The sequence below is a fragment of the Henckelia pumila genome, chromosome 1 (assembly GCF_033568475.1).
Source record: "Henckelia pumila isolate YLH828 chromosome 1, ASM3356847v2, whole genome shotgun sequence".
NCBI classification, from domain to species: domain Eukaryota; kingdom Viridiplantae; phylum Streptophyta; class Magnoliopsida; order Lamiales; family Gesneriaceae; genus Henckelia; species Henckelia pumila.
This window is the reverse complement of record NC_133120.1, coordinates 266,062-336,947: the sequence shown is the minus strand read 5'-3', so window position 1 is coordinate 336,947 and position 70,886 is coordinate 266,062. Positions and strand designations below refer to the sequence as shown.

The 70,886-nt window shown below is 38.0% G+C and overlaps 5 protein-coding genes across 14 annotated transcripts; 4 read left to right on the top strand and 1 right to left on the bottom strand.

Annotated features, from left to right (window-relative positions):
* Window positions 1–22,900: 22,900 nt before the first annotated feature.
* On the top strand, window positions 22,901–28,603 carry LOC140875330 (OVARIAN TUMOR DOMAIN-containing deubiquitinating enzyme 1). 6 transcript variants are annotated; one of them, XM_073279007.1, is made up of 10 exons: window positions 22,910–23,050; window positions 23,147–23,343; window positions 23,596–23,849; window positions 24,404–24,469; window positions 24,543–24,626; window positions 24,744–24,866; window positions 27,344–27,396; window positions 27,485–27,534; window positions 27,630–27,730; window positions 28,072–28,603. In XM_073279007.1, the coding sequence occupies exons 3-10, from the start codon at window positions 23,682–23,684 to the stop codon at window positions 28,336–28,338; spliced, it is 912 nt and encodes a 303-aa protein (XP_073135108.1). In that variant the 5' UTR covers window positions 22,910–23,050; window positions 23,147–23,343; window positions 23,596–23,681; the 3' UTR covers window positions 28,339–28,603. The 6 variants fall into 6 exon arrangements, with proteins under 6 accessions (XP_073135102.1, XP_073135108.1, XP_073135118.1 ...); XM_073279017.1 differs by having other exon boundaries at window positions 23,590–23,849; XM_073279013.1 differs by having other exon boundaries at window positions 23,147–23,347; window positions 23,561–23,849.
* A 13,856-nt stretch (window positions 28,604–42,459) lies between these two features.
* LOC140890060 (trihelix transcription factor ASR3) lies at window positions 42,460–45,012 on the top strand. Of its 2 annotated transcripts, none has more exons than XM_073297819.1 (3): window positions 42,460–43,287; window positions 43,469–43,510; window positions 44,483–45,012. In XM_073297819.1, the coding sequence occupies exons 1-3, from the start codon at window positions 42,633–42,635 to the stop codon at window positions 44,770–44,772; spliced, it is 987 nt and encodes a 328-aa protein (XP_073153920.1). In that variant the 5' UTR covers window positions 42,460–42,632; the 3' UTR covers window positions 44,773–45,012. The 2 variants fall into 2 exon arrangements, with proteins under 2 accessions (XP_073153920.1, XP_073153917.1); XM_073297816.1 differs by having other exon boundaries at window positions 43,460–43,510; window positions 44,483–45,011.
* An 801-nt stretch (window positions 45,013–45,813) lies between these two features.
* LOC140881683 (ADP-ribosylation factor GTPase-activating protein AGD3) lies at window positions 45,814–55,107 on the top strand. 2 transcript variants are annotated; one of them, XM_073287183.1, is made up of 19 exons: window positions 45,814–46,269; window positions 47,066–47,142; window positions 47,679–47,779; window positions 48,680–48,750; window positions 49,042–49,104; window positions 50,070–50,114; window positions 50,377–50,442; window positions 50,530–50,577; window positions 50,668–50,763; window positions 50,844–50,885; window positions 51,194–51,409; window positions 51,523–51,654; window positions 51,760–51,984; window positions 52,121–52,207; window positions 52,285–52,620; window positions 53,061–53,206; window positions 53,349–53,403; window positions 53,798–54,282; window positions 54,468–55,107. In XM_073287183.1, exons 1-19 carry the CDS (start codon window positions 46,225–46,227, stop codon window positions 54,583–54,585), a joined length of 2,454 nt encoding a protein of 817 aa, XP_073143284.1. In that variant the 5' UTR covers window positions 45,814–46,224; the 3' UTR covers window positions 54,586–55,107. The 2 variants fall into 2 exon arrangements, with proteins under 2 accessions (XP_073143284.1, XP_073143294.1); XM_073287193.1 differs by having other exon boundaries at window positions 45,815–46,269; window positions 53,310–53,403.
* Window positions 55,108–55,577: 470 nt separating this feature from the next.
* LOC140880216 (inactive leucine-rich repeat receptor-like protein kinase CORYNE) lies at window positions 55,578–58,099 on the top strand. 2 transcript variants are annotated; one of them, XM_073284475.1, is made up of 4 exons: window positions 55,578–55,677; window positions 55,763–55,945; window positions 56,090–57,184; window positions 57,774–58,099. In XM_073284475.1, the coding sequence occupies exons 3-4, from the start codon at window positions 56,334–56,336 to the stop codon at window positions 58,081–58,083; spliced, it is 1,161 nt and encodes a 386-aa protein (XP_073140576.1). In that variant the 5' UTR covers window positions 55,578–55,677; window positions 55,763–55,945; window positions 56,090–56,333; the 3' UTR covers window positions 58,084–58,099. The 2 variants fall into 2 exon arrangements, with proteins under 2 accessions (XP_073140576.1, XP_073140585.1); XM_073284484.1 differs by having other exon boundaries at window positions 55,763–56,268; window positions 56,343–57,184.
* A 550-nt stretch (window positions 58,100–58,649) lies between these two features.
* On the bottom strand, window positions 58,650–59,888 carry LOC140880225 (uncharacterized). Of its 2 annotated transcripts, none has more exons than XM_073284496.1 (7): window positions 59,760–59,888; window positions 59,567–59,687; window positions 59,450–59,493; window positions 59,265–59,375; window positions 59,084–59,170; window positions 58,880–58,989; window positions 58,650–58,789 (listed from the first exon to the last, which is right to left on the bottom strand). In XM_073284496.1, the coding sequence occupies exons 1-7, from the start codon at window positions 59,846–59,848 to the stop codon at window positions 58,650–58,652; spliced, it is 702 nt and encodes a 233-aa protein (XP_073140597.1). In that variant the 5' UTR covers window positions 59,849–59,888. The 2 variants fall into 2 exon arrangements, with proteins under 2 accessions (XP_073140597.1, XP_073140606.1); XM_073284505.1 differs by having other exon boundaries at window positions 58,880–58,986.
* Between the last annotated feature and the right edge of the window lie 10,998 nt (window positions 59,889–70,886).

Sequence of the window (70,886 nt, the reverse complement as noted above, 5' to 3'; positions counted from 1 at the left end):
TCAAGTATACCACTTGATACCGACTATCCCTCTTGCTAGAATCAGTTCGTACTAACGAGAAGACCAGATACAACCAATCCCGAAAGTGCCTAGCATCGACAGACTTACATTCCGTACTTATTTTCTTCGATGCTGACTAATATTCTCAAAGAATATCACCGCTATAATGCTGAACACATAGATGGGACCGCAACATCTACAACATTAGTAGTCTAGATTAAAGATCACCACTATCTCGTCACTCGAGATATCAATTGAATTCGCAACACTGGTTATCCAATCATAGATAACAATCCCAAGTCACACTTGACTTGCTACCAAGATGAACAAAACTAGTTCACCTCAACCCTTCGCGCAATCCATGACACATGCGGTAAACCAACGAATTTACCCGATCGATCTCGGTCGATCCCAATGCCTCAATGGCATAGCACATCAGAACGTACTGGGAAATCACCGACAACAATCTCGCTAGATTTTGAACACAGTCTCAGCTGTCGTATCATCCCACGAACAAACAACTGATATCGGCCTGCTAATGCTCATTGAATTCTGCAACACTCGTCGAATCACAATTTAACGAAAATCCTCCGAGAAAACTGCTGGAAATGCCTAAACAAGTACTCGGCTAACAGTTCCCAAAAAATGTAATCCAATGGCATGGAACAATTCTATTTCCAAAACTGGGTCAACCATTGATAATACCAAGCAATGTTCAGATCAATTATGTCTTCTCTTACCACTGATAACTTTACCCGAGTTATCGAACTAGCCATGACTTACCAAAGTCAAAACATGCAATCACCTCCCGTGATCTATCGAACTTGAAAGTCCAAACGACTGCACTCCGAAAATCTCAACCACCCGAGAATCCTGAATGCAAATAATTCTCTTACTGTTCCGAGACATTTACTTAAAGGATCCAAACTCATAAGCACGACGGCTTATAGTATCGTCCCAAGTATCTCTCGATTCATGATATATCAATCACTGATCTACTCAAACAATCGACCTCGTCGATAAGTTGTTACTATCACACAACCTGTCAGTACCAACCAAAATATGGCAACCATCCGCCAGGTTTTGGTCATTTTGAAATCTCACATGGCTCGATCAATAATCATGATCTCACTGCCCTAAGTCATACGGTTTCCAAACACTTGGAATTTACAAGAATCACACTTGATTCAACTCACCTATCTCTGACAAAGTCAGACAATAGCTATTAGTAGTCACCAGTACCAATCTCACATCGATATTGACTCACTACCAACTGTCGCTGAACTTGCTCCTGATAACTATATCTCTTGCTAAGACTGCAACAAATCGAGACTGAGGTTACTTGCCGCGGTGTCCCACCTGAAATCACCACCAAGTGTACACTGGCATAAATCACGCTATCCTCATGCCTCAAATAGTCATGTACAATCCTTAGCATCGGATATAATCTATCACTAAAGGAAACCATTAATGCTGAACACGACTCATCTCCGAGTCAAATGTTTCAGGAATTTCACAAACCAAAACTCCTGGATTGCCCCTATCACAAGAGCATCCAAACCCCGACTAGATCCACTAGTCTAGCAGTATCCAATAGACTAAAACTATTTGCTCAGAGTACGTACTCGTCAAGGAAAATCCCTCCAAGACTGGTCCTTGTGACAAAACTGCAAACCAATATCTCTGACGACAGTCAGATGATATCTAAACCGCCGATACCTAACCAGCCATCTAATCCAATGTCATACCCCGTCGTGACTGTTACCAAAACTCTAGACTAAGTAGCCTTTCCACCGCCAAATCCTGAAGCACGAAGGCTTCCAGGCATTCTCCGAAGTACGAAAGACTCCCAGAGTAACACTGGCATAGGGTCGCGCTCCATCATGTCTAGTCATGGTCCTAGTCCACAACTCTTGGCATATACCCGACTTGGTATCCCGATGAAATCCCATCATCACGAAGTCTCAACCTATGCAGGTCAATCAGACTACTGTCCTAAGGAAACAACTTAGAACAAAAACTCAAAATTCCAAACAAGATCGATATTTCCATGCTCCCAGATGAATTACCTCATCAATGGCACTAACTCAGTCAAACGACTAATTAGGTCAGCCCTAGGAAGACACCTAGACTAACCCCATGTCAATCCGTTACCGCTGACTTACTCAAAATCCATGAGCTATCCTAGTTGATTAGTCAACTAATTCCAAGCCAAACTTAGTAAAATTACTTGTAATCAAACACGAATCTTTGAATAAGTAAAACATGTATCATTACTTCAAGTTTGTACAATTTCTTTATTACAATCCCATGTAATATCATTATAGTATCCCGAAATTACAACAACATGTACATCCAATAATTTGAAATGATACAACCAAATTCTGATGATATATTACAACTGAAATACTATTTACAAATACTTTAATACAGTATTTAAAATCATCTCACTTGTCTTCGCTCCTTGAGCATGAAGCTTCCAATCGACACACGTATCGATACAAGAATACTCCCGTTCGAGTCTCTCTACATGTCCTCTAGCGTAGAACTCCGGAGAAATGGCACGTGTTAGCTAACCAGCTATGCTTTGCGTCAGTGCATGTCAGTCGACTTCTTCTGCTCACTATCTACCATCGGCGTTCTTCTTGTATCTAAATCATGCTTTTGAACATGAAGTTTTTCGTATGCCTACCAAAAGCATCGATACAAGCATACCGGCAAAACCATGTTCTGCACGAGGTTAAAGACCTCACTCTCGAAACCTGTCATGCTTTAGGCACTCGAGGCATTCTCTGGTGAAGGTCTATCTGACAATCTCTCCAACTACGAGTGGAGAATCTTCAAGGACTGGAACCACATGGATTACTAAACACCATTCGTTCCAAAAAGCCCTCAGAGGTATCTGACGCGATATAACCGATCTTCTCTTCCAGTCTTTCCTGGCTGGAATCCATATGTTTTTCGATCAACATCCCAATGCATTGAATGATGAACCGTCCACAGCAGTCAGTCTATCTATCGATATGCTACTACTGGTGTTCACTGTTGCATTCCTTATAGTAAAAACTTCTGCCGCAAACCTTGGCAATGGAGAACCAAATCTTCTTTCGCTAGCCTCAATCAATCCTACAAGGATAATCAAGAAGTCTTATTATCAATTTCCTAAGTCCCTTGAATGGAGTTGCTCTGATAACATAAATGTAGCGACCCGACCCGGATCCACTACCTAATCAGAGTTAAGAGCATAATTAAGCATGCATTAAATAAAATCGCTGCGGAAGACTAAATACAAGTAGACCGGCAGAATACAACCGGCTAATCAAACTGGATTTATACAACCCAATCGAATTACTTTAAATAAAACCTACAGCTAATCCTGCTGTCTTCAAGGTCACTGGCTACTCCAGGCTCCTGGTGCTCAATCCTGCACCTACACCTGCCCCATCGAATAGGGTATCCAGATACATAGAAAATACTGGACGTGAGCTCTAAGCTCAATACGAAAGCACGGATAAACATACAAATATGATGCATGCAAATGACCGGGTATCCATATCTAGGATAACTGTATACAAACTGCTCAAACTGGCGCCTGGGATATAAGCTCGTCACATCGGGGTAGCTAACCACTGTGTGCGACCACTCATTCCCGAATCCCGGACGCGAACCACGGAGTCCTCGAGGTATCAGTACCTAAGGGTACTCAATATCAAACGTCCTAACAGGGCTGAGCAACCCTAACTGGCTCATCTCGAAAGATATACAGATGTACAGGCACAAGATGATATGCACATGCCGCATAACAATAATAACATGCAAACACATAAATGCAACATATAAGCATGCATATCCGCTGGCAATCTCAGTCAGTACTTACGTACCTTTCTAAGGCAGTCCTAGTAGTCTCACTCTAGGTTCCAAGCCTATCATCAAGTCTATAATGCAAATACACATGCATCATTAAATAAGCACTAAAAGCCTTAACTAAGCTATTGCATACTCCTAAATAATTTAAGGAAACCATAGCTATACTTGCGTCCATCGTCAGCTCACTGATGGCGACTATCCCGCAACTAGGGGTACACCCCTACTACAGCTCCACAGCTTCGAGCACTGCTCCGCTATTGTGTCAGACACTGTCTGACTATACTAAAATATGTTCCCTACTCAAACTCTAAAATAAGATGTTGAATCCGATATTTTGGTGATAACAAACAACAACTCATTGTATAGGAATGTGCTGCCAACCATTGTATTTCAGGAACCTACTACAACTTCTACCGAAAGCTTGTCAACCGCCTTTGCTCTCGACCGGCTGAAGTCACAAGCCTATCAACTGGCTATCAAGACCAGCAGAGGATAAATCTATCTACCGGAAGCTTGTCAACCGCCTTTGCTCTCGACCGGCTGAAGTCACAAGCCTATCAACTGGCTATCAAGACCAGCAGAGGATAAATCTATCTACCGGAAGCTTGTCAACCGCCTTTATCTCTCGACCGGTTGAAGTCACAAGCTTATCGACTGGTTATTCAAACCAGCAGAGGACAAATATCTCTACCGGTAGAATGCCAACTGCCTATCTAGATATCTCGAGACAAGTACCTATGACAAGATGTTCTTTGCAGGATCTTTTATTAAAAGCAGAACCGGCGTTTCAGAAGATTTGTTGACTCCTGCAAATCAAGACAACAGGTTGTACCAAAATGGCAAAAACACAGAATGACTGCAGATAAAGCATTCGACCGTTTATTCCAGTTTTGGACCCTGGAAGTTGTTTGCAGTGTACGATCCTCATGCAGAATCATCAATGCATTTATGAGCATTAAATGTGCATTCAATGCAGCATCAGAACGTTCAAAATAAAGACGTTGATGATTGACCTATATAAAGGGAAGATTGCTCAAACAACAACAAGTGATACGAGACAACGAAGAGAGACAAGCAACTCAGAAAAATTTCAATCACTTGACTAATATCAGAAGTCCTCATCTGATATACTTGAGCACACTTACAAGATCAATCATCTGCTCAAATAAACCCTCGCCTACAGTTCACATATCTGATCGTCAAGGATCATCCTAGGGTTTTCAAGCCTCTCGACCGCTCTGCAGTCTGAGAAGCTCAACTCAACTATACTCAGTGTTGAAGAGACTTGAAGCTGCTCTGAAAGCTTCCACCAGTCTGATAAGAACTGAGAATCTTATCTGTGTAAATCTAGGAGTTTCGGATTAGGCATTGGATAAGTCCTAAGTCTGAAGTGGGTGTATTACAAGACGTTGTAATAACCAAAGTCTTCTAGTGAATTCCTTCCTAAGTGGAAGAAGGGGAGACGTAGAAGGATTAAGCCTTCGAACTTCCATAAAATCGTGCTTTAGCATTTACTGCCACTTATCTCACATCCTGCTCATACATTGCATTATAAACTTTGCATCACTAAAACCTCTGAACTATTTCCGCACTATTTAAGTTGTTCAAAACGTTTTAGAAGTTGAGAAAACTGATTAAGTGAACTAAACTTCACTTGATCATTTTAAAGAAGTAGAAGAAAAGTTTCAGAGTGTATTCACCCCCCCCCCCCCCTCTACCCTCTGAACCGATCCCAACAAGTGGTATCAGAGCGGGTTCCTTTCTCAACTGCTGATCTGAAGTTTTCAAATCATGACTTCTTTCAACAGAATTCCTATGTTTTCTAAAGAAGAGTATGATGATTGGAAAATTCGCATGCAGGCACATCTTGCAGCACAGGATGATGACATGCTATATGTCATAACAGACGGTCCTATCAAAATTATGAAGGTCAACCCAGCTCTAGCCGATGGTGCAGGACAAATGATTGAGAAACCAAGAGCTGAGTGGACCACTGAGGACAAAAAGAAGGCCAATCTTGACAATGTGGCCCGGGACATCCTATACAAAACACTGGACAAGAATATGTTCAGCAAAATCAAGTCATGTTCCACAGCAAAGGAGATTTGGGAGAAGCTCACTCAGCTGTGTGAAGGGAATGACCAGACAAAGGAAAACAAGCTCACTCTGGCCATTCAAAAATATGACAACGCCAAAATGAAGCCAGGGGAAACCATGGCTGAATTTGATGAACGGTTCAGTAGTATCATCTGTGATCTTACTGCTTTAGGTAAAACTTATACTAACCGAGAAATTGCTGTGAAGGTTATGAGAGCTCTGCCCAAAGAATGGGAGATCAAGACAGTGGCCATGAGAGAGTCAAAAGACTTGAGCAAGGTTGAACTGCATGATCTCTTTGCTGATCTCAAAGCCTACGAGTTCGAGCTCAACATGAGAACAGAAGATGAACCATCCACATCTCAACCAACCAAGGCCTTAACCTCAACCGTGATACGTCCACCGGTCGAGGAACCTCCAAAGAGATCAGCTGAGCAAATCAGCAATGAAGCCATGACACTCTTTGTCAAGAAATTTGGTAAATTTATGCGTAAAAACAATTCTAAATTTAAAAATTATCATAAATCGGACCATACAAACGATGGTCCTACTTGTTTTAACTGTGGAAAGCCAGGCCATTTCATTGCAGACTGCACCAAGCCTAAGAACAATGATCAGAAGCAATTCTCCGAAAGAAGAAGGGGTAAGGAGGATAAAAGGACGTTTAGAAAAGGAAAAGACCAAAGGGTTCTAGTAGCAGATGAAAGCAAAAGCAAGTGGGCTGAGTCTGACTCTGACAACTCCAATACCGGAAGCTCTTCAGATGACAGCGATGATGAAAAAGTGGAATGCCTTATGGCCGACATCGAAGAAGAAGCTGAGGAGGTATTTGACTTTGGCTCACCTGAATTTACTCACAGTGATTTAGTTACTGCTTTACACGAAATGGCTAATGAATACAAAGCATTATCCAAGGAGTTCGAGGAAGTAAAGGCAGAAAGAGCTAATCTAAAAGATAAGTCAAGCAAATCAAGCTGCATGCAGCAAAAAGAGCTTGATGGTCTTAAGGTCAAGCTAAGTCTGCTGGCTACTGAGAACGACACCTTGAAAAGAGTATTCCAAGCTACCTTGATTGAAAATAAAAAACTACTTGAAACCATTAAGGCTTGGAATAAATCTTCGGTAACCATTGACAAGATTCAAGAAATCCAAAGACCGGTACATGATAAAACCGGTCTAGGGTTTGGAACAAATGAACAGTCTATGGAATCCTGTATTCAGTCAAGCCTGGACAAAGGCAATCTTAACAAAATAAGATTTGTCAGGTCCAGCACGATATATGAACACGATGAGTGCAGCTTTGACAAAAATCAGAAAGTATCGAACGAACGAAGCTCTAAGCATAAAGGGCTGGGATATGTGGATCCCCAGACCTCTAATCAAAGAGGAACTTGGATCAAACCAAAACCTAATGAAAGAAGAAAGGAAAACCAATCTAATTTCAAAAGGCCATGGAATGAGTCTAACTACTCTAAGAAAATATGGTCAAAGGAGAGGCCTTACCAGTACTTTAATTGCAGGCCAGTTCAAAAGAGGTACATGCTAACTGATGAAAATAAAAAAGGCAAGCAGCACACAGCAACCTCACAAGCACACACATTTACTGCCTATCAACCGCACAGATTTCTGGACACACACACGGGCAAACCTGTAAGGGTGTTCCAGGTGTGGGTCCCGAAAGGGCTAATCCGACCTGGACCCTACTAGATATGGGTACCAAAAGTTCTTCACTCTTTGCAGGTACTAAAAGTCCAAACGGGCGAGAAAACCACTTCTATCAAGGACACTACCTGGTATTTAGATAGCGGTTGCTCACGACACATGACAGGGAATCCAGAACTTCTAACAGAAGTGGTGTTGTGCAAAGGACCAAAGATCAGCTTTGGAGACAACTCCAAAGGTAAAACCGTGGGTAAGGGTAAGATCATCCATGGTAACATCATTATTAAAGATGTGTTACTTGTTGACAAACTATGCTATAATTTGATAAGTATTAGTCAACTATGTGACAATGATCATTCGGTCGAGTTTCACAAACACACTTGCCTCATAAAAAATGACAAAGGTGAGACTCTTATGACCGGTGTACGAGACCTAAACACCTACAAGGTAAACTGGTCTTGCTCACATATTTCTTCACCCACTTGTCTTACTGCTCATCATGATAAACATTGGTTGTGGCATAAGCGGTTAAATCATCTAAATTTTAAGTCCATTTTTAACTTGAGGAAGCATGATTTGGTTTCTGGTCTGCCCGAAGGAGATTTTATAAAAGACAAAGTTTGTCCTGCTTGTCAACTAGGAAAGCAGGTGAGAGCAACTTTTAAAAATAAAGGGTGTATGTCTTCTTCCAAATGTTTAGACTTACTTCACATGGACCTATTTGGTCCTATACCAGTAAGAAGCATAGGGGGAATGAGATATGCTCTTGTTGTTATAGATGACTTTTCTCGATTTACTTGGGTCATCTTTCTCTCTTCAAAAGATCAAACTGCACCTCACCTGATTAAGCTTTTTAAACGCTTGCAAAATGAAAAATCTACTGTGATAGATAGAATCAGGAGTGATAGAGGGACTGAATTTTTAAACACCACTCTTATGACTTATCTAGATGATCAGGGAATCAAGCATGAGTTGTCAGCTGCTAGATCCCCACAGCAAAATGGGGTGGCTGAAAGAAGGAACCGTACTTTAAAAGAAGCAGCCAGAACTATGATTGCTGATTCAAATGTTTCTCAAAGACTTTGGGCAGAAGCAGTTAACACAGCTTGCTATACTCAAAACAGATCTATGATTAATAAACGATTTAACAAAACTCCATATGAGATCTGGAATGGCACAAAACCTGACATTTCTTATTTCAAAATTTTTGGGTGCAAATGCTTTATCCACAACAATGGCAAAAACCATTTGACAGCCTTCGATGCCAAAGCAGACGAAGGAACTTTTATTGGTTACTCAGCCGTTAGCAGAGCTTATCGAGTGTTCAATCAAAGATCACTAACGGTCGAGGAAACCATTCATGTTGTTTTTGATGAATCTACTCTATGTACAGAACAAACTCAAGGGAGCATAAATGATCTGAGTCACAGACTGGAAAACACAAATCTACAGGAAGAGAATGACAGTGATCTATATCCTCCAAAGAAGGATGATCCAGTTCCCTCTACCGGGTGTGATCAAACAAGGCCAGAAGTGGATCCACCGGTTGATAACAATCCTCCAGCCAATGATGATCCAGTAAACGAGGACGTTCATCAACCAATTGATGACAACCCTTTAGGGAATTATTTTAGGTGGAACAAAGATCATCCACCTGGGTTGGTCATAGGTGACCCTTCTGCTCCTCGAAAAACACGTGGTCAAATGATTAATGAATTCTTGCATGCAGCTTTCATATCTCAGGTAGAGCCCAAGAAAATAGATGAAGCTCTATCAGATGCCAGCTGGATTGAAGCTATGCAAGAAGAGTTGAATCAATTCACCCGCAACAATGTTTGGCATCTAGTTCCTCGACCGAAAAATCAAAATGTGATTGGAACTAGATGGGTGTTTCGTAACAAGCTCGATGAACATGGCACTGTTGTGCGTAACAAAGCTCGACTTGTTGCTCAAGGATTCAGACAAGAAGAAGGCATAGACTTTGAGGAATCTTTCGCGCCAGTTGCAAGACTAGAAGCAATCCGCATCTTCCTTGCTTATGCAGCCTTCAAGAATTTTAAAGTTTATCAAATGGATGTGAAGTCTGCATTCCTCAATGGTCTACTTCAAGAAGAGGTGTACGTTGAACAACCACCAGGTTTTGTCAATCCTACTCATCCTCAATATATCTATAAACTTGACAAAGCTCTCTATGGATTAAAACAAGCACCGCGTGCTTGGTATGACACTTTGCTAAAATTTTTACTGGAACATGATTTCCAAATTGGAACGGTCGATAAGACCCTGTTTAAATTTGTAAAAGGTGATCATGTGTTACTAGTACAAATTTATGTTGATGACATTATATTTGGGTCAACTAACCCCAAGTTGTGCTCAAAGTTCTCTAAACTGATGAAGGAGAAGTTTGAAATGAGCATGATGGGCGAGCTAAACTTCTTTCTTGGACTTCAAGTAAAGCAACTTGAAACTGGAATATTCATCAATCAGTCCAAGTATGCCAAGGAATTGGTAAAGAAGTTTGGAATGGAACAATGCTCAACTGTATCTACCCCCATGAGTACATCAATTAAGCTTGATAAAGATGAAGGGGGAATTCCGGTTGAGGTAACCATGTATCGAGGCCTTATTGGTTCACTGCTCTATTTGACTGCCAGTCGACCGGATATCATGTATTCAGTTTGTTTATGTGCTAGATTTCAAGCCGCACCTAAGCAATCTCATTTCATTGCTACCAAACGAATACTTAAATATATTAAAGGAACTACTAATGTGGGTCTTTGGTATCCCAAAGATTCAAATCTTAATCTTATTGGCTATTCAGATGCAGATTATGCAGGTTGTAGAATTGATCGCAAAAGTACAAGTGGCACATGTCAATTCCTTGGAGATAGACTAATCTCGTGGTCAAGTAAGAAGCAGACATCAATTGCTACCTCGACCGCCGAAGCAGAATACCTTGCTGCTGGCAGCTGTTGTGCTCAAATACTCTGGATTCAACAGCAGCTTAATGATTATGGGATTCGGTCGAGTGAAGCTCCAATCTACTGTGACAATACAAGTGCCATAGCCATCACTCACAATCCAGTGATGCACTCTCGGACAAAGCACATTGATGTCAGGCATCACTTTATCCGAGATCATGTCTTAAAGAAGGAAATTAGGCTGGAATACATCTCTACCGATCAGCAAGCAGCAGACATATTCACCAAGCCTCTACCGGACGCTAAGTTTTCATATTTTCGAAATATTCTTGGCTTAGTAGATTTAAGTTAGTATGCATGTGTTTAGGGGGAATAATTGTCAATATGACATTAATAGATTAGCTGTTACGTTGCCATTAATATTGGCATATCATCCGCCTTTAACTAGTCTCTGACAGGCTTCGTACTAGCAGCTTGGTGCTTTGAACCAAATGACATTAATTGGGCGCCGTGATTATGCTCTTCAAAACTTTTTGAATTTCAAAAATACTTTTCATGACATCACCCTATGGCCCATAGGTTCCTATATATACTTCTTTACACTCGTATATCAATTTTTCACCTTTGCTAAAAACTTTCATATTGTATTAAACGCTCCATCGAATTACTCTCAAGCTTTTGCTTACTCTTTGCTCGAGTTCTTATCTATAGATATCATGTCGATCCAGAAGACTTGCCTCGCCATCAACTTTGATTCCGTTGTTAAGGCAAACAACGCAGGAATAACTGAGGTCTTCACCATGCTTGAAGCCTCTGGACTGAGGAAATTTCTGGAATGCAGCGCCATCTGCGATTTGCCTGTTTTGAAGGAGTTCTTCGCAACCGCTCAAATCGAGCATGGGACTATCAAATGCTTGATCAAGACAGAGGTCTACTCCTTCAATCAGAAGTTCTTCGCCAGCACATTTGATCTGCCCTCCAGGGGTTTGACAAAATGCACGGATCTTCCAGATGGTAACTGCTCTTATTGGTTGAAGGAGTTCTCAACTACTGATGCTCCGATCAAACTGCCGGCCCAGAAGACATCTCTCAAAGCTCCATTCAGGCTACTGACTAATATCGTGGCCAAGAATCTTCTGGCCAAGGCTGGATCTTACGACAAAGTGACGCTGGAGAAATTTCAATACATGGCTTGTATTGCCTCCAAGATCAACATAAACTGGTCAGACATTCTGTTCAATATTCTATGTGAAATGATCAGGGGCAAAGGGCAATCCGAGGGATTTGCTTTGCAAATCTGCCACATCTTGGGCGTCCTTGGAGTGGACTTTTCCAAGACTGAGCCTCTGCATCCCACCAAATGGCTCAACAAGTCTACGATTCTCAAATTCCTGAACAAGAAAGAGACTGCGGTCGACACCTTGCCCTCAACCGCAAAGGTTATTGCTATCCCTCAACCGCTTTCAACGGTTTCGGTCGTGGCCAAACCAGTCCATACCAAAAAGTCTGCCAAGCGTCAACTGATCATCGAATCTGACTCTGAGGATGAATCACGTGAGAATGTTCCACTGATTCAAGCTTTCAGCAGGTCATCCCCTTCGGTCTCCAAAGCAGCTGTGTCATCCACGCCTGCAGGCGAGAAGAAGAGGCAGCACAAGAAGCTAAAGTCTCTTTCTGGACTTGCTCCTACCCTGCCAACGGTCGAGACTACTACCGTTGTTGCTTCTACTGCTCCTCGTCCTACAAAAGGTGTGATAATCCGAGAAGGTGCCTCATCAGCTCCTGAGGTCACTCTAGCTGATCCCAAAGACAAAGGGAAAGGTGTGATGATCTACACACCCAAGGCTCAACCAGCAGCTACGGTAGAACTCAATTTGATCATCTCTCACGTGCTCCGTACTATCAAGCGTCATCTACAACGTTTTGACAGATGGCATCACTCCCGCACTCACTTGACACTCGCTCAAATATTTCCTAAATGGAAATCTCTAAACGTCATTGAGCAGAAGATGCTTCTATTTGCTGATACTGAAGACATCGTGGAGGCTCTGGGAAGAAGACATCTCATAGACTTGAAGCTTCGAGGAAGCCTGCTATCACTGCTAATTAATGAGCGTGTCAAGAATTTCAAATCCAAGAGTCCTACCGCTGCCGATGACTTTGTGATTTTGACTGGACTACAGGATAGTCTACGTCAAATCACTCAACTACTTCAGCACTTCCAAGCTCTCAACAATGTCAAAACACCAGCTTCAGCAGCCTGTTTGCAAGCTTATGTGCTGGAAGCACAAGTGATGATGAAAACCTTTCTCACTCAAGATCAGGGTGAAGAAGACGTCTATGCTCTTCCTTCTTCAGATGGGATTCTGACCGATCTCATCACTGCTGACCTCTTTCAATCATATGCTCTAAGATCGAGTGTAGCAGCATCTTCATCGGTCGACCCCTCCTCAACCGCAGTCCAAGTAGTTACTCCACCGGAAGCAGTTGTGATTGCTCGCTCCTCTCCCGTGACGACCGCTCACACTTCTCCCGGTCATTCACAAGATGTTTTAGAAGTGGCTGCACAAGAGATACCTGTCACCTCTGTGACAGAGGCTCCTTGCAGTAGCAAAGCAACAGTGCCCCCAACGGAGATATCAAGCACTATTGTATCACCTGCATCTCCAGAACAGCAAGTGACTGATGCTGATCCAGCACTTCAACCGTCTCCATCTACTGAAAAGTTTATGGAAGATCTCATTATGGATGAACCAAGTGCTGATCCTGGTACTCCACCAACCATATTGGCTGCAGTCGAAACTATTACATCTCCAACTGTACCATTATTGGAAGGTCCATCGGGTAGCTCTCCAGCAAGTTCACCCGCACCACATCATCGTGAGTCTAGCCCTGTTTCACCAAGAAATGACTCAGAAGGGCAAATGATTCAGACTGATGATTCTTTAATTGAAGCCATGGCCGCAGCTCTAGATCATACCTTGATAAATCGGCTTCATGAGCTCATGCAAACGGTTAGGTCCTTCTCTCAAGACATAACAAACTCATCCTTATCGGTCGATAATTCACGCCAGACGATGATTCGGCATTTCGAGACCGTGTCTCGAGACCTCGCTCGTCTGTCCACAGAGATCACTAATCATCATCGCACTCAAATCAACACGCTCTCTACCGTCTCCGAACAAGTTATCCGATCCGAAAATCGCCTTCATAAGCAGTTGAATGATCGGATGGACACTATGCAAGCCACTCTACTTGCTCAAATCGATGCAAAAATAGACACTATGCAAGCCTGCCTTGGCACTCAACTCACTGAGGTCATCCTTCGGCTTAACCAAGGTGATGCCAAAAAGGGGGAAGAAGAGCAACGTAGAGCAGCAGAGGCAAGAAGACGTGAAGAAGAGTCCAGAAGAAAAGAAGAAGCCGACAGAAGAAGAAGAGAAGGCGATAGGTCAGGAGGAGCCAGTTGGTTCAAAAGATGAACAACTTATCTCTTCTTTACTTATCGCAGCCGCATCTTTTTTTCTGTAGGTGTAATAAAAATGCTTATTGTACTTAATGAAATTCATTCTCTCAATGAAGTTCATTTTAATGCTTTCATATTGTTCTTGGAGCACTTAAGTTTTGTCATCACCAAAAAGGGGGAAATTGTTGAATCCGATATTTTGGTGATAACAAACAACAACTCATTGTATAGGAATGTGCTGCCAACCATTATATTTCAGGAACCTACTACAACTTCTACCGAAAGCTTGTCAACCGCCTTTGCTCTCGACCGGCTGAAGTCACAAGCCTATCAACTGGCTATCAAGACCAGCAGAGGATAAATCTATCTACCGGAAGCTTGTCAACCGCCTTTGCTCTCGACCGGCTGAAGTCACAAGCCTATCAACTGGCTATCAAGACCAGCAGAGGATAAATCTATCTACCGGAAGCTTGTCAACCGCCTTTATCTCTCGACCGGTTGAAGTCACAAGCTTATCTACTGGTTATTCAAACCAGCAGAGGACAAATATCTCTACCGGTAGAATGCCAACTGCCTATCTAGATATCTCGAGACAAGTACCTATGACAAGATGTTCTTTGCAGGATCTTTTATTAAAAGCAGAACCGGCGTTTCAGAAGATTTGTTGACTCCTGCAAATCAAGACAACAGGTTGTACCAAAATGGCAAAAACACAGAATGACTGCAGATAAAGCATTCGACCGTTTATTCCAGTTTTGGACCCTGGAAGTTGTCTGCAGTGTACGATCCTCATGCAGAATCATCAATGCATTTATGAGCATTAAATGTGCATTCAATGCAGCATCAGAACGTTCAAAATAAAGACGTTGATGATTGACCTATATAAAGGGAAGATTGCTCAAACAACAACAAGTGATACGAGACAACGAAGAGAGACAAGCAACTCAGAAAAATTTCAATCACTTGACTAATATCAGAAGTCCTCATCTGATATACTTGAGCACACTTACAAGATCAATCATCTGCTGCTCAAATAAACCCTCGCCTACAGTTCACATATCTGATCGTCAAGGATCATCCTAGGGTTTTCAAGCCTCTCGACCGCTCTGCAGTCTGAGAAGCTCAACTCAACTATACTCAGTGTTGAAGAGACTTGAAGCTGCTCTGAAAGCTTCCACCAGTCTGATAAGAACTGAGAATCTTATCTGTGTAAATCTAGGAGTTTCGGATTAGGCATTGGATAAGTCCTAAGTCTGAAGTGGGTGTATTACAAGACGTTGTAATAACCAAAGTCTTCTAGTGAATTCCTTCCTAAGTGGAAGAAGGGGAGACGTAGAAGGATTAAGCCTTCGAACTTCCATAAAATCGTGCTTTAGCATTTACTGCCACTTATCTCACATCCTGCTCATACATTGCATTATAAACTTTGCATCACTAAAACCTCTGAACTATTTCCGCACTATTTAAGTTGTTCAAAACGTTTTAGAAGTTGAGAAAACTGATTAAGTGAACTAAACTTCACTTGATCATTTTAAAGAAGTAGAAGAAAAGTTTCAGAGTGTATTCACCCCCCCCCCCCCTCTACCCTCTGAACCGATCCCAACATAAGAGTACCCAAAGCCCTAAATAGAGCCTTGCAGTCGAAGGAGAGGAACTCAAAATTGGCAAGAAATGAATGCCTCGGACCTTATATTTATAGGCATCGATCGGAACCTCCGATCCTCGATCGGAACTTCCGATCCTCGATCGGAACTTCCGATCCTTGATCGAAACGTCCGATCCTACCATCGGAGCTTCCGAACATCCTTATCTGCCACATGTCAAAATCTCATTGGTTGACTTCGGATAGGGTGATCGGAGCTTCCGATCTCGATCGGAGTTTCCGATCCTGCCACACGTCATGCATGACGTAATATCGATCGGAGCTTCCGATCCTGCATCGGAGCTTCCGATCTCACCTTCGGAGCTTCCGATCCTTCAGATACCAAATTGGTTTAATTGACATAATTAATCTCTTAATTACCAATTTCGGTTACGGGGTACTACAATTTGGCAGGTGGAAAATATTTTGCAAGAAATTTTTTTGACATCCCCTCCCAAGTAGTGATGCTTCCTAGCGGCAGTGATTGCAACCAACTCCTTGATTGATCCCTGAAAAAAAAAAGGAAACAAGCGTAAATGAATAATATCCTCAGACACACCATTAATTTTTACCGTATCGGTTATCTCCAAGAAGGTGCGTAGGTGTAGGTGAGGATCAACAGTGGCGCTCCCATTAAATTGGTTATGTTGAACCATATTGATCAAGGCCGACTTTAGCTCAAAATTGTTTGCATTGATAGTTCCACGAGCTATTCCAGAGTAGTGAGCCTGGATTACTGGCCTGAAGTGATCTCTGATTGGCACCAAGGAAGCTTGTTGTGCTTCTTCTTCACCCATTCTTTCAATTTCTTCTCTTCTAGCTCTTCTTAAAGCACGTGCAGTGCGCTCGATCTCCGGATCAAAAAGTAATGAATTCGCACTTTGAGATCGTCGCATAGACTGCGATTAAAAATAAGTAGAAATCGATTAGTAACTTAAAATAAAATAAAAAAAACTCTAAATTAAAATCTAGCCTAATTGGTAACAAGACTAAAAAATAATCAAAATTTACTCCCCGGCAACGGCGCCAAAAACTTGTTGTGAAAATTGCTCGCAAGCGTACGAGTGTCAAGTTTTAATATAGTGATAAAATCAAGTATCGATCCCACAGGGAGTAAATTGAAAATATTCAGTACTTGTAATTAAAATAGTCCAAACTTTATCTAGAAAATCAATATTTGAGAGATTTGCATAAAAATAAATAATAAAACGAGTTCTTGATAACACGCACACAACTTTCAGATAAAAATCAATCAGAGAAAAATGGTCTAGAGGTATAGATTTCACCTGGTTTCAACAACAATCAATCTTAATTAATTAATCTTCATGAATTCCAGTCAATTAATAGCTAGACCTGGCCACGGTCCGGGTCCGGATTGGCATTTAGCCAACCCTTAACCGGCCCGCCAATGGCCGGTTCCGATTTGGGTCGGTGAACAGGCGGTTCTGGTCCGGGTCCGGGTCCGGTTAACCGCCGGTTCAGGGTCCGGGCTAAACCGTGCCATTTAAAAAAAAAAATTTGCAGCGCCCCAGCGCTGCCAATGCAGTGCTGGGGCACTGCACCTTCGAAATTTAATTTTTTTTAAATTTTTAAACAAATTTTTAATAAGACATATTCTTTAAATAATCTCAATCAAATATTTCATATCTTCATAATGAAAATCTATTACATTTATTAAATAAACAATATATTAGAATTTCAACATATTAATATCTTATGACTTAATATTATAAATCTATTACATTTTATTCTACTTCACTCGCATTTCCTCCCGTCGTAGTTCCGGATGTTCCTTCGGTATCATCTTGGTCTTCTTCATCACTTTGAATATGTTGTGTTCGAGTAGCGGCTTTTGACCAATCATTGAGCAAACATTGGGCTTCCAAGTTTTTCGGCCGGAAGCTAGAACGTCTCTCGTCCAATGTATTTTCTCCAATAATAAATGTTTGCTCCACTGCAACTGTTGAAACCAGACAAACTAGAATTTCTTTTGCCATTATAGCCAAAATTGGATATATTTGTGTTTTTTGCGACCACCATCTCAAAATGTTGAAGTTTTCCTCATCTGTATCACTAAAATCAAAAGTAGTGGTAAAATAATTCTCAAGTTCCTGACTGGAACTTGAGGATCCTCGTGGACGTTTCGTCCGTTCCCTTAATAAAAGTTGTGCTTTAGTAAGTTTAGAAGAAACATTACTAGTTGCAGTGGATTGTGTTTCATGTGAAACAATTTGTCCACCATATTTGATGTTATATTCATTATAAATATCAAGTAAATGAGTTTTAATATTAAACAAAATCAATGAGATAAAAGGAATTGTTTCCGCAATAGGCTCCAAAGATTCATAATATAATGTTAACATGTCTATTAAGCCATCTAATTTAATTCTAGGATCTAAAACAAAAGCACATAAAAAAATTTCAGGAATGAGCAAAAAATATTTTTCCCATTTTGCTTTCATGACGAGAATACATTGAGATAAAGCACTATCATTAGAATTAACATGTTCATGAAAAAATACAAGCAATGTTGCAACAATGTGTTAAAACTAAATGTGAAGTAGGGTAATAAACACCGGATAATTGGTCACTAGCATCATTAAAAACTTTTAAAATTTCACAAATACTAGTGCATATGTTCCATTGATTTGAAAACAAATAAATATCACGAGCTTGAACAAATTGATGAAAAAATGTACATAATAAATCTTTATATTCAAAAGAGGATAATAACAATTTATATGTTGAATTCCAACGAGTTGGAACATCTCATGCAAACCGCTTAGGCTTCATACCATTTACTCTACAAAATTTTCCCCATTGCTTCATAACTTGAGGATGCGTCCATAAATAATGAATAGCGTTCCTAATTGGTTGAATATGTATGCCTAAACTTTTTAGTCCATCTTGAACACACAAATTTAAAATATGACATGTGCATCTAATATGAAAAAATTTGCCACCTAGTGATGGTTTACATATTTCAATAAGCTCACTAATACTAGAAGTATTTGCACTAGCATTATCAAAAGACATTGAAAAAACTTTGGTAGTTAGACCATATTCTTCTAAAATAACAAATATAATTTGCGAAATATTTTGTGTCGTGTGTGATTCGTTGAAACATCTATATGCAAGCAACTTTTTTGAATGTTCCAATTATTATCAATCCAATGACATGTAATACCCATATATGAACAACTTTGCCAATGATCACTCCAAATATCGGAACACAAAGAAACTTTATTATTCAAACTATAAAATTCCTTAATTAATTCTTTCTTTTGATCAACGACTAACTTTTTCATTGTGCGTTTGAGACTATTTCTTGGAATACGTCTAATAGAAGGATTTGCACTTGTAGAAAGCCAATTTTCAAAAGATAATTTATCGCTAAAACTAAAAAAAAGTTAATCAACCGCACAAAATTTAGTCATTTCTTCTCTAAATCTAGCTTCGTTACATTTAAATAGTTGAGATTCATTACCCGATTGAGAAGAGAATGCCGGAATTTGAGTTTGACCACGATCAATACCAATTTCCACCAGATGATTTTTCTCGATATGCCGCGTCAAAGTTCCATAACCACCTCCTTGTTTGAATTTGTAACATTTTGAACAATATTTGCATTTGGCTTGCAAATCACCGGAGGGAAGCGTCACCTTGTCGAAGTGTTTGGTGAAGATATCGGATGTCGGGCGAGGCACCGCTCGAGTTTGTCTTTGAGAGGCCGCCGGATCGTTCATACTTTCTTGACTTGCATGATGACGTGGTGGTGGTGGTGGTTGTTCAACTTGTTGTCTTTGTTGCGCCTCTTGTCGAATTTCTTGAATTTCATCATCGGAATATTTAAGATCAAATCCATTGACATTGAATTGAGGATACTCGACCTCGGGTGGTATGATGCTCTTTTCCTTTCCTTTTTCTTTGTCACCCCTACGACTTGATCCCGCTCCGGACATTTGTAATTGTATAAATATGAAAATAAATCAACAATTGACAATAAACCAATAATCGAAACTTGATATTTTTGATAATTCAAGAAATTAAAATGAATTGATAATAGAGAGAATGAAGAGAGAATTGTGTAAACAAAATGAAAGAAGGTTGGAGGTATTTATAGATAAAATCATAAGTTCGTGGTCGTTGAATGATCCAACGGCCACTTGCTAGTGGCCGTTGGATCTGGGCGCCCTGATGGGCGCCACGTGTCCAACCCGGCGGGTCGGACCCGTTCAACCCGGCGGGTTCGACCCGCCGAGTTGCCGGTTTTCCTAAGGGAAAACCGGGACCGGACCGCCTAGTGGTTGGTCCGGTCCCGGTTCCGGGTCGGGCCCGTTGACCACGGGCCAGTTTCGGGCCGGTTCCGGGCCGGGTCCGGGCCCAACCCGGCCCTTGGCCAGGTCTATTAATAGCCAAGAACACTTAAGTTTATTATTTCCCTCTCCCGAGCAACAAATAATTTTTATCAACTATAATTCAATTCCAATATCCCTATTAAGAATCTACTTGCAGTGATCTATCACAAAATAATGTTCTTTTAAAAAGCTCTGTTAAAATTATACACTCTCCCGAGTTATATAAATAATTAACAGTGTATTTTCTAATGGTCATATTCAAAATATCCTCTCCCGAGTGCCAGATTTCAAATAAATATAACAAATCAATTATTGATCAGATAATTGAAAAGACAATCAATTCTAGAAAAAACAATTAATCTAGAAGAAACTCAATTCAATAAAATCAAAAATTCATGAAAACATCTACACCAGGTTCCATCTCACCTCTAGACTATAAAAATTAGTTCATAATAAAATTTTGAATAAAACAAATCATGTTTAGAAAATTCAACATCAAATCAGAATTTAATAAATAAAATAAATAAAACAAATCCGTCGATGCGATGCCGTGTTCGGACTCTCGATCCTATGTCTCTGATCTGTACTAATCTGTTGTGGCGGCTTCTCTCCTCAATTATCTGACAAGAAATCCTTTTATATCGTCACACAAAAGCCCAGCAAAAAGCCCAAAATTTCCTTTCTCGATAATTAAAAATTCACGCTGAAATCTTGCGACGCGCGCTCGCTCCAGAAATCACACGCGGGCGCGCATAACTCTCTGACTCTATTCTTCAATTCTTCACAAGGAACGCTGCGCGATTGCTCTTCCTACCTTTCTCTTTAGCGCCAAGTTAAGCGCTAACAACCAAGCCCAATGGAAAGCCCATTTTGATTCTCCTGTTCATTCCTTTTTTTCTTTCTTCTTTTCTTTTTTCTTTAATTCTTTTTCACTATTATTTTCTTCTCTTCTCAACTTTTTATTTTTCTTCTCTTTTTCAAATAAATTCAATAATCTCCTACAACCACAAAAACAACAAAACCCACACATAAATCTGCTCGAAACAAATATTTAACAATTAAAATCATACATAAATTAAGTGTATAAAATATATTTATTATGAACTCGAGCATTTCGGATCCACCGAACCCAGTTCGGTTCGTCCGAACTGCTTACCGCCAATTTAGCTAAAAACCTTTGAATTTTACCCCCAAAAATTAGATCGGACCGTCCGAACCATTCCGCGGTTAAAATTCCAATTTTTTTTATCTCTCGTATTTCGGATCAACCGTCCAAACTTCGGACGCTCCTAACCCCTTCGAACGCTCCTAACCCCTTTGGACGCTCCGAACGGTCAAACACTATCCAATTCAATCAAATGATCTTATTAAATTTTATAGGGTTTCGGAAGCGCCGTCAGGGATCAGACGATTCGAACTACTTCGGATCATCCGATCTGTTCAAATTTTATCTGATAAATCAAAATATTATCCCTCGGTAAATAGGATCGGACCGTCCGAACCTTTGTCTATAAATAGGCTTCGGATCTCTTGAATTCTTCACACCTTTTCTCTTCTTTCTCTCTTATTATACTCGACAAATCCCCTCTAAAATGCCTCGTCGCAATATTGAAGTTGGATGTTCGAGTCGCAATACTCAACCCCGCATTGAGCATATCCCTCATGACCCAAACCAACCCACCGAACCTCGTCCTATACCCGAAGATTACCCTTCTCGTCCAATCCTTCCTGGTCGACTTCTCGACATCGACTATCTTGCTAGCTCTCATCTTCTTTTGTTGGGCCTTTTCAACCCTCAACAATGATCTTTTTTCTTACCATCTATTCCAGATTTTATTTTTCCTTCACTTCTTTTTGAGTTTTACGCCAAACTTGAACTCGAACTGGGCAGTGATGATATTTATATTGCCACAGTTGTTCAAGGTCGGCATATTTATTTTTCTTTCGCTGATCTTGCTGATTGGTTCGCCTTCTTAGGAACGGACCAGTCTCTTCTTTTCCCAGCGATGGCCTCAAAACGATCCTACTTTTGATCGTGATTTAGCCCTATCTACTATTCTTGGTCGTCCTGTTACTGCCGCAGATGATCGTCTTCTTCTCAAAAAATATTTGTCCTGATTTTCAAATTGTTAAAAAACTTATCACTTCGTCTATCGTTCCTCGCAGTGGAGACACCTCTACCTGCAAATATCTTGACATTTACGTTCTTTTTCATACTCGCAGTGGAGACACCTCTAACCATGTTTTTCTTTAAAAAAAAACATCTAAAAAAACTTTTATTGTACGCACGCAAAGCGTGTGCATTTTTCACTAGTAAAAGATGAGCATACTATACTAAATATCTTTGAGGACATCAAAATACATTATTTCATAATTACCCTTTCCTATCCACTAAACCTTCCACCCACTCCATGTTTTACTTTTTAAAAAAAAATTCTATGTTACACATGCAAAGCGTGTGCATTTTTTGCTAGTATTCTATTATATAAATGATGAATCTACCTTTGAGGACACCAAAATACATTATCTCATAATTATCTCTTTCTATCCACTATCTTACTAATTAAAAAAATATAAAAAAAAATTTATATTTTACACACGCAAAAAATGTGCATTTTTCACATAATAAAATAAAGTTTTGTGGATGTTGGATGAGTCTATGCTACCCAATCCGGGCAGTGCCCGGATGAGGATCAGACGGCCTGCCCGGATGGGAATCAGACGGCCCAATTTCATCTACAGGTCAAATCAAATGATCTGATTTGACGTGCAGATGAAATTGAGCCGTTAGATCTGGCAAAGGAGCACTGCCAACATAAACTCACCCATGTACTCACCCCTGAGTGAGATACTAGTTTTATAAGCGGAGACTGCAACCATTGAGCGGATCAATGGTGATTAATGGACTGGGCTATAATATGCTGTGGATGTGGGCTTTGTCATTGCGAGGAAGAAAAGGAAGAATATATCTTGCTCATATATGATTTTGTTCCATTGCCCAATCTCTCTTCGTCCTGACCCTGTGGGTATTTTCGAGGTACGTATTCCGTTCTTCTGATCGTTCTTAAGCATATCCTCATACCCAATTGGCTGATGGGATTTATGTTTTATAATTTTTGTTGGACGAAATTAGGGCTTTTTTCGTTTTCCCTCTTCTTGGAAGCTTGTTCCCATTATAATTGAGCCATGAAACTGGGAAATGCTAGTCGACGTTTGGTACTCGGAGTCGGAACCGTCTCATCCCCCCAAACCTATGATTTTGTCTAGTTCCCTAATCGAATCCATTTTGTCGCTTATACTGTGACCCGCTCGTCATTTAAGTTGCGATTAGTAGGTACCATTTAACATTGTTGTTTTTGAATAGTATATTTGAGGTTTTGATTGATTGTTTACATTTTTTGTCGAATGAGTGATGTGTGGGGAGCCTTTTCTTGTCATATTTTCCATACTGACCGTGTGATATCTTATTGGAAGCGTGCGTTGTTTTATTTTACCTTTTACCTTACTCATCTAGAATTTCTACGACTTACACTACGTTATCTGCAAGTATCTCAAGTCCATCCATGCTTTCTGGAGGTACAGGCCATAACGGAGCAAGACAAGGGTTCAACATTTGTTTGCACAAGATTTGTTAGGAACTGGAAAACTCTCCTCTCACGGAGTTAAAGATGCAGAGTGAGGATGGTCATGTGGTGGAGTCTGAGTCGGAGGCCATTAAATCCGTTCAAACACCTGAAATAGATAGCTGGGAGCATTTCAGGGATGATGATATTACGCTGCTGCATTCTACCTTCCAGGCTGAGGAAGCTGTGAAAGTTCCATTCATTGGTGACAAGGCAAGAAAGCTCATCAAAATTTTAGTGAAGAAACATGATTTACAAAATTTATGTGGTTGTGACCAGATAGCAGCAGTCATATGTGAACTTATCTATAACTGTTTTGGTTGGAACTTGAAGTGATTTGTGTAGTTTAATATGCCCACTCATGATGGCAATAAAACTAATTTCTTCTGGTTAAATGAAGATTTTTTTTTTTGAAGTTGCTTAAATACTCTTTTGAATGGGCATGGGTCAAGCTCTGGTTATTATAACTGTGTTTCTCTTGAGTTTCTAGTGGGGTTGTCGCCTAATACCTTCGACCATGATTTGTATCTCTGGTCAGTTTAAACTAGCTTTAGTGACAGTCACATATTAGGAAATTTTTGAAATCATATCCATACTTTGAATTTAATGTGATTTTTATCTGTTATTTCTGGCCTCTGATTGGAACTAAAAATTAGGTGAGCCCTATAGAACACACTCGGGTTGCTTGAAAATATTTACAGATTAGTCATTGCCGCAAGAGTTTTTAGACTGACAATAAGGTCCTGAACATTATAATTGCATTACAGGAACCTATCTCCTCGCTAGCAGTTGAATATCAGTTGGGAAGCCCTATTTTGCTGGAGAAAATCAAGGTATGGAGAATTTCATATTGCTGTTCCAGTTGATGTTTCTCTTGGTAACCAGTCATTGTTGAAACATCGGCAGGTTCTGTCTGCACAATACGCTGCCATCAGGCGAACAAGGGGAGATGGGAATTGCTTCTTTCGGAGCTTCATGTTTGCTTACCTTGTATATCTCTTAGTTTATTTGATGCACTCCATATTCCTTGCATATTTCTACAATGAGGTTACAGGATTTCTGTTTGATCTACTGTAAGAATTAAGATTATGTGATCAAAATATTCAGGACTATATTCTTGAATCACAAAATCGGGCAGAAGTTGACCGCATTACGGCCAATGTGGAGCAATGCAGAAAGACACTTCTCAGTTTGGGCCATGCTGAATTTACTTTTGAAGATTTTTTTGCGGTACTGAAATTTAATCTGAATTTCCTTGTTTATCTTCTCTTTGATGGCAATTTCGTAATTAGTTGATTTCTTATAACATTTTGCAAAAGCTTTTGTTAGATTTTAGATGTGTAGAAAGATTGTTACGGACCTATTGCTATTGTTGGTGGGCCTGGATCCTAACGGCCCAATAGTCACATCCGTAGAAGAGTCTAGAAAGAGAGCAGTAAATAAATATGTGAAGGAGGGGAGTTAGTAGAGTTCAGTTCATTCTTCTTTGTTGAGAACTTGAGTGTTAACTAGCATGTGCTAGGGACTAGCTTTGGCTAGGGACAAGCTTTGGCTAGGGACAGAGATCATCTCTGGGTGTTTTCTTTCTATTTTCAGTGTAGTTCATCTATTATTATTATTATTATTAAATAGTGGTTGTAACAAAGATCGTGTCTTTCTTCGCACTCTATTGAGCCTATGCTGGGTTTTGTCCTTAACAATTGTGCTTGAAGGCGGTGACTGAAGAAGATAGAGCCATAAAAGTTGATAAACGTGAAATAATATTCTGAAGGCATTCTATTAATCAAATATGTAGCAGTCAGAATAGCTTCCCTCCATAAGTATTTAGGTCCTCTGGTAGTGAACATAAATGACCTTGCTACTTCAAGAAGATGTATTTTCTTTCTTTCTGTGACTCCATTTTATTGAGGTGTTTGAGTGCAGGAACTTTGATGTATTATGCCTTTTCCTGAAAAGAGGATCACAAAATCTTATTGAAATATTCTTTCTCATTATCACTTCTGAACACTTTGATGTTCTCTTAAAATCGTGTTTCAATCATCGTATAGAAATTTTTAAAAATTTGCTCCGCTTCTGTTTTATCAGCACGTAAATAAATCCAAGTTAAACTTGTGTGGTCATCAATAAACGCGATAAACCATTTTTGCTAGAAGAGTTGGTGTCTTAAAAGGTCTCCACACATCACATTGAATAAGCGAAAAAGGTTTGATGTTTTATATGGATGTATAGGGAGAGATGTACGATGATGTTTGGCAAACTAGCAAATATCATACAAAATTAGATGGATTCTCATTTTTTAATAACATTGGAACTACATGCTTCAAATGCTGAAACTTCGGGTGTCTTACTCTATAATGCCAAATCATATATCATTGTTACTAGAGCTAGATCCAAGGGCAGACGGATAGCAAGGACACATTAAGAACAACAGGTTGTAACCTAGCTGCGCTAGAGATCAAGATGCTGGGACAGTTCTAGAATTTGAAAATTGTGTAAACTGAAAGAGGTTATACAGTTGATCTAGCGCGGTTCCATACTGAAGGAGGCTGCCCCTGAAGATTTTTCTGCATTATCTTGATTTTCAGTACCAGATTGATAAGCCCTTGAACCACCACTGCCACCACTGCCCTTTTTGTTTAAAAGATTTTGGCTTCCAGTTGGCTTGTTTGTCATGCAAGTACCAACATGTTTCTGCAGTGTGTTTGGGTTTGTGACGCACACAATCTCTTCCTTCTTAGGATGTCGGACAGTAGGAGAAGTTCTACTCACCATGGTTGAAACTTCCGGATTTGATACTGTCTTCTCATTTAACATGATTTTCCTTCTGCTTTCCTCTCTGCTCACTTCCACAAACATTTCACTCAATGAGGGCAAGGGTTTTCTGCCCAAAATCCTTCCCCTCACTTCATCCAACTCTCGGTTAATTCCAGCTAGAAATACATATACTATGCCCGCTTCCATGCGCTCATGAGTCATGATATTTTTTGCTATCATTTTTGCATTCCCATTTATCATCATAGCACAAGCCCTTCATTTCGTTATAGTATTCTATAACACTTATGTCTCCTTGTCGAGACTGCCATTTAGAATTCTCTAAATCTGAATAGGTCTCGTGTAATGCCTCCCAGACTTCTTATGCAGTGGGTAGCAATAGATATGTTCTCCCAATCGATGGCTCCATTGAATTGATAAGCCATGCGATTATCATAGAGTCATCAGATTTCCACATCGCCCGCTTTCGACCATCTTTGATAGGTTCTGAAGATTCTCTGGTTAGATGGTCAATTGGGTTGGAGAGCTTTCGAAACCAGTGAAATTCAATGGATTCACTGTGGGTTGGAGAGCCATACAAGTTGATAAACGTGAAATAATGTTCTGATTTCATGTGGTGTACAACCCTAATATATCGAAAGTCTCTTTCTAAATTACTTTTCTTGATTATGGGCACTAATCACTATCTGACCTAATTTAAATTATACAAGGGATAAAGTATCAATCTGATATTAAGATAAAAATGCAATATTTTTTTCCTATTTTCTACAGTGCTATTTATGAATTATGAATTCGTTTTACGTCTAAGGAACCCCCGCCCCCAAAACACACAAGGAACTTGAGTATAAAAGCGAAAACAGCTTCATTTTGTTCATGCATTGTTCATTGCCTGATTGCTGTAACTTCCTGAATCTTAACTGTTCGAGTCTTTTCAGCTATTTCTTGAGCAACTTGAAAGTGTTGTTCCCGGGAGTGAAGCTCCCATCAGGTATGAAAATCTTAATGGAGCTCTTTCTGATTGTAATTACTATGCATTAGTCATATATGGGCTAATATATTTGTTATGATGGCATCAGCCATGATGAACTTGTTCAGAGAAGTAGAGATCAGTCAACATCTGACTACGGTGAGTGTTCTCTATATCAATAGGACAAACTTAAAAACACAACATTCATTTTGTGTTTTTGGTTCATGTCTCAACTAATGGTGTTTGTGTCATAGTTGTGATGTTCTTCAGATTTATTACATCTGGTGAAATAAGAAAACGTACAGAGTTCTATGAACCATTTATTCATGGACTAACAAATATGTCGGTGGAGCAGGTTGGTTTATATGAGCTTTCTTCATATTTGATTTACGTTTCTCTTGGTGGATTGCAAGTTATAATGCCTATAGAGTCAAGCCAATCAATGACGGATCCTGGTTATTCATTGAATTATTGCTAACAGAGACTTATATTATTTCTACATATTTTTATAAAAAATTCAAGTCAAATTCCTTATGTGAAATATTATGCCATCCATGACAGACTTTGTATGATGCAGACGGGCAACATCTCATTATCTTATGGGATATAATTTTTATAGTGCATATTTGAATAGAAATTTCAAGATGTTCAAGAAACCATTCTTCTGGTTTTTAAAATGTTACGATGTTGATGCAGTTTTGCAAGTCATCTGTGGAACCAATGGGAGAAGAGAGTGATCATGTTCACATCACAGCATTGTCAGACGCATTGGGAATTCCAATACGCATAGTGTATCTTGACCGAAGTTGCGACGATAAAGGACATGTCAACATAAACCATCACGATTTCACTCCATTTGCAACTGATCCTAGCAACACTAACGCTTGTAGTTCTGAGGCACAAAAGCCGTTTATTACCTTGCTATACCGACCAGGTCATTACGATATCCTGTACCCTAAATGACTATGTCCACTCAATGCTGTTAGTCTATGGTTTGTGATCTTACTGGTGGGTGTTACTTGGTCGCTCTTGTATCTTGACTTCAACACAGTGATGCTTTTGGAGTGCTATCACTGCTTATTTTTCATGGTAAAGGGTACAATTTCTTTCTGATTCCTGGTATGTACCTAAATAATTCTTGGTTATTATGTTTACTTCCTACGGTCATGGATTATCATTGATCTACTCCTATGATAAAGGACAGAGCCTTTTTTAAAAAATAAAAACAATGCAAAGCATATCATTAACTGGGAATCATATCTGCATTTAAGTCCTTCTGCAAAAATAGAGGAGTTGAATCCCGAAAACCAAGGCTGGTTGTTTTGTAACAACACGCTTCACAAACACCAAAAGTAGAGTTGAGAAAGTGGGGATAACGGCTTAAAAATGCATGATCTCATCCAATGGTACAAAAACAGTTGTCAAGTCACTAAAGAGCAACTAAAGGATTAAGAAGTTAGAAGAGAAAAAGTGGTTTTTTTTGTTAAAAAAAATGTTTTTACTGTTTTATGTGTTCGGAGTAGGGCTTTTAAAAACACTTATTTAAGTCAAAATAAATGTTTTTTTAAAAGCTTATATTTATAGTTTTTCAAATTAGGGTCCATGTGGCCTCACGGCCATCCATGATGGGGGCCCCAATTTTATTAAAATTTATTATTTTATATATATAATATAATTATTATATATTAATAAGGTCCAATTAATTGTTAAAAATTATTATAAACAAAATAAAATTGGAAAATATTCATGCACAACCTATAAAAAATATGTCGTCCAAACCTATATATTCAATCTTTATTTCGTTCATCACTTCTCATTTTAGTGTTGTTTGTCGTCGACCATCGCTCCACATTGCCCTTTTGTGATCATCGATTTTTCTAGCCTCGAGTTTTTTGCTTGAGTTGTTTGAGCGTTTTTTTCTCTGCCTTTGATTGTGCTAAAATTTGATTTATGAGTCGTTCAATTTAATTTTGATTTCATGTTAGATTTTAATATTTGTTGTTAATTTCACGCGGGGATTAAAAATTCATGGATTGAAAGAAAAAAATTTTAAACCTAATTTTTAAAATTGGGTTTTTTTAAGTTTAAATTTTTAATAGCTAAATTAACTATTTATAAATGGCTGAATTGTAAGTGTGGATATAGTTTATTGTGATTTTTTTTATAGGATATTTAATCATTATCTCAATTACATTTAACTTTTCAAGTTAATGTAAAAGGTCTTTTGTTTTAAACTTCGTCCCAGGCCTCGTTTTTCCTAGGACCGCCCCAGCCAGTGAGAATAGAAATGGTAAATGTTTCTTCACGTGAGACAACACGAAGTATCAGAGTAATCCAGATTCCATAGCATGATGGGCAGCTACCTCATACCTGCATTAGGACATTCTGCGTAGAAGAGCTGAATGAGGAATCTAGCTTGTAGGCATTGACAGTCACAACAATTCTAGTTGTCTTCATTCATAAATCTTGAATTCTGGTTGTATTCTTGCATATGCTAAGGTTGCTACTTTTCACTATTAAACATTTCCCATTTCTTGCCATTGGCATTGGATGTCTGTAGAACCGAAACAGAAGTATATATATCTCTCCTCTTCACCGCTCATCACCTTCACCATTCATCTGCATCCGCTCGCGTAGCCATGTCACCATCGCCGCCATCCTACAACAGTCACCTTATCACCACACCACACACGGACAGCCACCGACCGTCATAATCGTCACCACCATCACAATCGTAGCCACCAACCCGTCGCCCTCCTCACGTCGCAGCCTGCATCCATGCGCCGTTACCAATCTGCCATGGTTTTCGTTTCTCCACCACCCACAAAAATCTACCTCCATCCAACACCCAATTAAGTTCCCAAATCACCGCTATTGGTTACCCGAATCTCACCATCGCTGCTAGTTTCTCGTCCATCACCTCTGCCTTTACCTTCTCCTTTCTCGGTCCAACGTATTTCCTCAATTTTTCAGGAAAAAAGGCCCAAACTTAAAAACAAATGAAATTAAGGAAATAGAATATTGTTGTTTATTTATTGTGTCAAAAAGAAACGTTTGCCCAAACTTAAAAATAAATGAATATATATATATATATATACAAAATGTAATAAATGACATGGGCTGCAGCCGGACACAGGGATCAAAACAATATATATATGTACAAAAAAAAAATAGAACAAAAATTACATGCAGAAAATACTTGTTGCAAATTTCAAAAAAACATATATAGAACAAACTGAAATAACTTCTGCATGAGTAAAAATGAGCTTGCCTTGAAATCAATGGGTAAGTAAATGAAATATATTTGGCTTTATCCCCTCAAACGCAAATCAGATGTTCTCTCTGTGTTCACCAACTATAAAACTCTTGTGGAAACTCATTTTAAACGAAAAATAATCACATTGTACACCGATAATGGGGGCGAGTTTCTCGCTCTCAAATCTCTCATCTCTCAATCCGGTATATCTCACCTCACCACTCCGCCCCACACCCCTGAACATAATGGCTTTGCCGAACGTCGTCATCGTCATATTGTTGAAACTGGTCTCACCCTTCTCCATCAGGCATCCGTTCCTACCACTTTCTGGCCTTTTGCTTTTGCTACTGCCACTTACCTTATCAATCGTATGCCCAAAGCCAACCTCTCCATGCTCTCCTCCTTCGAAACCCTCTTCCATCGTCCCCCTAACCTCATAAAGCTTAAAGTTTTTGGTTGTCTATGTTATCCCTGATTACGTCCTTATGCCAATCATAAACTTGATCCTAAATCCTCTGTCTGTGTGTTTATGGGTTACTCTCTCACTCAAAGTGCTTACCTATGTCTCGATTTATCGTCCTCCAAGCTCTTTGTTTCTCGTCACGTTCGGTTTATTGAGTCTGTATTTCCATTTGTGTCGCCATCACCTCCTAATCTCCCCTACTCCCGGTCCCACCTCTGACTCAAATCCTACTGCCCTGGATCCCGTCCCTAGTCCTGGAGTTGCCCCTGTTCAAGATCCTTCGCTGCCCATCTCAGCATCTGTGGTTGTCCCACCACCTCTGAGTCATCATCCAATGGCCACTCGCTCCAAAAATCATATCACCAAACCCAATCCTCGTTACTCTCTTGTTGTCACTAAACCACCTGACCCTACTGAACCCACGTGTATCACTACCGCCCTTCGTGATCCGCAGTGGCGTTCTGCCATGTCCTCCGAATTTGATGCTCTCCTCCGTAATGGCACATGGGATATTGTCCCTCCTAATGATTCTCAAAATTTGGTTGGATGCAAGTGGGTGTTCCGTCTTAAACGCAATTCTGATGGCTCTCTTGCCCGTCATAAAGTGCGTTTGGTTGCCAAGGGTTTTCACCAACGTCCTGGTGTTGATTTTTACGACACGTTTAGCCCAGTGGTTAAGCCTGTCACCATTAATCTTGTCTTGTCTCTTGCAGTTCAACGTGGATGGCCTCTTCGTCAGCTTGATGTGAATAATGCTTTTCTACAGGGCTCTCTCAGTGAAGAGGTTTTTATGGCTCAACCCCCGGGCTTTATTGACAAAAATTTTCAGTCTTATGTATGCAAACTCAAGAAGGCCATCTACGGTCTTAAGCAGGCTCCCCGGGCTTGGTTTAACGAGCTTCGTTCTTTTTTGCTTATGCTTGGGTTTCATGGCTCTCGTGCTGATGCTTCTCTGTTTATCTTACGTCGCTCGGAACACACTGTGTTTTTTCTTGCTTATGTGGATGACTTGATTATTACAGGTAGTCACTTGCCTCTTGTTACTGATATTATTAAGCATCTGGCCACGCGTTTTTCAGTTAAGGATTTGGGCACTCTGTCATACTTTCTCGGTGTCGAGTTTCTTCCTGTTCCCTCTGATCTTATTCTTTCTCAGAAGCGGTATGCTCAGGATCTTCTCACTCGCTTCAACATGCAAGCGTCCAAGTCTGTGTCTACTCCTTTAGCCACCACTGGTTCGTTGTCCATTCATGATGGTGCGTCTCCTACAGATGCTACTAGGTACAGAATGGCCGTGGGTAGTCTTCAGTACTTACTTGTCACTCTTCCGGACCTTGCTTTTGCTGTCAATCGTCTTTCTCAGTTTATGCATTCTCCATCTGAGCTTCACTGGGGTGCTGTCAAACGCTTACTTCGTTACATTCATGGCACTCTTGATTATGGTCTAACCCTTCGCTCCTGTTCTGCACCTTCTCTTCATGGGTTCACTGATGCTGATTGGGGTGGCAACCCTGATGATCGCTGTTCTACGGAAGCTTATGTTATATTTTTTGGGCCCAATCCGATTTCTTGGAGCTCTAAGAAATAGAAATCAATTGCTCGGTCTTCTACTGAAGCTGAATATCGGGCGGTGGCCTCTGGTGCTGCGGAACTTTCTTGGATTTGCTCTCTTCTTGGGGAACTTGGTGTTGCAATTCCTTCCACGCCAGTCTTGTACAGTGATAATATTGGTGCTACTTATCTTTGTGCTAATCCTGTTTTTCACTCTCGTATGAAACACATTGCCTTGGATTATCACTTTGTTCGGGAGTTAGTTCAAAATAACAAATTACGTGTCTCTCATGTCTCCTCTGCTGATCAACTGGCTGATGCATTGACCAAGCCGTTATCGAGTTCTCGTCTTCGCCACTTAACATTCAAGATTGGTGTTTCTTCGGAACCTCCATCTTGAGGGGGCATGTTAGATAATATTGTACAGAATATCCTTAGAGATTTGTTTTGATCTTCTCCATGTATATCTTTGTTTATATTAGGAGATTAGAGTATATCTACGTTATCTACATTGTTGTATAAATATGCTTCTATTGTGATTAATAAAATTAATTGATTCACAAATCCTCATAAACAAAACCTGAAACGAGCAAAACCAATCATTTAGATTGCTGAAAAATTTAAGCTTAAAAGCTAGGCTACCATAACAGTCTTATTTCCCCTAAAAAAATTAAAGTCATGTATGCAGAGTACCTATTGTTAGTGAAAAAGGGATTGCTAATACTAGTTATAGACTACAGTGAGAGAGAATATTGGAAAGAAAGAATCCAGAATGATTTATTGTTATTTCTGCCTCTAATGTATAAGATGCTAATGCATATGTATAATAATCAAATACATCCCCACTACCACAAATCCTTGATCAACGAATGAATTAGCTTAGTGTTGAAGATATTGTTGAAATAAATATGTAATAACCCGGACTTCATTTTAAGATAATGATATGTTAAACATGATTAAGGGTTGGTAATTAACCAATTCCAGGGCTTAATCAAACTTCAAAATTACCAGATGGATCGCTACATATAAAGGTAGTAGCCAAGTTCTACTTTTCGTGCTATGATATGTCATATAATTTTAAAAGTGGTAAAACATGATTAAGGAGTCCTTATTTGGTAAAAAATAAGTGGAAAATCAGCTCCGGAACGTCCAAAAATGGTAGAAAGGGTCCCGGGGGTCTCGGACAGTTTGGAGGCACCGAAATGAGTTCGGACCATCCGAACTCAAAGACCAAGTTCGGACCATCCGAACCTGGGTTCGGAGGATCCGAACCCAGCACTTAGGAGGCTCCGAACTCCCCCAGACAGCAATGCTAGATGACTAATCCGCGATTTTTGACAAGTGTCGTACATGCAGGTTCGGAGGGTCCGAACCCAGTTCGGAGGCTCCGAACTCCGACGGATTTTTGGCTATAAATAGGGCTCTTCGGAGTCATAATTTGAAATACGAATTCCCGAGGTTCCTTCTTCAGTTATATAGTGTGAGTAATACACTTGAGGGCCCTATCGGTTATAATAGAGGTTCTGGAATAACCAAGAAGTGGTTATAGTCATCCGGGACTAGCGACTCCAAATGGTCCGGGAATCTATTTAAGTTTTGGGAGTACTTATTAGATTAGTTAAGGCTTATAGAATTTATGTAGTGATACGGTGCACTTTTGAATATAGGCTTGGAACCTAGGATCCTACTATACTTGAACTAGCCTAGAGGTACGTACACATTGACTGAGATTTCCAGCGAGTATACATGTTTATATGTTGCATTTATTTGGCATTATTATATGGCATGATGTATGATTTACCATTTTCTATACTCATATGTCATGTGCATATACACGTTGAGCCTATACCTTGTTATACCTGACTATAGAGTCGCTCAGCTCTATACTCGATAGTCTGTCATTGAGAGTACCGCGACGACGGGGGCATTTATGTCTGTCTACTCTAGTGTACTAGACGAGTGTGGTTGCACCCAGAGGTTGATCCATGCTGTGGCAGCACTCATGTGGCGCCGGTACCGAGCATGACTTTTCAGATGACCCTTTAACAGTCATCATGTTGCATGCATCATATTTATACGTGTACTCATGTTTATGTACTGGGCGTTAGCGCTCACGTCCTAGTTATTATCTTGGACACCCTATTCCATGGGGCAGGTCACAGGATGGACAGAGCTGGTGGTTCAAGGCAGGATTAGGGAGCAGGCCTTGAGAAGTTAGTTATACAACAGAATTCGATATAGCTGTATAATGCTTACTTTTAAGTATTTTGATATGGTTGTATCACTACTGATGAATAAGCTTGACACTTTTATACTAAGCTGATATGTAATTTATGGTTATGTTTTCGCATGTTTTACTCTGTTAAGTTATTTTGTTGTATTAAGTTTAATGCATGCTATTAGTTGCCAGTTAGTAGGTGATACCATGCAGGGTCACTACATTTTTGGCATCAGAGCATGCTTAGATTTTGGGATTTAGTTTAGTCTTGAGTAATTCTTGCGTATTTGGGATTTTAATGTGCAATTCTTTTCAGGATATGGCTGACGAGAGTCACGGTAGTGTTGGCCAGGGAGGTGGTCATCATCATCATCATCACCGCCATCATGATGGTCAACATCGTCATCATGAGGGTAGACGTCGCTACTCTATTAATAAATTCATGCAAGTAGGACCAAAACCTTTGGTGGGAGGCCAGAATCCTGAACAAGCAAGAAGTTGGATGTCTAAACTCGAGAGTACTTTTCGTGCTTTCGATTGCACTGAGGATCAGAAATTGGAAGTTCTAGAATTTGTTCTAGAGGATCGAGCACGTTTTTGGTGGGATGCCAAAGCTGCTCAGGCACGTACTGAGAGAGGACAGGTAACTTGGGGAGATTTCTGTCAGTAGTTCCAGAAACTGTATTTTCCTCCAGCTGTTCGCCAAGCACGATCGATGGAGTTGCTTACTCTAAGGCAAGGATCAATGACTATTGATCAATATCAGCAACGATTTCTTGATCTGCTACCTTTCAGTCCTCATATTAATGAGAGTGATGCATCGAAGTATGATCTCTTTCTACAAGGTCTGAACCAAGATATCTACTCACAGGTTGTTGTCTGTGATGACCCAGTATCTTATGAGACTTTGGTGAACCGTTGCCGTCTTGTGGAGACCAGCAACAGGCATGCATAGTTGTTGATGCCAGCACAGCTTAGTGGATCATTTGAGCCTAGAGCTCAATCTGTTGTGCAATCTGGACCTACGTTTTCTTCTACTCCTACTACTTCATCTGGATCTCGTGGTTCACGAGGTATGTTCCGTTTTGGGAAAAAGAAGAAGAAGGAGGAGTTTTGTAGTCACTGTGGAGGGAAGCATCCTGCAGCTTCATGTCGGAGAGCTACTGGTGCTTGTTATATTTGCAGTCAGCAGGGACATCTGCGGAGAGATTGTCCTCAGCGCATGGGTTCTGCTAGTGGATCGGGATCACAGGTTGGATCTCAGGCTTCTACTTTTCCACGACAGCAGCCAGCACCACAAAGTTCTTCTGGTTACCGTCCCCAGACTCAAGGGCAGGTATTTGCTTTGTCTCAAGAACAGGCTACTGAGGGAAGCGATCGCATGTTGGCAGGTACCTTTTTGTTATGTGGTATTCCTGCACTTGTTTTAATTGATACTGCAGCATCGCATTCCTTTATTTCTAGTCGCTTTGTTAAGAGACATAGATTACCTTATGTATCATTAGATATGGATTTAGTTGTATCTACTCCGCTGGAGCAGGAGATAGTAACTAAGCGTCTAGTGATGGGTTACCTTCTAGAGTTTGAGGGTAATACGTTATCGGTTAATTTGATGATATTAGCGATGGCAGATTTTGACTGTATTTTGGGAATAGATATACTGACTTTGTATCACGCTACTATGGATTGTTATCAGTGTCTGGTACAGTTTCATCCTACTAAGGGTGATAGCTGGTATTTTTATGGTGAGGGTGCGCACCTCCGATGCCACTTGTTTCGGCTCTGAAGGCATGTCATGTCTTGGAGTCAGGTGGGGAGGGCTACCTTATCTATGCAGTTGATATGTCCATGAGTAGTACGGGTATTGATCAGTTACCGGTAGTCGGTGAGTTTCCTGATGTATTCCCTGATGAGATTCCTGGTTTTCCTCCGGTGCGAGAGGTTGAATTTGGTATTGATTTAGTACCAAGAACTACGCCTATATCCCGAGCGCCTTATCATCTAGCACCATCAGAGATGAGGGAATTGAAACAGCAGTTACAGGATCTGCTTGATAAGGGATATATTCGTCCGAGTGTTTCTCCGTGGGGAGCACCTGTTTTGTTCGTCAATAAGAAAGATGGATCGATGCGATTGTGTATTGATTACAGGCAGTTGAATCGTGTCACCATCAAGAATAAGTATCCTTTGCCGCGGATTGATGATTTGTTCGATCAACTACAGGGTACTTCTGTTTACTCCAAGATAGATCTGAGATCTGGATACCACCAGATGCGGGTACGAGACTCAGATATATCTACGACTGCTTTCAGGACCAGATACGGGCATTATGAATTTCTGGTGATGCCATTCGGTTTGACGAATGCACCGGCAGTCTTTATGAATCTGATGAATCAGGTATTTCGAGAATATCTGGATAGATTTGTCATCGTCTTCATTGATGATATTCTTGTCTATTCTCATGATAAGGATGAGCATGCACAGCATTTGAGGGTTGTTTTACATACGTTACGAGATAAGCAGCTGTATGCGAAATTAAGCAAGTGTGAATTCTGGCTTGATCGGGTAGTGATTCTCGGTCATGTGATTTCTAATGAAGGGATATCTTTTGATCCTAGTAAGATAGAGGCAGTGCTGAACTGGTCTCGTCTGACGACGGTTGTTGAGATTCGTAGTTTCTTGGGTCTAGCCGGATATTACCGTCGGTTCATCGAGAATTTTGCACAGTTGGCCAGACCTTTGACACAGCTTATACGGAAAGATGTTGCCTTCATATGGTCCTCGAATTGTGAGGAGTCATTTCACGAGCTGCGTGGACGTCTTACTACTGCACCTGTGCTAGCTCTACCTTCTGGATCAGGAGGTTATGTTGTCTATACTGATGCCTCTGGTCAGGGGTTAGAATGTGTTCTGACACAGCATGTACATGTTATTGCCTATGCTTCTCGACAGTTGAAGACACATGAGAGTAATTATCCAGTACATGATCTCGAGTTAGCCGCCATTGTATTTGCACTCAAGATCTGGAGGCATTATCTTTATGGCGAGAAATTTGAGATATTCACGGATCACAAGAGTTTGAAGTATTTATTCACTCAGGCGGAGTTGAATATGCGACAGAGACGCTGGATGGATCTTCTGAAAGTTTATGATTGTGAAATCAAATATCACCCAGGTTCTGTTAATCTGCTAATGCCTTGAGTCGGCAGGTGAGACTTTCTGCACTTCAGACTAGTGAAGTATCTCATATGATTCAAGAGTGTTGTTCATTGAGTTTTACGCTCAAGCATAAGAAAGGGAGAAATGGGATTTGGTTGTATACTATTTTGTCTGAGCCAGCATTGTATTCTCGGATCAGAGATGCTCAGATATCTGATGTTAAGACTCAGCGTTTGGCCCGTTTAGCCAATGGAGTTAATACATTTGGATTTCATTTTCAGGCAGATGGTTTATTGTGCTTATCTAATCGAGTGGTTGTACCTAATGTTGCGGAGCTCAGGAACGATATTCTATCTCAAGCTCACAAGAGTTGATTATCAGTTCATCCTGGAAGCATGAAAATGTATAAGGACTTGCGAACTAGATTCTGGTGGAAGGGGATGAAGCGTAGTGTGTATCAATTTGTTTCTCGATGTTTGGTTTGTCAACAGGTCAAGGCTGAACACCGATGACCAGGTGGATTATTGCAGAATCTTGAGATTCCCGAATGGAAGTGGGAGCACGTAACTATGGATTTTGTTACCCACTTACCTATGACTTCACGTCAGTGTGATGCTATCTGGGTCGTTGTTGACCGTTTGACAAAATCAGCACACTTTATTCCTTATAACTGGGAGTATTCTTATGATCGCATGACACGTTTATATATCCAGGAGATAATGCGATTGCATGGGATTCCAGTGAGCATAGTCAGTGATAGAGTTTTTGGGGTAGTTTTCAGGAGGCGTTGGGTACCACTCTGAGTTTGAGCACTGCATATCATCCGGAGAATGACGGACAGTCAGAGCGGACGATTCGTACTTTGGAGGATATGCTACGTTCTTCTGTCATGGATTTTGGCTTATCTTGGCAGGATCAGTTACCTTTGATCGAATTTGCCTACAATAACAGTTATCATCGTAGTATTGATATGGCACCTTTCGAGGCATTGTACGGTCGACGGTGTCGTACTCCGTTATTCTGGGATGAAGTCGGGGAACGACAAGTCGAGGGTCCTGAATTGGTGCAGCAGATTGTAGACAAGGTAGATTTGATCAAGCATAGGATCAAAGTTGCTCAAGATAGACAAGCCAGTTATGCTAATATTCGTCGAAGGCCACTTCAGTTTGAGCCTGGTGAATATGTGTTTCTACGAGTATCACCTATCAGGAAGGTGATGAGATTCGGCGTAAAAGGCAAGTTGTCTCCTCGTTTTATTGAACCTTTCAAGATACTGGAGAAGATCGGAGATGTTGCATATCGTTTGGCTTTACCGCCAAATCTTTCCAGTATACATAATGTTTTTCTTGTGTCGTTACTTCGACAGTATATAGCTGATGAATTTCATGTGATTCAGTCTACTGATATTCAGCTAGAGCCAGATCTGTCTTTTGTTGAATGACCAATCCGTATCTTAGACAGAAAGGAGAAAGTTCTTCGCAACAAGACTATACCACTTGTAATGGTACAATGGCAGCGCCGAGGTATTGAAGAAGCAACTTGGGAAACTGAGAGTCGTATGCAAGCAGAATATCCTGAGTTGTTTGCTTTGTATTTTTTATTACCATGTAGTTGTAATTACAATTTTTGTAATAAAACATGGTTTTCTGTTTCATATTGTTATCTTAATTTGTCTTTAGATTTTATTTTGCGGACGAAATATCTAAAGGTGGGGAGAATGTAGTAACCCGGACTTCATTTTAAGATAATGATATATTAAACATGATTAAGGGTTGGTAATTAACCAATTCCAGGGCTTAATCAGACTTCAAAATTACCAGATGGATCGCTACATATAAAGGTAGTAGCCAAGTTCCACTTTCCGTGCTATGATATGTCATATAATTTTAAAAGTGATAAAACATGATTAAGGAGTCCTTATTTGATAAAAATAAGTGGAAAATCAGCTCCGGAATGTCCGAAAATGGTAGGAAAGGTCCCGGGGGTCTCAGACAGTTCGGAGGCACCGAAATGAGTTCGGACCATCCGAACTCAAAGACCAAGTTCGGACCATCCGAACCTGGGTTCGGAGGATCCGAACCCAGCACTTAGGAGGCTCCGAACTCCCCCAGACAGCAATGCTAGATGACTAATCCGCGATTTTTGACAAGTGTCGTACATGCAGGTTCGGCGGGTCCGAACTTCGACGGATTTTTGGCTATAAATAGGGCTCTTCGGAGTCATAATTTGAAATACGAATTCCCGAGGTTCCTTCTTCAGTTATATAGTATGAGTTATACACTTGATGACCCTATCGGTTATAATAGAGGTTCTGGAATAACCAAGGAGTGGTTATAGTCATCCGAAACTAGCGACTCCAAAGGGCTAACTACGGACGAAAGTATGGTCAGAGAATCTATTTAAGTTTTGGGAGTACTTATTAGCTTAGTTAAGGCTTATAGAATTTATGTAGTGATACGGTGAACTTTTGAATATAGGCTTGGAACCTAGGATCCTACTATACTTGAACTAGACTAGAGGTACGTACACATTTACTGAGATTGCCAGCGAGTATACATGTTTATATGTTGCATTTATTTGGCATTATTATATGGCATGATGTATGATTTACCGTTTTCTATACTCATATGTCATGTGCATATACACGTTGAGCCTATACCTTGTTATATCTGACTATAGAGCCGCTCAACTCTATACTCAATAGTCTGTCACTAAGAGTACCGCGACGGCGGGGGCATTTATGTATGTCTACTCTGGTGTACTAGACGAGTGTGGTTGCACCCAGAGGTTGATCCGTGCGGTGGCAGCACTCATGTGGCGCCGGTACTGAGCATGACTTTTCAGATGACCCTTTACCAGTCATCATGTTGCATGCATCATATTTATACGTGTACTCATGTTTATGTACTGGGCGTTAGCGCTCACGTCCTAGTTGTTATCTTGGACACCCTATTCCATGGGGCAGGTCACAGGATGGACAGAGCTAGTGGTTCAAGGCAGGATTAGGGAGCAGGCCTTGAGAAGTTAGTTATACAGCAGAATTCGATATAGCTGTATAATGTTTACTTTTAAGTATTTCGATATGGTTGTATCACTACTGATGAATAAGCTTGACACTTTTATATTAAGCTGATATGTAATTTATGGTTATGTTTCCGCACGTTTTACTCTGTTAAGTTATTTTGATGTATTAAGTTTAATGCATGCTATTAGTTGCCAGTTAGTAGGTGATACCATGCAGGGTCACTACAAAATATATGTTTGAATATGAAATCAAATCCTAATATGATTTATGATAGTCTAATCAGAGTCATGGACCTAATATCGCCATTTAATATATATTATAATGATCAGATTATTAGGGGGAAAAAGGGGGGAAAAACAGAAGAAAAAGTGGAATTTGATGTGCCTCTTGATTTGCTATACTTAGCAAAGCCAAGGGCTTAATTGTAATGTGTGTGAGTGTGGGTGTGACCTGGCTGAAGTAAGAAAAAAGCGCATGTTTTGGGCTTTGGACCATTCATTATTTCTTTGGGACCTGGAAGGAGCGCATGATTTGGGCTCTGGGCATTCATCATTATTTCTTCGGGGCCCAAACAAGGTTTATTGATTTTTTTTTTTTTTTTGAGAATAGGCTTATTGATATTTATTTGGGAAGTGGGGAGAATATGACATGATTTCTACTAAGTACTAGTACTAACCTCCTCCTTCGTACTCTAAAAAAAAAAAAAAAAGTACTAACCTCCTCAAAAACCCTCTTGACATTATCAACACACCCAACTCAAGCAAATGTAAAGTATTTGCAATCAAATTACCAAAATAAAATATATTAATGTGGAAATTATATAATAAAAATAAATAAAGTATATTAACCACCCTTTTATATTTTTTCGAATAAAAAAGAAACACAAAATAATCAACCCCACCAAGCTAAAGCTATATGGAGGGACCATAAGATTAAATTGGGCAATGATTCTTTCTTTGTGGTGGATAAATTTTAATTTTTATTAATTAAGATAGGATTAGGCCCTCCCTTCTACTTTATAATATATAATATGTCATTTCATGGTTGTCTCGTTAATTATGCGCATTGCGCGCGCACACACACACAAAAGAATCTTATTTATCATCACAAAACACACACACACAATCTCACTTTATCAATATCTTATTTTTGAAACAGGATTTTGAAGACATGAGGAAAAAAAAAAAAAAGCAAAATCAAATATTTTCCACATAAACAGTATTGGCCATTGGGATTGGATGGCATTTTCTAATAGCAAGTAACAAACCCATTAATTAAAGAGAATTTAAATGGTAAGGAGGAAGTATCAGTAATTATTATTATTAAATATAAAAGAAAAGAGAAAAATTGTATCCTATAAACCTCATCTTAATGACAATTAATAGAATAATCAAAACCCATATTAGCATTTTCATCATCTTGTTTAAGGGTGTCCTCACCCCACACGCATTATTATCTCCGAGAAGAAAGAAAGAAACACCTCACCCACTCCCTTCCTCTTCCCACGCCGTTAACACCAAACGCCGTTACTTTAAACGCACGTGACACCCAACTACAAAGCTCGCCTGCCACGTGATCCTTTTACATGACCCTGGAGCAGCTTAGTTTAGCTCCGGGACCCGTTGACGGTAGAGCAGACGGCCGTCAGCCCTCCGCCGATGATGGAGTCAAAATTCCCCGCTTGCCCCGTTGGACCCGACAAGAGATACTCGTACTCATACAAGGGAAAAGGGTGGCGGAGAATCGTGTCAAAAGGGGTCGGGTGTCTGGTTTTGGATTGGGTTCTGGGGGCCAGGCCGAACCTAAATGGGCATCCGTTGCATCCTACTGTAAGAGACATGGAGTTAACCGGGGATCCGTTCAGTGCCGTAAGAGATGGAGCAATTTAGCCGGAGATTTTAAGAAGATTAAAGACTGGGAGTCCAAAGCAAGGGACGGGGCAGAGTCTTTTTGGCTGATGAGGAATGATCTGAGAAGGGAGAGAAAGTTGCCTGGCTTTTTTGACAAAGAGGTCTATGATATCCTGGATGGCAGCGGAGGGGATGACGAGGAGGAGGTGCCTGGTGAATTATCTTTGGCCCTGGCACCTGCCACTGCGGCAGAGGGCGCTGATGAGGCCGAGGCGTTATTTGATAGTGGGCGGAGCGCTGTGGCGGATGGAAGGCTCTTCTCCGATTTTGAGCAGTCGGCTAGAGAGGAGGAGCCGCCTGGGAATCCCGATCAGAGTAAGGAGGAGACTGGTATTAAAACTTTCCCGGCTCCAACTCCAATTCAAGAAGTGAATCCGCCATTATATAATGGGTGTATTTGGCTGCAAAAAGCCTTATATAATGAATGATCTTGAGTATCCGCTGTATACACTAACTGTTGGTAAAATTCTATATAGCGTTGATAATTTGATATGGTTTTCAGTTTTTGCAGTGGCAGAGAAGCAGTCACTTCCCCCAGAATCACCTGCTCGAGGTACGATAGCTCACGTGTAATTTGATATCTTGTTCGATTAACATTTGAATTTTTATTTAAGTAGCAGCTAACGTGTAATTTGATCTCTTGATTTTTTTGTACCACCGTATTTTCATTTGAAATTATCTTTGAGCCATTTTATATTTGCATGTCGCGTGTGAAGAATGAAGTAATATCTGCTCATTCAAATGTTGCAAAGTTAAGCAGTAGCATTCTTGCGATGAAATTTATTGCTGCCAGTTGTTGATAATGAGGATGCGTCTTATGATATTGTTTCTCCAACCAAGTCTAGAATTCAGGCAACGGACCGTAATTAATGTCCCTCGAACTTTAGCCTATAAGGAACATTTTGATGACTTTCAATCGGCGAAAATAAAGTCATTTTGAGCTGCTCTCATGGAGTACCTTTGACTCTTATTTAGATCATAAACAGAAATATTGTTTATTTTTTACCTTCTGGTAAAATGGTGGATCCGACCCTTCATTTGGTGGGCGGAGAATCTGACGTGTCACCAAGATAACATGTGTGATACCCATGTGCTTGATCAAAAATATTTACTAGCATGATTTTAAAAATGGATATACTAGCGTGGATCAATTTGTGTAGTCATTTTGGAAGTGATCATTTTGGTGGGCTCACATCTTTCGGGAAATATTGATGGTAAGTGTTGTATTTACATAGTTTGTGATTTGTGATGATGGCTATGCCAAGTATAATAGTGTGCCTCATTCTGCATTTCTCTCTACAAGAAAACATTGATATTTACGCCATCCCCACTAAAAAAGTATAATGATGCTAAGAAGTTTGATCAGTTTCCTTGGGGTAATTTATTTATCATCACCTTTGGTTTTGGAATAAGATCACGAATTATGAATTAAACGAGTAGATGTGAACATGAAGAGTTAGAGAAAGAGATAAAACAAAAAGTGGTTCTGCTTTCAGCTGGTACTCTGAACAGGGATTTTCTGCAGGGATAACCAGTGAGAAGCAACCTGCCTCTGATGCTGAGGTTAGAAGCTCTCAAGAAGGACGACGGAAAAGAAAGAGAATTGCATCGGATGGAGATGGGGAAGCTACATCTGTTGAGCTTCAGTTGATTGAAGCTTTAGAGAAAAATGGGAAACTGCTAGGCTTGCAACTTGAAACTCACAACTCCCATCTTCAGTTGGAGAGGGAGCAACGCAAGGAGCATATGAATGGCTTAATAACAGTCCTCAACAAGCTTGCAGATGCCTTGGGAAGAATTGCTGATAAGTTGTAACGACAATAATGCTAGTTGAAGTGTACAGAATGTAGTTATACTTGCTGGAATACTTACTTCTCATATGCATGGAGTTGATAATTAATGTATTGGTCCAAATCATATTGGAGATAACCCAACAGGTCTTTTTTTTTTTTGGATTTATAATCCTTGTTATGAAGTTCAATTGTGAGTTAGGCCTGCACAAACTTTATGCCAAAAGCTTGACGATCCTGATGCTAGTTTCTTGTTTATTTTGTTAGTGCTTCCGAGATGTTTTTTTTTTTTGGTTTGGGGTTATAGTTTGATACTGCTACTACACGAACAAAAAGATTTTATATATATAATTTGGGTATGAATATATGTTAATCCCTTTTCTTGAATTATACGTTTATATGTAAGAAAAGAAGGGGGGAAAAGCATGGGTTTGTCCAAGCTTTGGTGTCTTGTTGCTGTGAAGTGTCCCCATCTCATATAAGCTTTTGCTCTCTTTTTCTCAACCTTGGTGTGGGGGAATCAATCGTATTTGGGGTTATTAATTTATTTTGATGCTTTGGCGAGAAACCGAGCTTCTGATCATTTTAATAAATAGAAATAGGCCAATCCATAGTTGATGTGTTGTAAAGTTGTCATCTTTACCAGTTACCACCATTTTTTTTTCTCCCACTTTTTTCGTTTGATCCTTAAATAAAATTGAAATTGTCAAACAAACAAAACAAAACTTGATAAATCAGATATTTATATATATTTTGTATTCAGTGGTTTTCCACTATGGCTATGATCTGGACATTATTATTTATTCCTTTTAATTAAATTTGTCCAATTGCAGAATCTATGATTGTGTAGCTGGCCCTACCACTGCAAAATGTATTTACAATACAGATCTAAAATTTGATTTTGATGGAACTACTTTCTTCTACTTCAACGAAACAAAGACAATAGGAAAATTTGCTAAATAAATAATAATAATAATACTGTGAAAAATTTATAACGAAATATATCTCTTTTTTTTTTAAAAAAAAAATAGTAAATGGATGGATGCCTTTATTCGTCAACAAAACATTCATCAATTCCCGAGACTTTTCCATTTACGCCATTGTTGGACTTGGTTCTATCACAGTGGAGTCTCCACACTCGCACTCTTCCACTTTCCTTTTCTCTAGGGTTTTTTTTCTTCCTGCTCTCACATATGACGTACTTCTCCCCTCGGAATTGGCATTTTTAGTTCCTCAAACATAGATTCGGTTTTACTTTTTTTTTTTTTTTAATACAATTTTCGTATGCTCTATTTGGTTATCGGAGCTATTGTGTTCGGAGATCCCAGTGTGAAATGCGAGCTCTTTTTCTGTGATTTATATGATATTTCCGCAAGCTTAATGGGGAGAGGATCCACTCCTCCTCTGTTAATTCAGGATTGGTGTTAAACAAGACTTGCTTACAAGATTCAAAAGCACAAGAATTGGGCTTGCAAACATGCATTTTGCAAAGCTTGATGACTCACCTATGTTCCGCAAACAGGTCCATTTCTAGTCTCTTTCTACTTGCTATGTAGTCCAATTACTTGATTTGATTTTGAGTTGGCGTTTCTGCTGTAATTTAAATTTTTCTAAACCAATGTATGATTTTATTTTTTTACTTTCCTGGTGAGCATACCCGTATGAAATTTATGCTTCCGGCTCTGTTGCTTCTCCCATTGCTTAGTGAGTATTCTGGGAGAATAGCTTATGGTTTATACTGCAATTAGAAGGAGCGTAAGCTCTTGTTAACGATTTTAAGTTTCTAATAACTACGAAAAGAGTTCTTGATTCAAACTTCTGGATAAAGCTTGTTGAATTTTCGTGTCAAGTCCAATTTAACTTGGCGTTTCCTTACTAAGAGATATTCACTGCTCTGTCTATGTTTATATCGTGTACTTTTTTCCAAATTAATGCTCGATAAAACAATGTGTTGTGAAGATAGTCGAGTATTAATTATTTAGGGTGACTAAAGTGTAAAAAATACTGCTATGAAATGCAAACTATTTTTAGTTGATCATCTTGGAACATTCTGTCTTGTTTTTACAGATTTGTGCAGCTCTGGAGAAAGATAATATTACAATTTCCACATTTGACTATTTTTTTGAACGTCTAATTGGTTGCTTTCAAATATCACCGACCATTTTGTTGGAATTTACAAAGTGATCATGGATGAACTATCAACTAATGCTGTTTTGAGTCAAAATTAGGCTTTGATTGCATTACCTTGTTGGTGCTTAATCATAGTCACTGGTTTTTAAAATCACTTTCCTAAAAAATGCGATCTATTCTGCTTACAGATACAAACATTGGAGGAAAGTTCTGAATCTTTGAGGGAGAGGTGTCTAAAGTTTTACAAAGGAAGTCGGAAATACACGTGAGAACTTTTTGTTGTGTTTCAACTTTTGCTTTGTCGATGTTTCGATTGATGTCCTCATTTTGTTAACCCGTGAAATCTTACACTCTCGTTATTTCCTTATGAAGTTAAGATGTAGTTTAAGTTATCTTTTTTGAAAGAATATCGGAAACTCTTGGGCTTTTTTATGTAACTAGATTCAGATGGTGCTGTCTTGTTGAATTGAGCCAATGTTGCACTAATTTCTCTCACCTTTGGTATCTATCTCTTTAGTATGAGGCACTCGTATGTTCTTAGACTTGCTGTCTACTGAAGGAAGTCCTTCGAAGTGGCCGTGCTAAGCACTCGTACTGTATCTTTGTACTAGAGATAAAAAGATATTTCAGAAACATTTGGTTTGGCTATACAAAGATCTAGTACCATGCTACATTCATCCATTCTATCAGATAATGAAGAAAATTTGTTGTACTTGGATCTTTGTTCACTTCTAGTCTCCTTGGTTTTTGAATGTTAATGCTGTATATCTCTGACTCTTGACAATGCTGTGTGACTTACAGTGAAGGCCTGGGCGAGGAATATGATGGAGACATCGCTTTCGCTAGTGCTTTGGAAACTTTTGGTGGAGGACATAATGATCCCATTAGTGTTGCCTTTGGGGGTATATTCTCCTTGTTTCTTTTCTAATTATATGCATGCTATGCCTTGTTTTATTTTGAATATCGATGCAAGGTAGATTCTACTTGCAACATTTTCTGATGTTGCAGTTTTGATGTAGATACAATTGTACATTCAACCATTGGATGACCTCTATCAATTTAAGTTTCAAGATTTTTGAAAATATTTTCTAGATATCTATTTAACTTAATCCAGTGAAATAAGATTACAGTTCCGTAGATTAGTCTTCCATTTTACCATAACATTTTTCAGCATCTTAAGGAGGTTATTAGAGATTTAGAGGATTCACTATATGAAGTATTAAATAATTGGTGTAAAACCTCAATAGATGATGTATTGAGTTTAATCATTTTCTTTTGATAATAATTCCTCAGTAATGCTAAATTCTAAACCTCAAGCCATTCACTATATAAAGCAAACTGCTACCTCGCTGCCCACTCTTCCAAGAACAAGGATTATCAATGTTGCTTGCGTTTTACCTTTATATAAACTACCTTTTGACACTAGTTCTGTGGCCAAATTCCCCCACTCGTTTCATTACCCAAAGAGGGGCAGCAAGGCATATGCCACCTTGATTGCTTATGTCTATTTTGGACTGTTGTTGACTATGTCTTCCTGGTGTGGTGATAAATATGGAGTTCTCTCTTTGATCTTGCAATAGCTGGTGCTACATGTGTTTAAAATGTTTGCGCCTCCTAAATTTCATTTCCCTTTGATCCAAGTGCTTCTTTTCGGTCTGTCTTACTTAAATCTTCCTCAGTACTAGATTAGTTTATTGTGTTTCTTAAAAATCTCGTAGTTCATTGTTTACATTGGCAAATAAGTTTCTATTAGTATGTTGATGGGAATATGATGCTAGCCAGTTAAAATCTAATATTTGTAGGTCCTGTCATGACAAAGTTCACCATAGCGCTGAGGGAAATTGGGACATATAAAGAAGTTCTTCGATCTCAGGTAAACAAATTGTTTTAATCTAGGTTGTATGGAATTTTACTCCTATTTATCGATATGTTTAGCCCTTGTGGAAAGCCTGAAGAACTTTTATCTGTTTTTTTTGAGAGATTGTTGGCATAATTAAAAATTATCCCAAACAAGTCGTGTACAAATTCTGTTTGTTGGTTCGCATTCCATTTCTCTAGATTGTTGCCCGTCTCCAATTAGTAAGGTGATTTAGTGTAAAGAAACGAGTAACTAAGTATCATGCATTCACTTACCATTTGTTTGGTTGCGTTTTCATCCCTTCAGGTTGAGCACATGCTGAATGAAAGATTGTTGCAGTTTGTGAACTTAGATTTACAAGATGTGAAGGTACAATTTTAATCACTGTTCTAAAAGGCCCGCCTATATATATATATAAATTAAATTTAAAAATATTAATATTTTTTTCTAAAAAAAATGGTTGATCAAATTTATGCATATTTTGTTGAAATATATGCAAATAAATAATTTGTACACATTAATAAGCATGGTTGAAAAAATATTAATGAAAATGTTGAACACATTTGTGATATTTTGACTAAATTTAATCTCATAAAACATTTTATATATTTTTATAATTAATTAATATATTTTAAAAAAAAACTGCCTAGGCGCCGTCTTGGCTGCCGCTTAGGAACCTAGGCGGTGGGTGGCAGTAGACGGCCGCCTGCCGCCTAGCGCTTTTCAGAACCTTGATTTTAATGCATGCTGTTTAATGTGAAAAATAGATCATAGCTTATGTTTGTGGTTATAAGTTAAAGTTCCTCGATATTTTCAGTCAAAGTTAATTCATTCTATTTTGCAGTTTATTATTTATGTGATGTAGGTAATAATTAATAAGGAAATCTCAACTGTTGTACGTAGAAGATTGAAATTATTGTTGGATAAAGCAACAATATTCTTCTGTGATGTGTTCATCCCTAATGATTGAACTATAAGTATTTTGTCTTATGTTGTTGTGAGGAATATCTTAAATTATTCGTACCAAGAGTCTGTATTGCTATTTGTGCTAAAAATATTTGCCTGCTACTTTGTTATAATTTGAAAGCAATTGAAAGCAATAGATTCTCATGGAAAAAATGTCATTTCCTCAATGTGATGGCTTCGATTTTCTTAAACACATAACTAATATGTTGTTTTTTTTCCTTGTGGTCCATCGTTCTATTTTGGCCATTCACAAGTTTTAATTGGTTTTGGGGAACTCTTTCTCCATCGTAGTTTAAAATTTTAAAATCAATTTTTTATAACTAAGATATTTTTTAAAATTTTATTCACTGATGAAGTTTATTATGCAGGAGGCACGAAAGCGCTTCGACAAGGCCAGTCTTCTTTATGACCAGGTGATATTTCTAGTATAACCCTTCAATTGTACACTTTTATTTAGCTTTCTGAAAAGGGTGTAGATGAGATCACCAAAAGGCTAATCTTTTTGTCTAAAATACTATAACTCTGGGGATGTGAAGTGGTTTTCAGACTGTAAACCGAAGGGGGTTTCTTGGAACTGTATGGCTTCTTTTAGCAGGCAATGTGTGATTAATGTAAATTTCTCATATGCTTTTCCTAGATGAGTAACTGATAACTATCAGCTAGTTTTTGCTACAGGCTCGTGAAAAGTTTTTGTCATTGAGGAAAGGCACAAGGAGCGATGTAGCAACTCTTCTGGAGGAGGTGATATATAAAACTTAAAGCCATGAAGTCAAATAATGTAGTTCATATCAGTTGCCACATAACTTATTTTGTCTGAAACACGTCCAGGAGCTTCACCATTCTCGGTCAATTTTTGAGCAGGCCCGATTTAATCTGGTGAGCTTTCTATTCATTAGATCTTGTGAGCACAAATTAAATTATGTCGATGCATCATCACAAATCCTTCCTCTGATGCTAACCATCCAGGTAACTGCTCTTTCTACTGTTGAAGCAAAAAAAAGATTTGAATTCTTGGAAGCAGTTAGCGAAACAATGGCTGCTCACCTTCGTTATTTCAAGCAGGTAACCTGAGTGGAGAAACCACATGATGGTTGTGTTAATAGGTCTTTATTTAAAGCCCCTTCATCTTTGATTCCATGTAGGGTTATGAGCTGTTGCATCAAATGGAACCCTATATTAACCAGGTTTGCCCTTTTCCTTTTCCTTTTCCTATGCCTTTTCTTTTCGTTGGTCACAGCCTACAGGGTATTTGACTTAGGACAATGTCCTTCAAATTAAAGATTTTTCTTCGTAGATCTTTGACCCAAAAAATTAACAGATTAGTTTTCTTACTCTTGTGTTTTATCTATCTTGTGAATTTGGAGCAAGATGTCTTTACCTTCCATGGGTTCGCAGAACTTTGAGGGGATACAATTTCGTAAATCAGTTGCCGCATAGGAAAAAACTAATTCCAGACGTGAACTCTTGAATTTATGATGCTTATATCGTGCAGGTATCAACTTACGCAAAGCAATCAAGGGAGAGATCTAATTATGAGCAGGCAGCTCTTAACGAGAGAATGCAAGAGTATAAAAGACAGATTGATAGAGAGAGCAGGTGGTCTTCAAATGGGTCCAATGGATCTCCAAATGGAGATGGAATACAAGCCATTGGAAGGAGTTCACATAAGATGATAGAGGCCGTCATGCAAACTGCTGCAAAAGGAAAGGTCGAAGAGTATTGATTTTTACAATTGTTTCAGGATTATCATTACTGTACTTTTTATCTCTACTGTTTTATTCTATTCTGAGTTGAATGCTAGTCTGAAGCTTGCAGTTTCAGGTTCAAACTATTAGACAAGGTTATCTCTCAAAACGTTCCTCAAGCCTGAGAGGTGATTGGAAAAGAAGGTTCTTTGTTCTTGATAGCAGAGGAATGCTGTACTATTATCGCAAACAAAATAGCAAACCTTCTGTGAGTAGATATTCAAACTTCAGTTTTCATATCAGAATTCAATTGGATTTTGTTTTTTTTTTTAGTCCTCTTTTTACCCCCATTTAAATTATCATTCCATCCTAGGGGTCTGGTACTCAACTCGTGAATCAAAGGAATAGTTCTGAATTGGGTTCTGGATTACTCAGTCGTTGGTTATCTTCTCATTATCATGGCGGGGTACATGATGAGAAATCTGTAGCACATCACACTGTGAATCTGTTGACATCAACAATCAAAGTTGATGCTGACCAATCAGATTTAAGGTTTTGCTTTCGAATTATATCTCCAACAAAGAACTACACTTTGCAGGTCTGTTATCATACTTTAAAGAAGACCAATTGACTTTTGATGTGTTTATTTTCTGTTAAAGTAGTTTTGGGAAACATCCTCTTGATGGTTAATTGTCTGCATGGGTGCAAGTGACCTCTTTATCTTGTCAGTGCAGGCAGAGAGTTCCCTGGATCAAATGGATTGGATTGAGAAAATTACAGGGGTGATTGCATCATTACTAAGTTCTCAGGCTCCTGAGAGGGTATGTAATGTTTATTTACTGAGGTGTTAGTAGTTTTTCTCAATCTAATTAATGGAATCTGGTTATTGATGTTTCAGTGTTTGTCTGGTAGTCCAATGGGCAGTGGTCATCATCGATCCACCAGCGAGAGTAGCTCATTTGAAAGTGCCGACTTTGATCATGGAGCAGTTGAAGAATACACATCCGATAGGTTTGCTTCTGTTCACACAGACCGCCCTTTGAGAAGCTCACAACAGCAGAGAGCCAGTTTAAAAATTGAGAAGCCAATTGATGCATTGCGGAAAGTGTGTGGTAATGATAAGTGTGCTGATTGTGGTGCTCCTGAACCAGATTGGGCATCTTTGAATCTGGGCGTTCTCGTCTGCATTGAATGTTCTGGTGTCCACCGAAATCTTGGAGTACATATATCTAAGGTATAGGAAATGGTCGACCTCTATCTATACTATCTTATGATTTCCGCCATGCATGTCTTCAACGCTTTTTTCAATGGTGAAAGGCCATGTCAACGGTGCATGCATGTGGCGGAAGAGATTTTATAAGTGACTTTTTATTCACTTGAAACGGTTGAAAGACCAATGAGTTGTCATATCTGAAAAATAATGGCTCTTTAGCATCTCAGAGTTGCATGTATATGTCCTAGTTTTCTATGACCTAGGCACCTAGCTTATTGCAATTTAAATGTATGCACCCGCTTTGCGGGAATGTAAAATGGGAATAGAGAGAGGCTGTGTTGGTTCACCTTTTCATTGTATGTTTGATGATGATGATGTGAATTGTTTCTTACTTGGCACAATGTTTTATCTGGATTTGCATGCCTGAGATATTGTGATCGCTATATTGGCATTCCATGTAGGTTAGATCGCTGACTCTTGATGTCAAAGTCTGGGAACCATCAGTTATAAATCTATTTCAGTCTCTGGGCAACACCTTTGCAAACTGTGTGTGGGAGGAATTACTGCAGTCAAAGGGTGTATTCCAGGTGGACCTTGGCTCAACAAGGTAAAGCTTATCCATTGTTGAATGTAATATATATGTGTGCTCTATTGATTCTGAATATAATTATTGCATAAGTTAAGAATTGATTCATTTCTTAACACTGAAGCTTGTATCGGCCTAATAAACAACAAATGCTTTACTTCAGCAAGCCCAATCCCGCTGATTCAATTTCTACGAAAGAAAAATTTATTCACGCCAAGGTAAGCTTCTTGCAATACCTTAATTCTTATTCTGTTGTTTTTCTTTACCTTTTATGCAGGAAAGCTCCATACAATTTTGATATGAAAAATTGCCGAGCTAGATTGTGTTACCTTGCTGTTAAATAACGTATTCAGATTTCCATCTCCTGCTGATCTATGCAATTCTACAATTCATTAGATGGTTAAGAATTTATCACTGGTTTAGTGACTCAATTAGCAAAATGGGCTTGAAGCATCAAATTCTTACTTCTGTATCTCAAGAAACATGTGTTCGAGTAAATAATAAGTGACAAAAATTATCAAGATTGCCTTCATCCCTAGCATTTGTTTTTGTTCAACTTATGCGATCCGCTTCTTGACTTGAGCATGCAGAAATTTTACTTCCTTTTTGCAGTATGCGGAGAAGGTTTTTGTCCGGAAGCCCAAGCAAAATCATCCAGTGGCACAACAAATGTGGGACGCTGTTCGTGCCAATGACAAGAAAGCCGTGTATTGGCTCATTGTTAACTCTGAACCCGATCTAAATGCTTTTACCGAGCAAGTAACTTGTAACTCTTCTCTTACGCTTGCCAAAGTTATGATGATGCAAGAACAATCTGCCCTCGACCCCTACGCAGGCTGCTTGAATTCTGAGCTGTTGCAAAAGACATTTTCAGGCTCGTTAAATATAGCAAGTACTGGTGGCAGCAATAATTGCATGGAGGATGTAGATGGGTGGTATTTGCTCCACCTTGCTTGTGAAACTGCAGATATTGGAATGATAGAGCTGCTATTGCAGTATGGGGCAAACATAAATGCTGTTGATTCAAGGGGCCAGACTCCCCTTCATCGTTGTATCATCAGAGGCAAAAGTTCGTTGGTGAAGCTTCTCTTGACAAGGTATGTGCATACTTGGTAAACTCGGACTCACGTAACTGATCCATCAATTTGTACAACTATCACAGACTAAAAATGAAAATATTTGCTCTGAATAAATTGAATCAGAAGTGTGAGATTGTATAATTTGTTAGTAGTATTATGTAGTTATCAACTGTGTGGTTACATGCTAACTCTGTTAACCTCAGAGGAGCCGATCATCAAGCTGTGGATGACCAAGGTAAAACCCCACGTCAGTTTGCCGTGGAATCAAAGATTGAGGACAGTGAGGTGCTGGCTTTACTCTCTGACTCGCATGGAGTATGAATTGAAAAGAGAGTGAAAAAATCGGTTAATTTATGTGGGTAGGTCAGTGATTGGGATTTTAGGAATGTGTTGTTGTTGTAATTATGTATCATGGCTAAAGGAACGGTTAACCCAAAGAGTGGGTGACTGCGAATCCGTGTTAGGAGTCTTCTGGTTGGTTTTGAATTTAGAATGGTAAAAGTTAACATTTTTTGTTATACATATAGTCGCGCCGAGAAGAGAGTGAGTGGAAGGAAGCATTTAGTGTGATGAACATGTAATGCTATTAAACGATAGTTAATTGTTATTTGTAATTGTGAGCCATTGTGTACGCGTGTGTTTTTGTTTCCTTCGTTTTTCTTTTGGGTGGTGGACTGGTGGAGGATGAATGTGTATGTGAACATTGTTTTGTACATGGTTTTTGGGTTGTTTAGTCCGCACGGATGTCATCTGTGTGTGGTGAACTTGTAATTTAAGTGGAATTGCTGGACGATCATGTGCAATAACTCTCAAGATAAAGATGGAAAAGCTGTTTATACGTTATTTCTCATCGTATCATAAATATTTGTTCCATTTCACGGGTCATGCCCAAAAGCAGATTTTGTTTTAAAATTTACGTGTTCATCGCCACCAAACAGCTTTGCAGTGTGCAAGCAAGAAAAGGCAGCAAAAGTTGCCCAAAAATAAAAATTAAAAAAAAAATAGAAAAGTAGAGGCGACACGCATGCGAAAGCATCATAAAATATGCTAATCACGCTCCTATTGACTATGATTACAAATTCGTATGCTTTCTTTCCTCAAAGCATTTCCACACACACACTAAACTCGAAGCAAAGCATTCATTTCAGCATAAATTCCCGTGTCCACAAATCAACGGTTCAAAATCATTCTTCGACTTATTAACGGTTCACAGAGACCCGTCAATGTTCGACACTCATGGGCCCACTACCAGTCTCTTCAATTAATTACTCGATCTCTGCTCTACCTAACAAATATTATTTTTATTCATGCTATGCATTTTAGGCTTCAAAAACTGAAAAATTAAAATATACGAAGGGATTATTATTTCCTCGTCCATAATCGATAGAGTTCAATGGAATTCGACTTGAATCGGTATTAATCATGAATCATATAAACAATAAATACTACTTAAAAATTGAATTCATATTCTTTCTTTCTTTCTCTGTGTTTTTTTTAGGTATATACAAATTTTAAGGTGATAGTTGTGCTCGGTTACACCGTGCGTGCGTGCGTGCGTGTGAAACTCGAGCAAAAGAGCGTATCTGGTTCCTTTTCCACTATGAAATGAAAATTTCACCTGGACAAGGAAGATAGAAGATAGGCGAAACGATACTCTTGCTAAAGAGCTGGCCATTATGGTGTAATGGTTCCACAAATCTTTCAATTCCTCGCAAGATACTATCATCCGATTCTCTTTATTTTCAAGTTTTGGAAGTTGATTTTTCTGTAGCTTCTGAATTGATGAAGTTTCATTTTTTTTTTTTAACCCATCTGGGACTTGAAGATTTCTATGGGAACTGTTAAAAATGCTATCTTTGTTCAAGAATGTGGAGAGGAGGCTGAATATTAATTCCTTGGGAAAATGTGGCCAACCATATCGAGATGCTTGAGGTCAAGTGTAGTCTAGTTTTTCGTCAATAGTAATAATTATACCCTAGCTTCAACTCCGTCTTTGGGGAAAAGGTATGTGAAATTTTTGGCAAGAGACGGAGTCGTTTGTTGTGTATATCTTGATATTGTAGTGTTTTATGGAGAAGATACCAGGTATTTGCGGCTGTAAAGTCTTATCTATGGTGGTCCTGTTTATTTTCTACCTGAATATCATTTCCGCACAATGCTCAAGTAGGATGAGCCAACCTCCACTAGAATTTCATGTGCAAAACTTCAAGAATGAGTTTCGGAGGATTTCTTTGAGCATATTGTTTGGCATCATAACAGGATTGCTATGTGCTTTCCTCTTTGCCTTGCTAGTCAGGTGCTTCATCAAATATATTAACAGCACCCCGATTCTTAGAGGTCCCGTTGTGTTTTATCTCCGGATTCCTTCCAAGACACTAAAATCTGCTCTCTCTAATGAACCCCAGTTATTGGGATCAAGCCCCAGCGGAAAGTATTACAAGGCTGTTCTTGACAATGGTCTCACTGTTGCAGTCAAGAGGCTCGAGCTCTTTGACGATTCTTCTCAGAGCAAGGCAACAAAGAAAAAAATACAGCAAGAGCTAAAAGCTCTTTCTTGCCTAAGACATAGGAATTTGATGAGTTTGAGGGCTTATGTCCGTGAATCAAGTGGGTATTCGTTGGTTTATGATTATGTGCCAACCGGAAGTCTTGAAGATGTCACAAAAAGAGCCAGGGAGAATCAATTGGAACTTACGTGGGAAATCCGTCTTCGTATAGCTGTTGGAATCGTTAAAGGGCTGCATTATCTTCATTTTACTTGCGATCCTAAAAGACTGCACTACAATTTGAAGCCGTCTAACGTAATCCTTGATGCGGAATTTAAGCCAAGGTTGGCAGATTGTGGGTTGGCCACAGTAATTCCTAGTTTTTGTAGAGCAGCATCGGGCTACAATGCACCAGAATGCATTCAAAATTGCAGGTATGAAATTTCCATGAGATATTGGCTTTTGTAATTTATTTTATTTTATGAAATTTGAGCATCCATTGTAACTAGATGTAGTCATGTAGAATAATGTTGCGGGCCTCATTTATGTCTATATTACTTCAGTCTCAGCCTGGAAGGGTAGATGCTACCTCATTACCTATTAAGGTCAAGTTTATCGGTTTTTGGTAGCCTTACCCATCGACACTTGTATCATCTTGCATTCCTACTTTTAAGTTTCCTATCTCACACTCACATGCTTAATTAACAGAATGAGCCTTGAAGGCTTTACGACCATAAAAACTTTGTTTCTGTTTCCATTTTGCCGTATCCCTTACAATGTTACGGAGTGAAAACTTCTGAAAGTGTGTTGCACGCTTAAGCGAAGAGAGTAGATTTTGGTTTGTTGATTGGTCGTGTGTTCCCTTAGGACTTGTTAGAAGAATTTATTGAATGAAGTGCTCCGCTTGCATTCCAGTTTTATTGCTGGTAAATATAGTTCCAAAAATAAGTCTATGCAGCTGCGTTCGCCCCATATTTGACATGTTTAAACGCTAGCCGTTAAATATTTCATTTACTGTCCCAGGTATACAGATAAGAGCGACGTATTTAGCTTTGGGGTGATTTTGGGTGCTCTACTAACGGGCAGGGACCCGTTGGATCCGTTCTTTGGGGAAGCCAGCAGCGGAGGCAGTCTGGGGCAGTGGCTTCGGCATTTGCAGCAAGTAGGTGAGGCTAGAGAAGCACTAGACAAGAGCATTTTGGGGGAAGAAATGGAAGAAGGTGAAATGTTAATGGCTGTCAGAATTGCTGTTGTATGCCTATCAGATATGCCTGCCGATCGACCCTCGAGTGATGAGCTTGTTTCCATGCTCACGCAATTAAATAGTTTCTGACTTGGCTTGCTTCTCAAAATCTTTTCAAAGAGCTCTTGGTTGTTCCCGCAGCTTCCGCAATGACCCTAGGTTTGCCGTGCTAGCAACCATTGAGCTTTAGCATGACCACCAGCTCTTCCTTAAAATTAGCTTCTGTATATCACCAATCTGAATAGTGGTGTTGGTGTATACACAAGTTCATGGAGTTTGAGGCACTATTTATTGCATGGAACTAGGTGGGGATTCTCAAAATTATGCTTTGGTGGGGTTTAGTCTACTTCCTTTTTTGAGCATCTGCTTTTTGTTGAATGATTTTCCTATTTATAATAATCCGGTTTGGAAATCGAAAATACATCCGTTGATATGTACATTTCAGATAATAGAACTCAAGTTTGTGGTTTCAGTAAATGTTAAGTGGTAAACTAATGATCTATGGATCGAAATTTGAAGCATTAGTGAGGAGAAAAAGAACTAGGAGGAGTTCTTGGGTAAATAAATCAGTTTTGGCTCTGATTTGACTCGACAATCCAAAGAAACGGGAGGGGAACTTGGCTTGTGCACGAACTAAGTTTAATTTTGCAAATGCTTCAGTGTTCTACTCCTCGATTGATACCTTTTAGCAGCAGATGCTGATGTGCTATGGAGTAGTTGGCAGATTTCTGCATCCTTTCAGCAATTGCGACTTGGGAGTAACTTTTCTCCAGAGTAAATATGCCCGAACCACCGGCTGCCACATCCAAAAGCCAAGGAAATAGAGAAAACTGTAACCAACATTGAACGGAAACTAACAAGTAACAAGAGCATTCGAGTTAACTACCATAGATTGTGTAAATGCAGGCGACCCATCTCTTGTAAATGTAGAGCAGCCTGGGGGAGTCACCTTTGTGTGTGTCTGATAATAGAAGCTGACAACGTCCCTTGGTACTGAATGCCATGGTTGGATATTTGCAGTTAAATTTATGAGTGGGCATGCATTATAATTGATTGATATGAAAGAGGGGATTCAACATGGTCTGCTCACTTGGCATGATCAATGGCATTTCGACAAAGTGCTAATGCATGAGCCATGGCCAATTCTCTTCCCCGAGGATTGTTGTTGTATCTCTTTCTTGAAATAAGGCGTTGCTTTGGTCATTAGATTAGAATTTCATAAAAGCGTGAATGAATGAATAACGTACTATTGACACAGAAAAGAATTGAACCTTTCACCAAAGAAATCTGCAAAATCATCAATAATAATCGAAGCAGGCAATACATCGTGCAAGTGGAGTGCAGCAAAATAGTTGTTCATCTCTTGGTCATCATCCACATACCTTTCAATGCAAATAGTGAGCAATCACAAAAACAACCGACAGTTGTTGCAAACAAGGGTTTAGGTTTTACTCACTTCATTTGAATTCTGGAGAATATTTCCGAAGATGGATCAACGCCCTGAAACCCGAAAATGTGAGAAAGAAACAATACGGAAAACGAGATTGAGAAAAAAAAAAAAAAAAAAAAGTACCAGAGAGAGGAGAGGGGGATTAGTGTGCAGCCTGCGGGAGTTGCAGAGGATGATGACGGTGCCGTGATCCTCCTCCATTGCAGAGTTGTAGGCGAACTGGAACAGCAGTGAGGTTTTGCCACTGCGAAAAATGGATCAATAAGGAAGAAAGAAACAGCAACAGAGAGAAAATTTTAAGAGTGATGTACGATACGAGGAAGGAGGGCCAGAAACAAGTATGATTCGGTGGCGTTCATCCGGAATCTGCCATTTCTTGTCGCTGAAGAAGAATTTTTCCACCATAAAATCAACTGTAAAACTGTAACTAGGAAGCAACAAATCATTAAATTTATTTTGTCAGCGATATAATCTCATCTTCTCATTTTATAAATACTAGCAATTGAGGCAAACCCAATTGTGTGAGACCTAATACATGAATATTATTTATTTATTTTCTACTATAAAAGTATGAGTAGAGAGCAAAATTTTTCATTGTGTATTTAATGCATTGCCCAAAAGAAATGAATTATTGGTATTAATTGCATGGACATGAGTGGAAAAATGGTGTAAAATTTAAGGACAAATTTGGGATGTAAAATTTATAAAATTCAATGTGTTGTTCATTCATTTAATTGATGCATTTATTATTTTTATTATTATTTTATCCATTAAATACAACATTTTAATGGTTGTCATCATATTCCTAAATTTATTCTAAAAAAATAATAATGATAAGAAAATTATAAAATAATGCATTATTTCTACTACCTATTTTTTCTATTAAACTATTTTTTAATTTTATAAATGAATCATTATTATTTTTTGTCTTAAAGAATTTAAAACTATGAGGTAAATTAATAAACAAAAAAACTCTTGTGGATTATATTTTAAGTGAATCATTTTTATTTTTATTTTTATTTTTAATATTAATATTTATGGATAATAATGATTTTTTTATCTTGAAAAATATATAATTATTAGGTTAATTGATGCATTTATTATTATTATTATTATTATTATTATTATTATTATTTTATCCAGGAATGCAACATTTTAATGGTTGTCATCATATTCATAAATTCATTCTAAAAAAATAACAATGAGAAGAAAATTATAAAATAATGCATTATTTCTACTACCTATTTTTTCTTATAAACTATTTTTTAATTTTATAAATGAATCATTATTATTTTTTGTCTTAAAAAATTTAAAAGTATGAGGTAAATTAATAAGCAAAAAAGCTCTTGTAGATTATGTTCTAAGTGAATCATTTTTATTTTTATTTTTAATATTAATATTTATGGGTAATAATAATTTTTTATCATGAAAAATATAGAATTATTAGGTAAATTAAGAGGAAAAACCTGTTATGATAATATAATAGTAAGATACTAATAAAAATGATGAATTAATCATATTGAAATAGATAATGAATTACATAAGGATTGTAACAAATATAGCAATAGAAGAATTCACATATTTTTTGTATTATGACAATAAAATAACTGATCATTTAAAATATTTAAGCAATATTAACACTTCTACAAAATTTGTGTTTAATATACTATATAGATATATAACATCACCATAAATTTTATAAATAATAAGTTTCATAATGTAATAATATATTAATAAAAGCATGCTATATATATTAGAAAGAAAATAAAAAATAATATAAATTTTTTTGAAATTTTTAAACACAACATTTTAATTGGTTTTTTAAATATCATATTGCATTTGTAAAGTTAATCATATAATATAGCAATATAAGTGAAATCAAAAAATAAATTATTTTCATATAGTTTTTTTGTTATTACAAATATATTATGGCAATTCACCTCTTATTTAATTATAGAAATTCACATTCAATGAATTGGTTTGAATTATTTTCTATCAATATAAGAAAACAAAATTTAAAACACATTTTTTTAAAAAAAATTCTTATAAAAAATAAATTTTGGTTACGACATACTTATAAAAAAATTTGAAAATAATGATACATCATAATTCAATAGATATTTGATTATAAAAATAAATTAAAAAAATAAAATTTTATCGAAACATAATTCTTAGAAAAATCTAAAAACAATTAACATAAAAATGATTCAGATGTTGGAAAATAAAAATATGCATGTATTATTTAAAATTATTAAAGATAATATATATTTATTTTATTATCTATTATTTATTACCTATCTAAAAGTGTGAATAAAAGAGTAAAGTTTTACGATTGTGAAATAACAACTTTGTCTTTTTATTTACACTATAAGTAAGGTCATATAAAAACATATAGAGATATATAAAAGTAAAAACAATATTTTAGTTAGAGTATAAAAGTAAATGAATATTCCTATTATATTATTGGTAAATAGTAATATTCATAAATACATTTAAAAACATATATTTACGAAATTAATGTAGGAGTATAAATTAAATCTATTACTTATCTAAAAGTGTGAATAAAAGGGTAAAATTTTATTATTGTGAAATAACAAATTTGTCATTTTATTTACACTATAAGTAAGGTCATATAAAAATATATAGGGATATAATATAAGTTAAATAACAAAAAATAAAAATAATATACAAGTTACATGACTATAAATGAAAAAATATATATCACAATAGAACCAAAAAAAAATATGCGAGTTAAATGATCAAAATAAAAACAATATACAAGTGATATGATTAAAAATGAAAATGCATTGTAATATAACTAAAAATGAAAACATTTAAGTTACAGGATTAAAAATACAAATTCACCATTAACATGACTAAAAGTGGAAAAAAATTGATCATTGTGTTATGTCAGTTGAATTTCATAATTAATAATTAAAGTTTATATGATTTTTATTATGAAGCCGTGAAAATCTCAATAATTAAAAATAATAATAAATAGATATATTATATAAACAAAGTGTCATCACGTGCATCGCACGTGCTGTTTACTAGTGTATATATAGGTATGAGAGCAGTCATGTCCATATAATTGAAAAAAAAGGGAGTGAATTGAAAAGAGGGGGAAAATAAAAAAAAATGTAAATTGAAAATAATAGAAAGAATATGGATGAGTGGAGGGGTATTTTTGGATTAAAAAAATCCAGATCAAGACACCAAAACAATTTTTCTAAGGCTCTCAGCCTTAATAAAATAGTAAAGATTAGTGCCCCGAGTTTGCAAGTTCACAAAATATATTTTTATTTATAATTTGTTCTTCCATTAAAGTAATGCAATTGTGGGAAGATGAGATGAAAAATTTTCGAACATATATTATTTGTTTACCTCTTAATTATTATTGAATATTAGCTAACGACGCACACGCGTTGAGTGTGTAACGTATTGCATGAGACAATTGTTGTTTGTGTAGATACATAAATATTTAATTCCAAAAACTTAAAACTTCAAATTTGATTTTCTTCTACTGATTTTAAGGCTTTGAAGAAGCCTTGATAACAGACGTCAAAATCTACATAGGTCTCCGATTTTCCAACATCTTCCCCTCATTTTTAAAATGTGGACTCTAAGATAAATTTATGTAAAATATTAGATGAAGAAAAAAAATTTATTGTGAAGCCTTTTTATTTATTAATGAAACTGTGAAAAAATATGAATACTACGAATGATAAAGGATAATAATTAGACGATTGAAATTTATAACATGATTAATCAAAGAAAAATCAACTAAATATGTCCCTTAATTGGTGTGTGCTTGGAGGCTCCAAGCGATGGTATATTGCTGGAGAGGTGAAGAAGGTGTGGTTGTGGTGGTAACATAAGGGATTGTGACTTTGAGAATAAGAAGGTGTGCTTTGTTATGGATTATGCCAGAACGATCATAACGATAATAATTGCGGAATAAAAATAATCAACAAGAACACCAAGATTTACGTGGTTCACCCAATATAGGCTACGTCCACGGAGCTGCTGCAAATATTTATTACCGGAGAAATATTACAAGTGTATACAAAACACTATATCTCTCACCAACCCCAAACCCCGAGTATTACCGAGAAAATATTTCTCTAACTCACACAAGAGAACCCTCAAGAAAATACCTAGAAACCTTTTTCTTTTGTTTCTTATTTCCTATGCTCTCTGATTTTGGGATATCTAAACAGAAGAACGAATGACCCTATTTATAGGCATCATCCTCCAATGTGAAAGCCTTCAGAAAAGAAATCAATTTTGATTTCTTTTGCCACGTTTAGACAATGCATGTGAACACATTAAAATGGTTGGTGGGCTGTCGGTCAACAATTTCCAACTTTCAACAATCTCCCACTTGAAGACTTGATTCCAATCATGGCTTCACACAATCAATGCAGCAACTCATTTCTCCTCTCTTATGCTTGCAGTCCAACTGAAGTCGAGCACAACTTCAGTTTGTCAGTGGTCACCACCTTCGTGAACATATCAGCAGGATTTCTGCTTCCAGGAATCTTCTCAAGCTTCAAGACTCCATTCACCCGATCTCTAAGGATCCCGATTCCAAGGATTTGTTTTGCAGCACCCAAATCCTTCATAGCAAATTCTATCTTTTGTTTATCAATCTCCTTCAGACAAACTTCTGCTATCAACATATCATCTACATATACAAGTAGCATGATATAAGAACCATTAAGCTTCACATAACACCAGTGATCAACATGATACCTCAGGAAACCATCATTATTCATTACACCATCAAACTTCTTGTACCACTGTTTTGGAGCTTGTTTGAGACCGTATAAGCTTTTCTGAAGTTTGCACATCATTTTCTCTTTTCCTCGTACTTCAAATCCCTGTGATTGATTCATTTCTTCATCTAGCTCACCATGAAGAAACACAGTCTTTACATATAACTGCTCCAGATGCAAATCTTCTTTTACTATCAATCCAAGTACAGTCCTGATAGTAGTTAACTTTACCACCAGAGAGAAAATATCAGTGTAATCAATGACTTCTTTTTCACCTTTTACAGAAAGGATTTCTTTGTACCGCTTGCTACCATCGTGTTCTAACCGGTACTCCCACTTGCTATGTAAAACCTTTACCTTCAGGAAGTTCTGACAACTCCCACATGTGATTGGATGACAGTGAATCCATCACATCTTTCATGGCAAACTCCCACTGTTTAAAGGTCTCATAAACATCTGATTTATTTTTCAAAAAATAAACCCAAAATTTCCTATTCGAATCTTCAACAGTAGTGCCATAATATCTTGAGTGATCTCCAAGGGATGTCACAGGAGATGGTCCACATACATCAGTATGTACCAGCTCCAAATCCGCCGATTTCGGTTCTCTAACCTCTTTTGAAAAACTCACATTTTTCTGCTTTCCAAAAAATACAGCTTCACACGGCTTGTGTTCAACGATCTTTAATTCAGGTAGCTTTCCATTTGAAACAAGCATCTTCATTCCCTTCTCACTCGTATCTCCAAGACTACAAAGCCATAGACTTGAATTAGTTCCAGCATCCACAGCTGCTAATTTATCTCTCAAACTGGAAGTCATATAGAGTGTTCCAGTTTTCTTTCCTCGAGCAACAATCATGGCTCCCTTTTTCACTTTTCAGGAACCATCACCAAAGATCACCTTATGACCTTCGTCGTCAAGCTGTCCTACTGAAATCAGATTGTGTGTCAACTTTGGTACATGCTTTACTTTGTTGATTTTACAGATAGATCCATTTGACATTTTCAACCGGACATCTCCCATACCAACAATCTCCAAAGGTTTTCCATCTACCAAGAAAACTTTTCCGTAATCGCCAGCAATGTAATTATCAAATACATCGCGATTACCCGTGGTATGAAACGAGGCTCCAGAATCCATAACCCAAGAGTCAACATGGCTTTCCATGGATAACACTAAAGCATCGTGTACTTCCTCAGTAACAACATTTGCATTATTCTTGGGTGATCTGCAGTCCTTTTTCATGTGACCAGTTTCACCACAGCTCCAGCACTTCACATTCTTTTCAAATTTGTTATTGTTTTTTCCATTTCTTGACTTGTATCCACCATGCCATTGGTTAAAACTCTTTTCACCACTCCTGCCCCTTCCTCCATTATAGAGATTTAGGGCAGATCTCGATGATGTTGCTTCTCCTGAATCCCTCCTGCGAACTTCTTCACCAAGGATTCAATCTCTGACATCATTGAATTGTAACTTTTCTTTTCCAGCAGAATTGCTAACCGCTGCCCGCATCGGCTCCCAAGCATTTGGTAAAGACGCCAAAAGAATAAGTGCTCGAATTTCATCATCAAATTTAATTTCAACCGATGTTAACTGGGAAACAATCGTGTTGAATTCATTGATGTGTGCCACCACCGAAGCACCTTCCTCCATCTTCAAGTTGAATAACTTTTTCATGAGGAACACTTTATTATTTGTTGATGGCTTCTCGTACATGTCCGATAAAATGGACATCATCTCCTCCGTGGTTTTTGCCTCCGCCACGTTGTGTGCCACGTTCTTTGTTAGGGTCAATCGTATTACCCCTAACACTTGTCGGTCAAGAAGCTCCCACTCATCATCCTTCATCTTTTCTGGCTTCACCCCAGATAGAGGTTGATGTATCTTCTTGCTATACAGATAATCTTTAATCTGTAACCGCCAAAACGTAAAATTTGTACCGTCGAACTTATTGATTCCAGGTCCCGATCCGTCATTTCCGGCCATCGCTTCACCTGCTTTAATAAAATTTCAAAAAATCTTTTCTGATGTGGAAGATTAGACAAAGCTGCAACCACAGAGCATACTCAGAATTTTAAGAAATTTTTCACCAAGGCTCCCGAACACCGTAACAGCTCTGATACCAGTTGTTATGGATTATGCCGGAACGATCATAACGATAATAATTGCGGAATAAAAATAATCAACAAGAACACCAAGATTTACGTGGTTCACCCAATATAGGCTACGTCCACGGAGCTGCTGCAAATATTTATTACCGGAGAAATATTACAAGTGTATACAAAACACTATATCTCTCACCAACCCCAAACCCCGAGTATTACCAAGAAAATATTTCTCTAACTCACACAAGAGAACCCTCAAGAAAATACCTAGAAACCTTTTTCTTTTGTTTCTTATTTCCTATGCTCTCTGATTTTGGGATATCTAAACAGAAGAACGAGTGACCCTATTTATAGGCATCATCCTCCAATGTGAAAGCCTTCAGAAAAGAAATCAATTTTGATTTCTTTTGCCACGTTTAGACAATGCATGTGAACACATTAAAATGATTGGTGGGCTGTCGGTCAACAATTTCCAACTTTCAACATGCTTGGTGGTTGGTTTTTCTCAAATACTGCTATCATACTATAAAATTCCTTATAGTTTGAACAGTGTTGTATGCAATGGTCTAAAAAAGCAAACATCATAATTATAGTAATTACAAAGTACATGAACTTGAATATGTAAGTAAACACCAACCAACTGTTTTTTCCATTGCTTCATCTTCTCTGTCATTCTTCTGATCCTCAATTTCCATTTTCTTCACAATCTTCTTTGTTTTTCCCGATTTTCCTTGCCTTTTACCATCCTCCTTTTTTACACCGTCATTTTCACCATCACGTTCACCAACAGTCTCACCGTCAAACATAGTATCATCAATTATTTCACTATTTTTTCTCTTATTTCTTTTCCTTTTATCACTTACCTGTTTCTTCAAATTTCCCACTTCGATCTTGTAATTTCCAACCCGTATTCTGATTAATCAATCTCTTCAAGAGCAAGAAATCCCGCATCAATTATCAATAGCTATCAACATCAAGTTTACAACTTTACATCATTATGCCATGATTATGCTTATCACTCCCTCGTTGCACAAAGAGCTGAATATGCAAGCTATAAAATTCCTTTCATCAAGTAAAACTAACTTTTACTTCAATATCATTGATCCATAATCTACTTGATGAAAGGTTATAACTGTAGGAAAACCGTGTTTTTATCGCAAAATTTAAGAAGGTGTGGTTGAGTTTGAAAGAAATTTTATAGTATGATAGCCTAGTCATAAATCTTAGCAAAATCATTGTTTTTTTGACACATTCTATCGAACAATTAATGATCGATTTCTTAATTTCAGCAAATGTATACATAAAATAAATTGTAACTATCCTCTCTTGTAGATAAAAATCAACCGCCACTGACCATCGCAATAAAAGAAAAATTCAAAAAACTTACATAAATACAGAAAACTCCGAGATGTTTGGGCATTTACTAATAAAATTTGGAGATTTAATTGGTTATCGCCCCTTCAAAAACACACAATTTAAAAACGATATCAAAAATTGGGGAAATCGGTACCAAAAGGAAGCTCTCGTCAAGAGGATTCTGGAAAAAAATTTCCTTTTGAAATCCAGTCAAAATGAAGAATATACGAGCATTTAAAGCGACGGAAAAAGTTTGGAAAGAAAAGAAAGAAAAGAATGATACACACGAGAGAGAGACAGTGGAGAAGATAATGAGGAGAGAGTGTGTAATATATATCTGTATGGCTGTGTTTGGTACATGTGATGAGATTATTAGTGTAAAGATAAAATGTGGGATAAATATATTTTTTGTAATGATTTTCATAAATTAAAATAAAAGAATTTCTTTGTTTGGTTGATTTTTTGTGTTTAGGATTAAAAGTTGAAAAACATTTTGATTCCCAAAATACCCTCGCTATTTTGGCAAATACTTGTAAATTGTGAGAAAAACCCAATGACACATCCGATCCTTTCTCCTTCACCTCTCTTTCACAAATCCACAACGTACCAGATCAAAAGCTTGGACTTCCTGTTTTTGTTCACACAAATACCCTAACAACGCCGGTTTAAAAACTATCGAATCTGGCATCTCTTTTCGTCAAAATCATTCTCCATCTAATCCTTGTTCTGAGATCCACAAATAATCCTTGTTCAAAATCTGCAACTTATGTTGTGTAAGAACAGGTTAGTTCTTGAAAGAAATGGATGTGAAAATTATGTCGACGTCGCGGTTACTTTTAAGGTCGAGAACTTGGAGTGCAAATCTGAGCAAGGATCCCTTGTGAAGTTTTAGGATTTGATAAGTGAGTGTCCCGAGTTGGTGACACCCCAAGAACATCTGATCGAAACAAAAATCGAGCACGAGGAAGGAATGGGAACGGCTGCCATGGAATATCGAGGAGGGCTTAAGGAAGAAATAGTGGGAGTAGATATGTTATGGCAAAGGGTAGAAATGTCATCTAGCCACGTAATCCAACCTATTGTTCAAAAGTAGGATACTAATATCCTGGTTTTCACAAGGACTGTAATCAGCCATATTGTCCCAAAAATAGGGTTTAATCACGGGCCGACAGTTATCCTGCGAAGAGTTAATGAACGAGGCAAACGTTGGATAGTCCGCTAATCCTACATTTATCCATGCAACCAAACGGGGCCTATATGTATATTCATATCTATTTCAATATTAGATATGTATTGGTTTAATGTGTATCCTATTTTATTCATTCGGGATTAAAACTTGATCCGATTTGAGTTATTTCAACTCATGTGTGCTATACAAATTAAATATGTATTTTTATATCGTTTATAAACCAAAATTTATTAATACATATTTTAGCACACAAATTAATTAACATATTAATATCGGGTCCTTACATCATGGTTCGATCGCTCTATCAAACAGGGACAATTATTGCACCCAACAAGTTCTGTAATTTTTATTTTTATTTTATAATTTTAGCCATTTTTCATTGGGAGTGCTGATGTGACATTATAATAACAATGTGACGTCGTCACTACATTGGTCTCATGTCAGCGTCGAGTCAAAAAAAATACTAAAATTAAAAAAAACTAATATAACAGACTATAGTAGAAATTTGATAATATAGAATACCAAAATCGCAATAATACAAACATATAAGACCAAAAAAAATATTTTTTTATTTTTTTTACAATGCTTGTATTAGGGGTGCAAACGAACCAAATCGAGCCGAATAATGCTAAAAAATTAAGGCTCAAATTTGGCTCGAATTAAGTATATTCGAGTTCGAGAATCGAGTTCGAGATCGATTCTAAGCTCGAAACTTTCAAATATTTTGGCTCGAGTTCAGCTCAAAATGAAGTTCGATTTCGAGTTCGTCTCGAAATATTTGAACATTCGTGAACTATTCGAACTATTACTCATATATTATGGTTCAAAACACTCGAAATATACGAAAAAGTTTGAAATATATATATATATATATATATTTATTATATAATTATATTATATTAATGAAATATTAAGGTTCACGAATTATTCGCGTAATATTAAACAAAATAATTTTGACTCGAGCTCGGATCGAAAAAAAGTTCGAACATGTTCGGATTCGGCTCGAGTTCGATAAATTTTAATACGAATAAAATATTTATCGAGCCGACTCAATTAGCTCGCGAACTGGCTCGATTCGTTTACACCCTAGCTTGTACAGTGAAACCGAGCATTGAACAGATGAATTTTAAGTGTTCTTTTATAAATTTTTCTAATGTTTATTTGCAGTACTATAATTTGATTAGTTTGATTTACTTTCAATTTTATTCATAGAAAAATAAATTAATGAGATATCTAAAAATGTGAAATTTGTTATTTAATTTTTAATTCAATGTATGAGATATTTTTTATAATAAATATGTATTAAAAAGATAATTTATTAGCATTTGTTAAAGATTAATTTTTACATGATATTTTAATCTATTTAAAAAAACATTATAAATTAATCTGATTATTTAACGTGCTATCTTTTATAAATATATGTTTTACTAAACTTATTTATTTGATTCATATCATCTTCACATGTCAATGTTAATTTTCAAAAGAAACATTCCTATACAAAATTAATTATTTATAATATATAATTCTAAAAAACAAATAGAGAAAGATAAACAAAATCCATAAAGTTGCGCTTGGATGAAAGTATTTCAAATTCATGGATTTCGATTATCATTTTAGTGTTAACAATTACACATAAAGAAATCTTAAGTCTATAACTTAGTTATTTACATGTTAGTTAGATATGGATTAAAATGAATTTCAAATGACCACTTTATTGGATAAACTTAAAATACATCCTAATCATTATGAATTAAACATAGAAGAAGTGGATTTGATGTTTATGTTGTTACTTCTCTAAACAACAAAACAAAACTATATTTGAATTCATGAATTTGAAATACTTACATCCAAACGCTAAGAGTTTTTAAATTTAGCACAATAATACGTTATATGAATTTAATAACATTTTAATGGTTTTATTTTAATATTTGTATGTTTTCACCCATTAGTCAATGTACAACACATGTGCATCTTCCTAGTAATATAATATATGTTGTGGGTCGGTTTATTT

What these genes read in the sequence shown, in the direction of transcription:
- LOC140875330 (XM_073279024.1), top strand. Translation starts at nt 23,682, where the DNA reads ATGCAGAGTGAGGATGGTCATGTGGTGGAGTCTGAGTCGGAGGCCATT. An exon ending in TCAGTCAACATCTGACTACG is followed by an intron (nt 27,535 to 27,629) that starts GTGAGTGTTCTC and finishes TTTGTGTCATAG; the next exon opens with TTGTGATGTTCTTCAGATTT. An exon ending in CAAATATGTCGGTGGAGCAG is followed by an intron (nt 27,731 to 28,071) that starts GTTGGTTTATAT and finishes ATGTTGATGCAG; the next exon opens with TTTTGCAAGTCATCTGTGGA.
- LOC140890060 (XM_073297816.1), top strand. Translation starts at nt 42,633, where the DNA reads ATGACCCTGGAGCAGCTTAGTTTAGCTCCGGGACCCGTTGACGGTAGA. An exon ending in TCAGAGTAAGGAGGAGACTG is followed by an intron (nt 43,288 to 43,459) that starts GTATTAAAACTT and finishes TATGGTTTTCAG; the next exon opens with TTTTTGCAGTGGCAGAGAAG. An exon ending in CCCAGAATCACCTGCTCGAG is followed by an intron (nt 43,511 to 44,482) that starts GTACGATAGCTC and finishes GATTTTCTGCAG; the next exon opens with GGATAACCAGTGAGAAGCAA.
- LOC140881683 (XM_073287193.1), top strand. Translation starts at nt 46,225, where the DNA reads ATGCATTTTGCAAAGCTTGATGACTCACCTATGTTCCGCAAACAG. An exon ending in CACCTATGTTCCGCAAACAG is followed by an intron (nt 46,270 to 47,065) that starts GTCCATTTCTAG and finishes TTCTGCTTACAG; the next exon opens with ATACAAACATTGGAGGAAAG. An exon ending in AAAAATTTATTCACGCCAAG is followed by an intron (nt 53,404 to 53,797) that starts GTAAGCTTCTTG and finishes TCCTTTTTGCAG; the next exon opens with TATGCGGAGAAGGTTTTTGT.
- LOC140880216 (XM_073284475.1), top strand. Translation starts at nt 56,334, where the DNA reads ATGGAGAAGATACCAGGTATTTGCGGCTGTAAAGTCTTATCTATGGTG. An exon ending in GAATGCATTCAAAATTGCAG is followed by an intron (nt 57,185 to 57,773) that starts GTATGAAATTTC and finishes TTACTGTCCCAG; the next exon opens with GTATACAGATAAGAGCGACG.
- LOC140880225 (XM_073284496.1), bottom strand. Translation starts at nt 59,848, where the DNA reads ATGGTGGAAAAATTCTTCTTCAGCGACAAGAAATGGCAGATTCCGGAT. An exon ending in ATCCCCCTCTCCTCTCTCTG is followed by an intron (nt 59,494 to 59,566) that starts GTACTTTTTTTT and finishes TTCGGGTTTCAG; the next exon opens with GGCGTTGATCCATCTTCGGA. An exon ending in AATGCCATTGATCATGCCAA is followed by an intron (nt 58,990 to 59,083) that starts GTGAGCAGACCA and finishes AACCATGGCATT; the next exon opens with CAGTACCAAGGGACGTTGTC.